The 71,686-nt window shown below is 32.8% G+C and overlaps 8 protein-coding genes across 10 annotated transcripts; 4 read left to right on the forward strand and 4 right to left on the reverse strand.

Annotated features, from left to right (window-relative positions):
- Positions 1–3,252: 3,252 nt before the first annotated feature.
- On the forward strand, positions 3,253–6,783 carry LOC146920447 (uncharacterized). The gene is made up of 8 exons (XM_085711142.1): positions 3,253–3,699; positions 3,792–4,019; positions 4,127–4,386; positions 4,756–5,013; positions 5,101–5,343; positions 5,628–5,814; positions 5,905–6,030; positions 6,122–6,783. Exons 1-8 carry the CDS (start codon positions 3,268–3,270, stop codon positions 6,656–6,658), a joined length of 2,271 nt encoding a protein of 756 aa, XP_085567268.1. The 5' UTR covers positions 3,253–3,267; the 3' UTR covers positions 6,659–6,783.
- A 2,074-nt stretch (positions 6,784–8,857) lies between these two features.
- LOC146920448 (protein FAR1-RELATED SEQUENCE 5-like) lies at positions 8,858–11,727 on the reverse strand. Its single transcript, XM_085711143.1, has 2 exons — positions 10,816–11,727; positions 8,858–10,377 (listed from the first exon to the last, which is right to left on the reverse strand). The coding sequence occupies exons 1-2, from the start codon at positions 11,696–11,698 to the stop codon at positions 8,858–8,860; spliced, it is 2,403 nt and encodes an 800-aa protein (XP_085567269.1). The 5' UTR covers positions 11,699–11,727.
- A 2,293-nt stretch (positions 11,728–14,020) lies between these two features.
- On the forward strand, positions 14,021–17,601 carry LOC146920449 (putative LRR receptor-like serine/threonine-protein kinase At3g47570). 2 transcript variants are annotated; one of them, XM_085713869.1, is made up of 3 exons: positions 14,021–16,782; positions 16,897–17,265; positions 17,349–17,601. In XM_085713869.1, exons 1-3 carry the CDS (start codon positions 16,140–16,142, stop codon positions 17,369–17,371), a joined length of 1,035 nt encoding a protein of 344 aa, XP_085569995.1. In that variant the 5' UTR covers positions 14,021–16,139; the 3' UTR covers positions 17,372–17,601. The 2 variants fall into 2 exon arrangements, with proteins under 2 accessions (XP_085569995.1, XP_085569994.1); XM_085713868.1 differs by lacking the exon at positions 17,349–17,601 and having other exon boundaries at positions 14,102–16,782; positions 16,897–17,302.
- On the forward strand, positions 14,102–16,006 carry LOC146920450 (putative LRR receptor-like serine/threonine-protein kinase At3g47570). The gene has a single exon (XM_085713870.1). It carries the CDS (start codon positions 14,102–14,104, stop codon positions 16,004–16,006), a length of 1,905 nt encoding a protein of 634 aa, XP_085569996.1.
- A 3,429-nt stretch (positions 17,602–21,030) lies between the features above and the next one.
- Positions 21,031–24,623, forward strand: LOC146920451 (uncharacterized). 2 transcript variants are annotated; one of them, XM_085713871.1, is made up of 3 exons: positions 21,031–23,785; positions 23,905–24,273; positions 24,432–24,623. In XM_085713871.1, exons 1-3 carry the CDS (start codon positions 21,088–21,090, stop codon positions 24,464–24,466), a joined length of 3,102 nt encoding a protein of 1,033 aa, XP_085569997.1. In that variant the 5' UTR covers positions 21,031–21,087; the 3' UTR covers positions 24,467–24,623. The 2 variants fall into 2 exon arrangements, with proteins under 2 accessions (XP_085569997.1, XP_085569998.1); XM_085713872.1 differs by lacking the exon at positions 24,432–24,623 and having other exon boundaries at positions 23,905–24,335.
- A 906-nt stretch (positions 24,624–25,529) lies between these two features.
- ROPGEF14 (RHO guanyl-nucleotide exchange factor 14) lies at positions 25,530–35,117 on the reverse strand. The gene is made up of 8 exons (XM_085713873.1): positions 34,965–35,117; positions 32,731–32,864; positions 28,025–28,417; positions 27,386–27,540; positions 27,224–27,298; positions 26,773–27,042; positions 26,170–26,517; positions 25,530–25,984 (listed from the first exon to the last, which is right to left on the reverse strand). Exons 2-8 carry the CDS (start codon positions 32,804–32,806, stop codon positions 25,622–25,624), a joined length of 1,680 nt encoding a protein of 559 aa, XP_085569999.1. The 5' UTR covers positions 32,807–32,864; positions 34,965–35,117; the 3' UTR covers positions 25,530–25,621.
- Positions 35,118–51,565: 16,448 nt separating this feature from the next.
- LOC146920453 (bystin-like protein) lies at positions 51,566–59,839 on the reverse strand. Its single transcript, XM_085713874.1, has 11 exons — positions 59,432–59,839; positions 57,756–57,870; positions 57,634–57,685; positions 57,162–57,489; positions 56,029–56,108; positions 55,365–55,412; positions 54,174–54,320; positions 53,154–53,226; positions 52,999–53,074; positions 52,190–52,278; positions 51,566–51,952 (listed from the first exon to the last, which is right to left on the reverse strand). The coding sequence occupies exons 1-10, from the start codon at positions 59,771–59,773 to the stop codon at positions 52,199–52,201; spliced, it is 1,341 nt and encodes a 446-aa protein (XP_085570000.1). The 5' UTR covers positions 59,774–59,839; the 3' UTR covers positions 51,566–51,952; positions 52,190–52,198.
- A 1,818-nt stretch (positions 59,840–61,657) lies between these two features.
- Positions 61,658–62,185, reverse strand: LOC146920454 (uncharacterized). The gene has a single exon (XM_085711144.1). It carries the CDS (start codon positions 62,183–62,185, stop codon positions 61,658–61,660), a length of 528 nt encoding a protein of 175 aa, XP_085567270.1.
- Between the last annotated feature and the right edge of the window lie 9,501 nt (positions 62,186–71,686).

Below are 71,686 nucleotides of genomic sequence, written 5' to 3' on the forward strand. Positions count from 1 at the left end.
GAGGCACAAGCTGAGTATTGTAACACCCCGTTTTCCCAACGTAAAAATTTCATAATTAAAAATCAGAGTAATTCTACTTTAAACGGAATGCTACACTTCTTAAAAATTCATAAACTGAATAAATAACAATTTATTCTTCAAAATCATTTAACATAAGTAATTCAAAACTTCGCAGCGGAATTAGTTCATTCAACATAAAAAGTCTTTGCCACGCAGGCCTCATCAGAAAATCTCATAAGTCTTAGTTCAATATTTATTCATAAAAGTTCATAAACAATACGTAAGGAATAGAAGTAAAGTCAAGTCTCATCCCGTTACGTATCAGAGCACCTAGACACACATGTGAGGAGGCCACTCACGACGCCTCTAATCTTGATTACCTGCAAGTTACCCATACGAAGAGCAACATTTCCAAGCAGAGGGGTGAGATTTCTCAAACAATAATATAAAGCATATAAATCATGTAAAGTACATTCAACAACTTAAACATCCTATAATTCATTAATCATATCTAGCAACTTAAACTTCCTTAACTAGTATCATTATTCTTCATACAATAGTCATATACTTCATATTATATCATCATATAAATATCATCACATATCTACAAATATTAGTCATAAGCATTATCATATATCCTTTTAATCATAGCATCTTAATCATAGACATAAACAACATCATATAACATCAAGTACTAATCATAACCATCTCATAACATTATATATCAACCATAAACATAATCACAAACAATCCATCTTAAATATAATCACGAGGAATCATCATACATCATCATTAGTAAACGTATAACATCTTATCATATTCACATATCAGCATATCATAAATCACATAGCATCTTATCATAACAACTTCATATTCAACCATCATAAACAAATCATAATCAACATCATCATCAATCCTAAACAACATCATCGTCAAACATGAACAACATCATCGTCAAACATCATCATCAAAATCAAACATCATCATCAAACATGAACAACATCATCGTCAAACATCATCATCATTAAATCATAATTAAATATAAGTTATGACGACTCTACAATGCAACAACAACTTCAACAACAACTTAGACAACTTCAACAACAACTTAGACAACTTCAAAAACAACTTAGACAACTTCAACATGCATGTGGTACCACCAGGGCATTAAGCCCCCTTCGCTAAGGTCATATTTGGACCTGTCGGGCATTAAGCCCCCATCGCTAAGGTCATAAAGAACCTGTCGGGCATTAAGCTCCCATCGCTAAGGCCATAAAGAACCTGTCGGGCATTAAGCCCCCATCTCTGACTATGCAACGACACAACTTTAATGCAACGACATAACTTTCGTACAACTTAGACAACTTCATGAACATCTATGACATCCTAACATCTTGACATCTTGACAATATAACATCTTAACAACTTGATGACTTCATAACGACTCGACGACTTAACAACTCTTATCATCTTAACGTCTTAACATCTTAGCATCTTGACAACATATGGATCACATAAATAATTCATGTCATATCATAATATAACAATATCAAATGATAATAAACAACATCTTAAAACATCATATTCATAAATCATAAACAACTTCATATAACATCGTATTTAAACATCAACAATAATTCACTATGTATCTTTGTAAAAACATAATAAATTATGCACAACATATTTTCATGTCAAACAAATGCTACTGGAAAGATATCACAAATATCAACAACTTTCATGTTTACAACAAAGATCAATTCAAAACAGAAACATATGAACAAAACGCAAAAACATGAAACAGAGAATGCTGTCACCGTACAATTTTGCTAAGACCTCCCTGTAGTATTTTCATCATAACTCAAAGAGCAAACATCATTTTCACGTCAAACCAAAGCCACTAGAAAGCTAACAAAATTATCTAAAACTTTCATGTTTACGCCTAAGACCAGTTCTGTACCGATCAATACCAGTTTTCATTTTAAATTCGGAAAAGTTGTGCTGAAAGTCCATAAAAATTCACTGTGACCTACGTGCAGTAATTTGACCATAACTCAAGTTCTATATATTGTTTTGACGTGAGACCAACGGCATTAGAAAGCTAACATCCATACCTACAACTTTCGTGTTTACACCTAAGACCAATTCCTCACCGATCAATACAGGTTTTAATATCAAAATTCGAGCAGAATGCAGATTTTCTCCAAGTTTCACCTAATCTCATGGTTCTAACCTCAAAACTACTTCCAATAATCATCCTATGGATTATCTAAGGTCTGTACACAATTTCTACATCAATTCAACAAGTTTTCATCATCTAATCATCAAAACTCTCTCAAAACCCTAATTCTCAAATTCTCACAAACTCTCCCCAACTTGTTAGATGTAATCTAATGATTTAACAACTTAATATTAATGCAAGATAGTCTCACCCTCACCTTAGATTAATTCCTGAATCAGCAGCAGCGTTCTTCTTTCCTAAGGTCTTCTCCTCTTCTCTTGACTTCTCTCTTCTCTTCTCTTCTTTCTTGTTCTCCTCTTTTCCAAAAAGCGGTTTAAGGTAAACTCTTTCTAACCTAAGCTTCTCTATTTATAATACTAAAATATTCTTCCCAAATCTATTTAGGCCCAACAACTTATTCTTCTTTCTATTCTAACCCCCAATTCCACTCACACTAATAATCCTCATAATCTTATTTATTTCTAAATTAAATATATCTCTCACAAATAACAAATATATTTCTACACCAAATAACAAATATATCTCTAACAAATAACAAATATATTTCTACATCAAATAACAAATATATCTCTAACAAATAACAAATATATTTCTACATCAAATAACAAATATATCTCTAACAAATAACAAATATATTATTCTAGTAAATACCAACATATAACATAACAAAATATCACCCATCAAAATAAATCGACTAAATCATACCAAATCTACTTACCCTAATAATTCTCATATTCTAATAAATAATAGAAATATGCCACGTAATAAAATACTAACACCTCTTATAAATAATTAAATCACATAAATAAATTCTAACTTAATAAAAATAATTAAATAAAAGGGAGGGCGTTACAAGTATACCTAAGGTATATGAAATTATGAATTCAATATATCGAAAGAGAAACAAAACAGAGATCACTGAGGTTTTGAATAAGTCTGGATTTGGTGGAATGTTGCATATCTGCAACTGGACAAGAATCCACACTTTCTTTGTGGATTGGGTTGTTAAAAACTTTGACAAAGATAACATGTGGATTGTATTAAGCAACAATGAGGTACTTCCATTGAAAGAGGAAGATGTACATAGGGTGTATGAGCTTCCAGTGGCAGGGAAGAAGATTAACGTGGATCTCTGTTCTGAGGAAGCAATAAAGAAATTAAGGAAAGAATTAGGTCTGACTGGAACTTATTCGGCTTCTGTGAGGGTGACAGAATTGGAGAGAATACTGAAGACACTTGAGAAACCAAATGCGTGGGTGAAAGGTGCAATCTGTTATATCATTCACAATATTTTGTGCCCCACTAATAGTAGCTTTGTATCTCTCCAATATGCACACATATTTGAAGATCCAGCTGGGGTATCATCTTATAACTGGTGTTCCCATGTTCTTGAATATATGAAAGAAGGCCTGCAAAATCCGGAAGTTGCAAATCCATTAGCGGACTTCCACTTCCTAATGGTGATCATATTATATATTATGTATATTTGTATTTTTTAAACAAATAAGTGTTAGATTTTTAAATTATGTATGTGCATGTTTTTATTGTGCAAATTAATTACATGGACAAAATGGGGAAGAGAAGTCCTTTTCTGACAGGACAATACAAGCGGCCATCACTTCGTGATTGGGATGTCATGGCGGCAAACCAAGAACTTCAGAAGGTCTATGACATTATGGGACTCGAGCATGGACTGACAGCCGGTGTAACCAGACTGCACAACACAATTGAAGGTCCCCTTGTATTGTGTTTTGATGCAGATACTTGCCCACTCTCTAAGGTGAGATATACATAAAAATGGTTTCACAATTAAAGCTAATCAGAACCATTGAAATAGACATATGTTTTTCAAAATACTAATAGTACATATACATAAAAATTTTGCAGGCACAGATGCATCTTAATCATTGTAGGTCTTGCATACAAATCTACACTACAACTGCTGAAACCTTGGAAAGAAGAATAGCTGAGGGAAATGTTGAAACTTCTGGGGAAAATGATGATGTTCCAAAAGATACAACCAACGACAGTCCAATTGAAGTTCAACCTGAACACGACGAGAATAACAGTTCAAGTCATGAAAAAAGTATGGAAGCACCTGATAGTGAAGAAAATAGAGGGGATGGAAGCACTGGAAGGGAAAAAAGGTACTGCATCTAATTTTAAGTCTTAACATGATTTAATGTTTGATATCTGCATAAGATTGACACATATAAGAAAATGTTTAATTCAGTGAAGAAAATCATGACAAAGATGTATCATATGAGATTGATGATGATGATGGAGAGAATGAGATTGATGCCAAAATCCTTGATGATTCAGTGAGTAAAGCATGCAATATTTCCGTTACACAGGAAACAATCTTGAGGTTTCCAGAGTTTTTTGATGTGGGAGAAGCTTCGAATGCAGGGTAAGAAATGAATATAAATGATGTGTTTCAATGGTTTTTAATTTGTGATATGTACAACTATATGAACTAACTAATGCTTTTCTATATATGATGTGTTTGTCAATAGTAAATTAGTTAAGACAAAATCTGAGACAAAATCTGAAGCAAGCAATGTGAATCAAGAAAGGGTGATGGAGGAGGAAAACCTGGAGAAGGACACGGAGCAGGAGAACCTGGAGAAAAACACATCAGTTAAGACAAAATCTGAAGCAAGCAATGTGAATCAAGAAAGGGTGATGGAGGAGGATAACCCAGAGAAGGACACGAAGCAGGAGAATGCAGAGGAGGATAAGAATTTGGAATTTTGTAATGACATTATTGTAAAGTAAGTATCGACCAATGTGACATTGCTTCATTAAATTCTGCAAAATATAAATTCTGCAAAGTAACAATTACATAATTTATTTGACAGGGCAACTCCGTTAAGGTCAGTGTTAGCAGATGAGGTAATTGACTTGGACAATGACAAAAGTGTGAAGGCAAGGAAAAGAAAGACCAAGCATGACATATCTGGAAAAGCCCCTGAGCGTAAAAGAAGAGCTGTAAAGAAATCGAAATACCTTGAAAGCCCTTATGATGAAGCTGTCTACGAGTCAAAATGCAATAAGATGCAAAAGGACATATCAACATTTGCATGGAGCAATTCACTTGATGAGTAAGGAAAACCATTTTAAATATTTATTGGCATATTATATGAATTAGTACTTTGTTAGCACTTTGGTAAACTCTGAAAACTATGCTAAAACCATTGTGCTGTGTAAATGGTTTTGGTTAGTTGTCCTCCAAAACCATTGACTGTATTTAATGGTTTTATTTGATCATCCAGGTGATAATGATGATGATGAGTCAAACTGTTAATGTTTATTTGGCTATACTAGAGTTTCTAATATCATATAATATCGTATTAGTACAAACGCTAAATGATTTATAATAATGTAGGGAGGAGTTTTTGTACTGCTCGGAAAACAGCGCTCATGCTTACGCTCTACAAAGAAGAGACTTGTGCACACTTAAAAAAGATGAATGGGTCAATTGCTTCGTTATAAATGCCTGGGTCAATTGCTTGAACTGGAATCAACAACCAGCTGACAAAATGACAAGACTGGTCACACCATTCATGAATTTTGTATGCATTACATTTCATGAATGTTAAAATTTTAAATACATAATGTTTAGTTCTTTTTGAAATTGATTTTGGCTCATTTTATATAAACAGGTTGACTTGGAAAGACCTGATGCCCTGAATATAACAGAAAAGGTTGCATTTGAACGATTCATCGAAAAGCTGAAAAAGTTCAAATACATGGATTGGAAAGCTATTGACCCTTCATGTCTAGAATATGTGAGACTACGTTCATTTTATTTTTGAAAGATTTCTACACATTAATTGTTTGAATTATATGATGTTGATTGTTTTTTTACTGATGAAATAGATAATGACACCAGCAATAATTGGAAATCCGGGTAGTCATTATGTATCCTTCGTAGTGAATCTCAAGAGCCAAAAGTTACAATTCCTGAACAGCTTGGCAGGAGATCCACTGCACATGAAGAATGGAGACCCAACTGTGTACAAACGAATGTTTGATGTATGGCTGAAGGAGGTGGAAGCATTCGTGAAAGAATTGTATAAGAAAAGCAACATCACAATGCCTTTCCAGTTTAGCAAATTTAAATGGGAAACACCAAAGGTGCCTATTCAAACTGATAAAGACAGTTGTGGAGTGTTTTGCATGAAGTTTCTTGCTGAATGGGAGGATGGCAATCCAGAAATGGAATCTTTCAAAGGTTGGACCAAACTGAAAAAGCGTGGGGAGAATGGAAAGGTTGCAAGAATTATGGATATGAGAATTGAAATCTGTTCAACAATATTAACTGACTCAAGCAATAGCAAAAGACAACATGTGGAGAAGGCAGCAACTTCAAACTACAAACAAGTGCTTGAAAAGCTAGCATCTCCGATTAAATAATGAATTAGTTTTAATGTTTTTTTTGGAGTTTTAATGTTTTTTAAGGAGTTTGTACACAGATGTTGATGAATTTATATATTTCTGTCAAGTTTATGGAGTTTTAAATGATGAGACTATTACTGAAACCATATGTCTGTTTTAATGGTTTTGATAGCTTTAATTGTGAAACCAAAATCATTGTCAAATGGTTTTAAATGATGGAATTATTACTGAAACAATAAGTTTGGTTTAATTATTTTTAGTGTTATAGTGCAAACTCATAACATAGAAAAGAATTACTTAATACGAATTAATCAATCAGTAACCACTTTTTTATTTATTAAGCTTCATCATCTCTCTTTTGTTTCTTCCATTGTAAAACAAATTTCTGCATTTGTCTAAGTAAAATTGTGGTTTAATGGTTTATAAAATTAAAGAATAATGAAAATTATTATTGAGAAACAATTTTAAATAATGACCTTTACTGAAACCAATAGTACGGTTTAATGGTTTTGAAAGTATTCTATGTGAAACCAATATAACTGCCTAATGGTTTTGTAACTGCCTAATTAGAGACACATAAATTTCCACGGCCCCACCAAGATAAATACGGGAAAAGGTATAATAACGGTTAGAATGGAAGAGTCAGAGTCATGGACAGTTGAAAAATGCAATTAATTTAAAAAAGAGGAGTTAACTATGGTTTTGTAGGGAAGTTGAAACTAAATGAAACTGCCTAGTATGGTTATTAAACTGCTTAGGATGGGAAGTTAAAACATAAGGATTAACATATTCTATATATAATGAGGTTGCTTTAGAGAATGTTTCAGAATTAGTACCATAATAAGGTCTTGTGTCACTTACATTTCCAAAACAAAAAATGTCAGACATCACTACTACAAATTCCGCTCCAGTTGCTGTAAACGGAGACATCGCAAGGGCAACAGATCTTGCAAATGAAGTAAGAGAAATCATCGTAAACAACACATTTGAAGCAATCTATTCCGATGCCAATATTAGAAACCAATTATCCCAACTTTTAAGCCAAATCCGTCCACTAAGACACCTCCTCAATCATGTTCATTCAGGATTAGTCTGGTCATGTCTTCAGTTGCAAAACATGTTCGCTGCAGGTTTACCAATCATTGAAACTGATACCCTAAATGCAAACATCGCAAAACAGGAACTTGCTGTGTTCGAACGACAATGGAAGGTGCTCAATGATGATTTTGTCGCTGCTGAAAAAGCAATGACAGAACTATCATTGCAAAAGCATGCCTCTGATACTCGAATCGAAGTATTGGAGAAGGCACTTGCAGAAGAAAAAGAAAAAGGGAAATTGATCGGGACAGAATTTGAGGCATCAAGGGTTCATCACTCGCAGCTGGCAGGGAGGATTATGGCTGGAACTGAATTACGCACAACGTTGCAGAATGCGGTTCAGCAATGGGAGCAGAAGTACAATCAACTTGTGGTATGGAGAGAGAAAGTGTTGGATTGCTGGACAAAAATCAGGGCGTTCTATGGATGAAGAAAAAAGTAATCTTAGTATTTATTAGTAATCATATTTATGTTTTCATAATATTTCTGTATAAGTATTTTTAATTTTGTTATGTTTGGATTTATAATGTTAGTATGGTTTGTAATGTTTGGAACTATAATATTAGTATGTTTTTCCAATAATGCCTACATTGTTTAAAAATGCCTTGTTTTATTATGACTTTAATTTATATCATCTGTTTCCTCTTTGCTCTCAACATGCCACATCATGAACAAATTCAAGGAATGAGTGGTTTCAATTTCGAAAACATAGTAATATTGTCACCGCGCATTACATCAGAATTGACATCATTTACTATTAATTTTATCACTTGAATAGATTGAAGCAAATTGCAAAACTCAGTAATTTATCCACTTAACTCAGAATTGAAAATCTTAACTAAACCATAATTATAGTTTAATGGTTTTGAAAGTGTACTATATGAAACCAAATTAACAGTCTAATGGTTTTGTACCAAAATATAATAATAAATACGTAAAAACCAAAAAATGTGAAAATGTATAGTTTCCAGAAGATAATATTCAAACCAATGCATAACAATCAAGAATTTGATATAAAATCTAGTACAAACTTATCACATATAACATAAGTGACCGCTTTTTTAGTTAAAGCCTCATCATCTTTCCTAACTTATAACATAAAAAACAATCAGTGCCTGCTTAATTTGTTAAAGCCTCATCATCTTTCTTTTGCTTCTTCCGAGCTATAAGGAATTTCTGTCTTGCTCTAGCTTTTTCATAATCACTTTTAAGTCGCTTCTTTGACTTAATTGGATTTGGTCTTTCTTTGAACTTTGGTGCAGTCCCAACAGATGGTTCACAGACAGCAACTGCTTTTGAAGACTTAGAAGGCGTAACGGATGATCGATCTGTATGAATACCTTTAGAAATAAGAAACTCCTCTGCCTTTTTCCCTGCCTCAAGAACACCGTTGAGAAATATTTCAGATGCCTCCGCATCTGCGCAAACACGTGTAGAAAGCTGAACTGTAACAGCACAAATTTGTTGATATCGTTGTGCTTCAGTGGTGTCTTTAGTGCCAACATTCATGGTGGATTTCAGCTTATCGACAGACGGACGCACATCTCTAGTCCACCGCTTTAAAACATATTGTGCAGGTATAGTCTTCAAAAAATGATATTGCACATGACCACCTAAGACCTCCAAAATCTTGAAAACATGTCGACATAAGAAACCCCGGTTCTCAAACATACGACATGAACAAGTAAAACTTTTGCTCCCAATGTCGACTGTGACAACCCTTTCATCAAGTCGATTATGATCTTCAAACCTTGGGGAAAGGTTTCCTTCAAGTTCTGCATCCAAAACATCAACATTCGAAACCCTCTCATTATCATTATCAACATCATCGTAATTATAATCAACCTTCTCAATTGTGAAAACTTTGAAGAACTTGTTCAATTCTGACCCTTTTGTTGTGTCCTCCTCATAATAGTATTTGAAGGAAAGGTCATACTGACTGTGAATAAATGAAAAGCAAGATGGTGTATACTTGTTTACTACGGACCGCATAAGCTGACTGTTGGGATAATTATTTTTTGTTCTAGTGTTTGCAGCCTTGAAGTCCAAATCAGCATGATTATCCCTCATTCTCTGAACCATAATGTTGAAATGACTAAAGAATCGAACAAGTGAATGGTCTGGCTGCAAAAATCCACGAAGAAAAGCATTGAAAGACTCACTTAACTGAGTCGTTTTCAAACCAGCTGTAAAATGTGACCTCACCCAAACTGAAGACCAATGCATACGATTTGAATGAGTTTGAACAAGCCACTTAAAGTCCGAAGTAGGCCTTCCATCAAAACAGTTTTTCATCATCTGATCCCAATTGTAGTCGAAATCTGATTCATCTTCGACATTTGAAACCAAATTAGTTAACTCATCGAAAAATGCACTGTTTGCACGAGAGCCGAGATTTTTCTTTGCATTCTCTCCCATGTGCCATGAGCAAAGACCATGAAAAACACCTTGAAAAACATTCGGAATTGACTTCAACAACGCACCAGCCTGGTCTGTGTATATGGTTTGAGGTTTCTTATTTGACATACACTTCAAAAAAGTTGTAAACAACCAATCAAAAGTAGCTGATGTCTCATCATACAGCAGCGCAGCACCAAATAACACATTCTTACGATGATTGTCAAAACCAAGAAAGGCAGCTGAAATGAACCAAATCAGAACAAAATACAACATATTTAAAAAATATAAAACCATTGTGCTGTGTAAATAGAAAAAGATATTCATTTAACAACTGTAAAAAAACACCTATGATCTTTGCATAGCTGGACATAGCACAACTTCTCAAGCGAGATGTCTAAACTCGCAAACACATAAAGAGCTATTTATTTATCATCGATAAAAAAACACATATGATCTTTCCATGGCTGTACAGAGCAAAAATTCTAAGGCAAGATAGGATCACCCATAAACCAGAACATTAAATTCTAAACCTTCAATCAATATAAACATTCAATTCTAAACACACACAAGAGCCAAATTAACACACATATACCAGAACCTTCAATTCTAAACCAGAACATTCATTCAAATTTCAAGAATATAAGAATTAAAAACTGTGAGAAGTACAAAATACTAACCTAATGGCCGATATTTATTGTTTGTTCGGTAAGTTGTATCAAAACTGACAACATCACCAAATAGAGCATAATCTTGTTGCATAATTCCATCTGCCCAAAAAATACTAGCTATGTCTTCTGCAGCATCAACTTGGATATCATAGTAAAAACCTGGTTTCGAGAGAGCTTCATTTCTAAAGAATTCTTGAATAACAGTTGCTTCACCAGCCACCATCTCCTTTTGACGAGTCGTCATTAGATAGTTCTTTAAGTCCGAAAATCGAAAAGGAAGATTCTCCGTGCCTCCAACACCTTCACCCATCACTTCATAAGATGTTCTCATCGACATTCCAGCTTTAGAATTTATTAAAGCAAGTTGTCCTTGAACTTCATTTACTTCTCGAAATGATCTCAAGTAGCGCAAATGCTCTGCTTTATGTAATGGATGACAGTGATCAACTTCCCACCTATATATCTTATAGACATTCAACGCTTCATCCAACTTCAAATATATTCCAGCTTTACAACCAACCCTTTCCTCTGGTTTTTCTTTAGCTTTCTCATACTCAACAAGAACTGGATTGTCACATGTTGGCCTGTTTTTAGGATTAAGCAGACTTCCCTTCTTGAAACCTTCTTTGTTACAAGCATAACGCACATAATGTACCTTATCAGATTTCTTATTTTGTGAATTGTTATTGGACTTCAACATACTCCTAACAGAGAATCCAGTGTTATATGCATAATTAAAATAAAAATCTTCAATCTCTTTTATAGATTTAAAGACCAAAGACTTCCATGATTCTTTATCACTAAAGGAGTAACATTGAGAACTATCCGCATCAATAACTGAATTTTCAACCGTCAATTGTCCACTCTCAGATGAAGTTGATATCAAATCCATTGAAAACAGCAACAAACACTATTAAGAACAAAAAAACCATTAGATATGATAAATTGAAACTACTGAAAAACTCTGAAAAACTATGTTAAAACCATTGGCTTGTGCATATGGTTTTGGTGAGTTGTACTACAAAACCATTGGCCTGTGGAAATGGTTTTGGTGAGTAATAAGCTAAATTGCTATCAAATTATCCCTAACACTCATACTCCAACAGTTATTTTAAATGATTCAATCATCAGTTTTATAACATTGAGTTAAAAACTCACAGTTGAATATTCACATTGAGTTAAAAACATCACAGATTGAATCAAATTAACTGATGTAATCAACTGATGTAATCAACTGAACTAAAATATCACATATTGCAATGATTCAATCAAGTAAAATTCTTACTACAACAATAATTTGCAATGATTCAGTTTACTTCGGTTTTATAGCATCAGTTTTCAATTCAATGATCCTTAACTTCAATTTTAAAGCATCAGTTTTCAATTCAATGATTCAACAATAATTTTATATAATCAACAATGATTTTCAATGATTCAACCATCAGTTTTGTAGCATTTAGCAAAAATATCACAGATTGCATCGAATTAACAGACTGAATCATATAAATGAATAACTCGCCGGAGAAATACCTCGGAGTGAATAACGTCGGAGGAAGGTGAGAAACACGTCGGAGAGAAAGGTGAGAATCACGTCGGAGAAGCGAAGAAAGGATGAGAATCAAGATGCAGCAGCGAGAAACGGTGAGAATCGAGGTGCCGGCGATGAATTTCTGAATCGCACGAATCAAGATGAATCAAGATGAATTTCTGAATCGCACGAATCAAGGGTGAATCACGTCGGAGAGAAGGGTGAAAATAACGTCGGAGAAGCGAGCGAGGCTGAGAATCACGTCGGAACGGCAAGAAACGGTGAGAACCGTGATCGTGAAACGGCGTCGGCGACGGAAACGGTGAGAAAAGCGATCTTGTTAGGGACGAAACACTGTAGCATCTGAAGCTCAAGATTAGAACACGTGTGCAATATCGGACGGTTGTGATATGTTTGAGCTGAAGCACCAGATTATAACACCTGTCCTTGATCTAATGGTTCTGATTTGCTTATGCACCATGCATAAGGAAATCCTTATGCATAATAACTTTTGCCCTTTTAGAGTTCTCTATATATTGTTGCCTTTTAATTATCAATTCTAATTATTATTAAAAAAACTATCAATTCTAATTATTAAAGTTTTCAAAATAATATAATTTTAGAATTTTATTTAATCAACATTTTTTTAAGGATATTTAATCAACATTTTATTAATAGAATTTGATATTATAAATGATTTTCATACTCAAAATGTTTTAATTACCAAAAAAAAAAAAAATTAATCTTATTATTTATTAATTGTTATTTTATTATGACTCTTTCTAGTTTCACCCCATATAATCATAGTTACACCCAAATTTATTAAATTTTTTATAATAATACCAAAATTACCCTATTCTTCTAAATTTCTAAAAACTCTTCTTTTACTATCATTATGATCCCTCACCCCTTTTTCACCACAAACCAACATGGATTTTGAATCAATACCTACAAAAATCGTCAATTGAATCAACATCTCTTCCATTGATACGTACTCGATTAATACAAGTAAGTGAATTTCATAAATTTCTTCGAGTTTCTATTTATCGTTTGCTCTATGATTTATGGATGTTTATAGTTGTTGTTAATTTCACGTTTGTCTATATACATCGATTTGTTTGATTTAAGTTTATGTAGAAAGGTAACGTAATTTAAGTTTACATATAGGTCTCACGTGAATTTAGTTTACGTACATATTCTAAAAAGGAATAACATACACCTAAACTCAGTTTACTTGGTGTATGTAAACTCAGTTTACATAAACTACGTAAACTCAGTTTACGTGATGTATGTAAACTCAGTTTACATAAACTACGTAAACTCAGTTTACATGAACTAAAACTCAGTCTTAACTTACTTAAGTAAATTCAGTTTACATAGTGTATGTAAACTCAGTGTACGTAGTGTATGTAAACTCAGTTTACTTAACTCATGTAAACTGAGTTTACATACACTACGTAAACTGAGTTTACATACACTATGTAAACTGAATTTACATATACATAATTAATGTGCAGTGAACATGAATAAAGGGTATATTAGTAACTTTGGGGTGTAACTTGGATTATTTGGGGTGTGGGTAGTATCTGTCTTTTATTATGTGTCTATTAACAAAATTAAATTTTGCATTTCATACTTCATGTTGAATCTAGTATTTAAATGCATTCTCAAAGAGAAGGAAACACCACCATTTGCATTCCCACCTAATTATCAACATCTAGCTCTCTGATCACCCAAAAAACACCCTCACTATAGCTTATCAACCAAATGAAGACTCATATTTTCCTGTTACCTATTCCTTTGTATATGTACCTTCATCTCATTACCTTTGCCTTAATGTGGTTTGGTCCAAACAGAAACGTGACAATGGCACAAGGAAACCAAACCGATCATTTGGCTTTGCTCCAATTCAAGCAATTAATATCTAGTGACCCGTATGATATTCTAGATTCTTGGAATAGTTCAACTCACTTTTGCAATTGGCATGGAATCATATGCAGTCTCAAGCATCAAAGAGTTACCAAGTTGAAGCTGCAAGGATACAAGTTGCGGGGATCCATATCTCCATATATTGGTAATCTTTCTCATTTGAGATTCCTCAACCTTGGAAACAACGGCTTCTACGGAAACATTCCACAAGAATCTGGTCGTTTGTCACGATTAAGATATTTTCATCTACTCAACAACTCGCTGGTTGGAGAATTTCCTATAAACTTGACAAAGTGCTCTGAGCTCAAAAGCATACATTTAGAAGGAAACAATATGACCGGAAGAATACCAAGCCAAATTGGTTTTCTTCATAATCTTCAATATTTCAAATTGAGAAAAAACAAATTATCCGGAAAAATCCCACCATCCATAGGAAACCTTTCTTCCCTTACACATTTTAATATGGCTTACAATAACTTGGAGGGAAATTTTCCAAAAGAAATGTGTTTCCTAAAAAAGTTGAAGAATATAGCAGTGACTGCCAACAAATTTTCTGGTACATTTCCTTCTTGTCTTTATAATATGTCATCTCTAAATGAGTTGTCAGCTCCAATGAATAACTTTAGCGGCTCTTTTCCACCCAATATGTTCCACACTCTCCCCAATCTCTTTTACTTTGCAAATGGAGGAAATCAATTCTCTGGCAAAATCCCAATTTCCATTACAAATGCTTCAAGCTTGACGGTTATTGATATCAGTTGGAACCATTTTGTCGGACAAGTTCCGTCTCTAGGGAAGCTACAAGGACTTAGGTATCTAGCTTTGCAAGTAAACAACTTAGGTGACAATTCCACTAAGGATTTGGAGTTTTTAAAATCATTGACAAACTGTAGTAAGTTGCTAGTTCTCGATTTGTCCGCTAATAATTTTGGAGATAGTTTGCCAAATTTTGTTGGTAACTTATCCACCAAACTCACATATTTAGAAATTACGGACAATCAAATATATGGAAAAATTCCTATAGAATTAGGAAATCTAATTAGCTTGAGTCTCTTGTCTATGTCTGGTAATCATTTGGAAGGAACGATTCCAACAACTTTTGGAAAGTTTCAAAATATACAAAGGTTGGACTTGGAACAAAACAGGTTATCAGGGGATATACCGGCCTTCATAGGCAACCTCAGTCAGCTGTATTATTTGGGACTTGGTGTAAATAAATTAGAAGGGAATATTCCTCCAAATATAGGAAAATGTCAAAAGTTACAATACCTAAACTTTTCACAAAACAACCTTGTTGGATCTATACCCTTAGAGATTTTGAGTATTTCCACTTTGACAAATTCACTCGACTTGTCAAAAAACTTATTGAGTGGTAGCTTACCAAAAGAAGTGGATATGCTAAAGAATATTGATTGGCTAGATGTCTCTGAGAATCATTTGAATGGGGACATTCCTAAAACCATTGGTGAATGCATAAGCTTAGAATACCTTTTTTTGCAAGGGAACTCCTTCAATGGAACAATACCATCCTCTTTGGCTGCTCTCAAAGGTCTACGATATTTAGATCTTTCAAGAAATCAACTGTATGGACCAATTCCTGATGCTTTGCATAATATCTCCGACTTAGAATACTTGAATGTTTCTTTTAACATGTTGGAAGGTGAGGTACCAACAAAGGGTGTCTTTGGAAATGCATCCCAAGTAGCAATAATTGGAAACAATAAGCTTTGTGGAGGTATTTAAGAATTACATCTACCACCATGCCCTATCAAGGGTAAGAAACACACCAAAAACCATAATTTCAAGTTGATTGCAGTGATAGTTAGCGTGGTTTTTTTTTCTTCTCATACTTTCATTAATTATAGCTATCTACTGGATGAGTAAAAGAAACCAAAAACCATGTTTTGATTCACCAACAATTGATCAACTAGCAAAGGTTTCATACCAAGAACTGCACCAAGGCACTGATGGGTTCTCGAATAGAAACATAATCGGATCAGGAAGTTTTGGTTCTGTGTACAAAGGAAATCTTGTTTCAGAAGATAATGTTGTTGCAGTCAAGGTCTTGAACCTCCAAAAGAAGGGAGCTCACAAGAGTTTCATTGTTGAATGTAATGCACTCAAAAATATTCAACACCGAAATTTAGTTAAGGTTTTAACATGTTGTTCGAGTACAGATTACAAAGGTCAAGAGTTTAAAGCTCTGGTGTTTGATTACATGAAAAATGGAAGCTTAGAACAATGGTTGCATCCTGAGATTTTAAATGAAGAGCATCCAACAACATTAGACTTGGGCCATAGACTAAACATTATTATCGATGTTTCTTCAGCAATACATTATCTTCATCAAGAATGTGAGAATTGTGTTGTTCATTGTGATCTAAAGCCAAGCAATGTCCTTCTTGATGATGACATGATTGCTCATGTGAGTGATTTTGGCATTGCAAAACTTGTCTCAACCGCCGGTGGCAATACTAGTACATTTGGAATAAAAGGAACCGTTGGCTATGCTCCTCCAGGTATGTTCTAAATTCTTGAATCTTCCATTGTTTCTTTGAATTCTTCTATTTTTTGGTGCATACTTAATATCTTACAAGTTATATAGTAGTAATAAATTTATCTACACTTTTCAGAGTATGGAATGGGTTCTGAAGTGTCTACATGTGGTGACATGTATAGCTTTGGAATCCTTATTCTGGAAATGCTTACCGGTAGAAGACCCACTGATGAACTTTTTAAAGATGGTCAAAATCTGCATAACTTTGTAGCAACTTCATTTCCTGATAATATTAAAGAGATTTTGGACCCACGCCTTGTAGAAAGAGATGTAGAAGTAGCAAAAGAAGATGGAAATCGTGCGAATCTTATTCCATGGGTAGAGAAATCCTTAGTTTCACTTATTAGAATTGGACTTATTTGTTCAATGGAATCACCAAAAGAAAGAATGAATATTATGGATGTTACTAAAGAGCTTAACGCAATCCGGAAGGCCTTTCTCGCTGGTGAGATAAACTCATTTTTCTATATGCTTATTTGAATCATACAAACTCGATAGTTGCTTATGGAAATAAAATTTGAATTTCAGGTTTTCGCACTCCTAGGAATTAATGTTGAACAGAATTTACAAGTCATTATGGAAAGAGAGGTTTTGCATCATGTACTTTTCTGAAGAAAATGCATGGTCCAGGTGGAACATGAGGCAATACTTAGTTTGCTAGTTTGTTATTCACTGAATTCAGGTAGAAACATTTGTCTGCAACCTACTAGTTGCTATAAATAAACAATATTGTTTGTATTGCTTTCTAATTCAATAAAGTGAGAATTGTATGTTCAACGTAGATTTGTATGCAACCTATTATGTTACCAAAGCCTAAAACAACCCAAAATTTATAAGAAATCAAAAATTTCAAATTGCTTCTATATATTCATAGCGAGCATATAATAATTACAATTGCATTTATAAATATGATATACAAAAAAAAAAAAAAAAAAAAAAAAAACTATGGGGGATTTGTTTAAAAAACTTATGTTATTCCTGATAAACATTGTGGAAATTGTATTCATAGTTGCGTAGTGAAATATGAAATTGAGGCAAATGCTTACATTGCTACTACTACTAGGCTACTCCATATGTATGTGTCATGTTTAGATATGGAGTATGCCGTATGGAGTATGTTTCAACACTAATCAACCACATGCAGCTCTGAAGGTGTTTAAAGATATGGTAGCCTAATAAGGCTACCATGGTGAATTTATTGTGTGCATTCGTAGTAGAGACATTGATAATGGGAATGGGATCCTCCAGCGTGTCTGCAAGGCTGGTGATAATCTTTTTATGGTCACATCTAATACTAATATCATTCTTGAAATGTATGCAAAATGTGATAGCTTGAATATTGCTAGAGACATATTCAACAAAATGCCCTAGAGAAACATTTTTGGTTGGAAATGTTACCATGGTGAATATAGGTATGGTACAGTGCCAGAAAGAGAGCATTATAGTTGTATGGTTGATTGATGGAAACATTGTATGATTGACTAATTTCTGAAAAATATATGGTTATAGTCAAGTAAACGTATGATTAACAGAGCTGGAATTTATGTTCTTCTATCTAACATATATGCTGGAAGATGGGAAGAGGTTATATGATTAGAAAAATGATAAAGTATAAAAGGATTGCATAGACAATTGGCCATAGTTCAGTTCAAATGAATCTGTTGAGCTCATGATCATCTCAAGATTCATTTAGTGACTCAAATTATAAACTATTGGCTGCTGGAGTAGTTGTAGGGTTTGCTTAACTTCGTTCAGCTGCCTTGGTCAGTTTATTCCGATTAAAATCCAGGTCCTTTGACGGAAATGTCGTTGAAGACTTGTTTATCACAAAAAATATAACAATGTTCGCAAGCCTCTAAACTAAAGTATATACCCTTATTCCATATACATACTGACATACTATTGAATTCATCTCACATACCATTAGAATTGTATCTTTGTTCATGTCTCTAATAACAAAGAAAGTCATGATGTTGAAACTCGTTAATTAAATATTAAAGATTAAACCCATTTGGGTTGGTCTGATGGTATTGGCTTGGGATCTGGGAGTGTGCTCCTCCTCGAGGTCTCTGGTTCGATTCTCCCCGTGTCAATTTAGGTGGACTAGTTTAGCTTCTTCAAAAAAAAATATTAAAGATTAATTCAATTGCTAATTTAATTGAAATTTTCGAAGCTTGAGTTTATAAGGCAACCACAATATCGTTAAAGATTAATCTATGACCACAACTGTGTGTGCATATAACAGCTTAATTTCAGTTATTCAGTTAACTTTCTATTTGTGATCAATTAGTTTGTTAGAGCGTAACTATGTTTCCTAACTCAACAATAATTAGAAATCTATATTTCATGATTTCTAATCTTGTATTTGCCCAATTCAATCTAATGAGAATTAGTTTACTCTTTATTTTAAATTTCGCACTTTCATTCTCTTCGATATTTCCACTTTTAACATGTTATTAGAGCCTAAAACACCCAAATTTATAAGAAAGCAAACTTATCAATTTGCTTTTATATATTCATAGTGAGCATATAATAATAACAATAGCCTTTACAAATCTGATATTCAAAAACCAACATGGGAATATATTTCACTTTCTTTTCTCGTTTAAATAAAGTTTCAATTCAACAACATCAATTACTGTCTACTACCACACAACACCAGTTCACTCACTTGACGTTAGCGAAATTAGCAGTTCACTCCAAAGATGGCGCCGGTTGCGAGTTGATTCACTTCACATACATTGTGGGAAATGCATTCATAGTAGCATAATTGCATCATGGAAAATGTATGTTTCATGTGCAGATATTGAGTACGCGTTGAAACTGTTTGATAATAGTCCTAAGTGGAATGTTGTTGTTTCGACTTGTTTGATCGCTGGGTATGAGCAACTGAGGTTACCATTTTCAATGCTTTGATTGCATTTGCTCGCAGTCGAGACATTTATACTGGGAGATGCTTTTATGGTCACATGACATCATAATTGTAATGACATTCTTGCAACTTCAATTCTTGAAATGTGTGCAAAATGTGGTAGCCTGAATATTGCAAGAGACTTGTTCAACAAAATGCCTAAGAGAAACATTGTTGCTTTGAACTGTATGATTAAGGTATGTCTCACTGGAACCTGTAATTAATCATTCAACATTTTTGGATCCTTTGTTATTCATTTCCAACCAAATACACATAATTTAATAAAGAACAAATTTCAACATCTACAGTTTCAATATATTTCCCAGCTTCATTTGCTTCCTTGCAAAACAGGGTGGTGTACTGATATTCAAGCAGAGACGAAGCAGTCTTAATGCTTTATTTGGCCAGTTATTAGGTGGTGGATGAAAGATATGGAAATGAGGTATGTATGGCCTTGTTTTCGCTACTCGCATCACCTCTTCAAATTTCAGAAGATCAGATTCTAATCAGTGAATTTTTACTTCTTAATTTTTCTTCAATTCGTTGATTTATAGAAAACATAGTTGTGATATTTAGTTTCATTGTAATGCAAAATTTTAGTTAAGGATGAAACTAATAGTGTTCTTAAAGAGTGAATAGATACGTTTTTTCATAGTCAGATCTCAAGAAGAGGCAACATATACCTTTTGGCTATAGTCACTTCATAAAGTAAATAAGCTATAACAAACGCAGCGTCAAAAACGTCAGTTGGTTCAAATAATTTGACATTGGGGAGAAAGTGAAGACCTTATTCTCTAGTCTTCTAGTCATTCAACACCACCAGAGAAATTATGTACGTGGTCAAGTTGAAATATTGATAATGATTTTCCAAAACTCCAACAGCAATAAATCAAAAGTTTCAGATCAATTCATTCATAGCATGTTGTAACCAATTAAAAAGGTTTTGGCCCACTTGCTGGTGTGGGCTAACCTTTACATCAATTCTACCTTATCTAAATATATTTTTGAGTAGGATTTCATAGTGGAACATTAATTCTCATGAAAGATATCTTAACCTATAAATCATAAATGTAGCAAGCGTGGAGTTAAAATGTCCACATAATCACATATATAGCACTGTCCTGTCACTTTGGCTCCCATGTGCCCTGCTTGGCTGCTTCTGTGTATGTTCAAGCAATTCACTTGACTTTGGAATATAATATCTTTTTGTGTGTTTGAAGTTAATAAAAATTCAAATTCACATTTAGCACTAGCTCTTACCATCAGTATTTAAATGCATGCTTCTTCACTATTTCCCACATAATTATCAAAACCAAAACAAAACTATTTATCATAAACCTCTTTGTCCTAAACAAAATGAAGTCATTTTCTTGCTTGTCAATGATACTTTTGTACATACACCTTCATCTTCTTTTTCTGTTTACCTTAAATATAATGTGGTTTGGTACAAACAAAACTGTGGCAGTGGCATTAGGAAACCAAACTGATTATTTGGCATTGCTCAAATTCAAAGAATCAATATACAATGATCCAAATGGAGTCTTAGATTCTTGGAATTTTTCCATCCATTTATGCAAGTGGCGTGGAGTCACATGCAGCTCTATGCAACAAAGTGTTATAGAGTTGAACCTAGAAGGATATCAGTTGCATGGATCCATATCACCATATGTAGGCAATCTTACTTTACTTACAACCTTGAATCTCATGAACAACAGCTTCTATGGAACAATCCCGCAGGAGTTGGGTCAGTTGCTACAATTGCAACAACTTTATCTCATCAATAACTCTTTTGCAGGAGAAATTCCTACAAACCTGACACATTGCTCCAATCTCAAAGAGTTACGTTTGGGAGGAAACAATTTGATTGGCAAAATACCGATTGAGCTTGGCTCTTTGAAAAAGCTTCAATATGTGACCATTTGGAAAAACAAGTTAACCGGAGGAATCCCTTCATTCATAGGGAATCTTTCATGCTTAACGCGTTTTTCAGTTACTTCTAACAACTTAGAAGGAGATATTCCACAAGAAATATGTCGTCTCAAAAATTTGAGAGGTTTATTTGTGGGTGTAAACTATTTGTCTGGTATGATTCATTCTTGTCTTTACAATATCTCAGCACTTGCTGAACTCTCACTAACCATGAATAGATTTAACGGCTCACTTCCACCCAACATGTTTTACACCCTCCCTAATCTCAAATCTTTTGAACCTGGAGGAAATCAATTCTCAGGTCCAATCCCTATTTCCATTGCAAATGCTTCTTCCCTACAAATAATTGATTTAGGTCAAAACAATTTGGTTGGACAAGTTCCAAGTCTAGAGAAATTACAAGATCTTTACTGGCTAAGTTTGGAATACAACTATTTCGGTAACAATTCAACTATAGATTTAGAGTTTTTAAAATATTTGACTAACTGTAGTAAACTAGAAAAGCTTTCTATATCTAATAATAAGTTTGGAGGTAGTTTGCCAAATTCCGTTGGCAATTTATCCACCCAACTTAGACAACTATATCTTGGAGGTAATATGATAACAGGAAAAATTCCCATGGAAATAGGAAATTTGGTTGGCTTAGCTCTCTTGTCCATGGAACTTAACCAATTTGATGGAATTGTTCCAGCTACTTTAGGGAAGTTCCAAAATATGCAAATTTTGGATCTAAGCAAAAACAAGTTGTCAGGACATATACCCTTCATAGGCAATCTCAGTCAATTGTTTAAGTTGGCTTTGCACAGTAATATGTTTCAAGGAAATATTCCTCCAAGCATAGGAAATTGTCAAAAGTTACAATACCTGGATCTTTCTCATAATAAACTTAGTGGAACCATACCTTTAGAGATTTTTAATCTTTTTTATTTATCAAATTTATTGAACTTGTCACATAACTCTTTGAGTGGTAGCTTACCAAGAGAAGTGGGTATGCTAAAAAATATTAATATGCTAGATGTATCTGAGAATCAACTATCTTCTGATATTCCTAGAACAGTTGGTGAATGTATAAGTTTAGAATACCTTCTTTTGCAAGGTAACTCCTTCAACGGAACAATACCTTCCTCTTTGGCTTCTCTCAAAGGTCTTCGATATTTAGACCTTTCAATAAATCAATTGTCTGGATCGATTCCTGATGTTATGCAGGATCTCTCTTGTTTAGAACACTTGAATGTTTCTTTTAACATGCTGGAAGGTGAGGTCCCGACAAATGGTGTCTTTAGAAATGCATCCCAAGTAGCAATGATTGGAAACAATAAGCTTTGTGGAGGTATTTCTCAGCTGCATCTAGCACCATGTCCTATCAAGGGTAGGAAACACCCAAAACACCATAAATTCAGGCTGATAGCAGTGATAGTTGGCATGGTTTCTATTCTTCTCATATTTTTATTTATTATAACTATCTACCGGATGAGGAAAATAAGTCAAGAAAGATCTTTCGACTCACCATCAAATGATCAAGAAGCTAAGGTTTCATTCCGAGACTTATACCAAGGAACCGATGGGTTCTCAGATAGAAACTTGATCGGATCAGGAAGTTTTGGTGATGTGTACAGAGGACATCTTGTGTCAGAAGACAATGTTGTTGCTATAAAGGTCTTCAACCTCCAAAACAATGGAGCTCACAAGAGTTTCATTGTTGAATGTAATGCACTAAAATTTATTAGACACCGAAATTTAGTTAAGATTTTAACATGTTGTTCTAGTACAGATTACAAAGGTCAAGAATTTAAAGCTCTAGTTTTTGATTACATGAAAAATGGAAGCTTAGAACAATGGTTGCATCCCAAGGTTTTAAATGAAGAGCATACAACAACATTGGACCTCAGTCATAGATTAAACATCATTATGGATGTTGGTTCTGCATTACATTATCTTCATCATGAATGTGAGCAATTGGTCCTTCATTGTGATATAAAGCCAAGCAATGTCCTACTTGATGATGATATGGTTGCACATGTGAGTGATTTTGGCATAGCAAGACTTGTCTCGGCCATTGGTGGTTCCTCTCATAAGAATACTAAGACAACTGGAATTAAAGGAACTGTTGGCTATGCTCCTCCAGGTATGTTCTAAAACTTATGAACCTAACTTATATTGTTTCTTTGAATTCTTCTATGTTTTGGCGCAGACTCAATAATTTACTAGTGGCATAGTGTTAATAGATTTTGGTACATGTTTTAGAGTATGGAATGGGTTCTGAAGTGTCCACATGTGGTGACATGTATAGCTTTGGAATCCTTATGTTGGAAATGCTTACCGGTAGAAGACCCACTGATGAGGCATTTGAAGATGGTCAAAATATACATAACTTTGTTGCAACATCATTTCCTGGTAATCTTATAAAGATCTTGGACCCACATCTTGTATCAAGATATGCAGAAGTAGAAATACAAGATGGAAAGAGTGAGAATCTTATTCCAAGCGTAAAGGAGTGCTTAGTTTCACTTTTTAGGATAGGACTTATTTGTTCAATGGAATCACCGAAAGAAAGAATGAATATTGTGGATGTTACTAGAAAACTTAACACAATCCATAAGGCCTTTCTCACTGGTGAGATAAACTGACATTTTTATATATTTATTTGAATCATAACTAACTCAATAATTGTTTATGGACTAATTTGATTTTTATCATCTTTTGTACATTTCAAATTTCCTAAACTTCAAGATATGATGGTAATAATGGCCTTCTTCTTGATTTTTTTTCAGGTTTTCTGTTACAACCCAAATACGTTAAGCCCTAAGTCGAAGTTGCATTAGATATTTTAGGTCATGAGTCGACCTCTCTTGAAGGATCTAGATCGATCCAATTGGAGGAGTCATGGTTGGTTTGTTAGGATATGAAATGCTATATATAAATGTAATGATTATCAAGAATGAATATGAAGGAAAGTTTTTACACTGGTTAGTCTCTCTTAGTCTAATTTCTCCTCCATTAATGAATACCTAAAAGGTGGTTTGTTACATTTTCGCACTCATAATCAGTAACTAATGTTGAAACAAAATTCATGTCATTTTCGCTCAGTTATGCAACATGTTGTTCTTTTGTTAAGAAGCTGAAAGGTCCAGCTGGAATCACATGTGGAAATGCTTAGTTTACTAATTTGTTATTCACTGTATTTAGTTTGCAACATTTGATTCTGTGAAAATTTGTTCAATGTAAATTTGTCTGCAACCTACTAGTTGCTATAAATAAGTAATGTGGTATTGCTTTCTAATTCAATGAAGTGAGAATAGATACTTGTCTCATATTTATCTTCATTTTCTTAAGAATTGTTATAGTAGTTAATTCAATGGCTGTTGATTTAATCAAATCTTTATTGAAATTTTTGTTCGATTCATAAGCATCTTAAACTATTTTCTTAACATTTTATTGTTACTATGAAACTATAGTGTTTTATTTGTCTGCTTTAGGTAAAAAGATTTGGTTGGCATTAGTTCAGCCAATTATGTTTAAACAAGTGACTATTGGTAAGGTAAGGTGTCCAATATGTTTTTATGCCATATAAAACCTTATCAGCATGAAGACCTGATAAAACCTTCTAGTCTTCCTCAATTAATAATATTGATTTCTAAACAATGAAGTGACAAATATAGGTAAGGAAACTTACTTATAATCAATTAGTTTGTTAGAGCTTAACTTTGGTCTTTGATTAAACAATAATTAGATAGCTATATATATTGATTTATAATCTTGTCTTTACTCAGTTCAATGTAATCAGAGTTACTCTACTCTCTATATATACTGATCTCACACTCAATTTTTCTGATACTTCCTCTTCATTGTACGTCTAATAACCCAAAAACTATGAGGAGGCAAACATATCAGTTTGCTTCTATATATTCATAGTGAGCATATAATATAACAATAGCATTTACAAATCAGATATAAAAAAAATCTATGGCGAATTTTGAGTAGACACACTCGTACAAGCCTCTCTACTAATGCACCAGACACTACTCCTGCTTGGTGTAGCTATTATCACATCTTGGGATTTAGCATCAAATGATTTGAGCTCTAAATCTGAAGTACTGTCACAACATTGTCCATCTGCTTTGTTCATCTTTTGAAGTAAGGATTGCTTAATATGTGAATCCACCATCCAAGTTTCAGAGATATTATTTATTCCAGGGGAGCAACTTAGTGAGTTAGAACTGCTTAGACAATCCTCTTGTAATATATCTCCTATTCTAGACAATATGCTGAAGGCTAAATTTCCAAGAACTCTGGAATACGCTTCCAGAATGGAATGTCCAATATCCTACAGAGATAACAACATACACCAAATCACATTACCACTGAACTAGGACCAACTTTTTGGCCACATGTACAACAAATTGGCTTGATTAACTGTTGGTTTCTTCAGTTTAGAAAGGCTCGAATGTAGATGGAACAGATAAAAGTATAACAAAAAATATGTCAAATGTGTTATACTAAAAAACTTACCTTGCCATATTGAACTTTAGCAGCATCAAGAAATGTTTGAGGAAGATTGGGATATCTGATTTTAAGAAGCTGTAAAAGTGTTTCAGCACGGTCCAATAATAACTCAAGTTTATCAGCTTCTGACATAGGGCCCTTCACAAAAGACCATGAAGTTCGAACCGGTGATTTGCCAGTAACTTGTTCCATAGTTCTCTCTTTCAACCAGAATATAACAGCTTCCAATTTATTAATGGTCTCAAGGGCCATATGTTCGGATTTCAAATTGAGAGATTTAATCATATCTTCTCCAGAAGTTGATTCAGCTGTCAAAACCTTGTGCAGTTCTTGTCCAAGGTTTGCCTTTCCAGACTGCAACATAGAGCATTCAACATATCAATGAAAATCAATTTAATTTATTAAACATCTACCATGTGATTATGATTTGATTTAAGCAATAACATGTCCTAGGTTATAATCAAATAGTCAGATGACATGAAATATTCAAACTTTAGCAATAATAAGTTTGAAGGCAAACACAATCACATATTAAGTGTCTATGGTTAATAGCCTTCAATGCATTAGAATTTATTTGCTTGAAGATATTCAACATTACAAAACTATTACCTTTGCAAGTGCATCTCTAATAACCGTTGGCACAGGCATTTCAAGCAACACATTTTCATTGATAGATTTGGCAGCCTTGAATACTTGGCGTACCACCTTTCCCTGATGAACCAACCTCTTTCTTTCGGTATCAGAAAGACCAGTTTTTGGTACTTGAGGTGATGGAAGCCACCATCTTTTACTATGCCGCACACTCATGTCTTTCCCTTCGGTCCTGCTTCCTCCCTCACCATACCAAAACTCTGTTTTCACCATTGAATCAAGTGCATCCTGTCAACAAATAATCCAAATAAGATGTTGCACTTAGCAGCCTAATATGTTGCTAGTAAAGATCTCGTGCAAAATTGCACAGATGTAGAAAACAAATGACAGAAGGCTTTTCTTAGAATAGCTAAATTTGAAAAAAAGAACGTTTAAGATCGTTGTTGATTGGAATAAAGAGATGACATACGATAAGCATAGAGTCCAACTTCTGGAGTGCTGGAAGATTCATGTGAATGTCTGCACGAGCTTTAGGCGTCATTATCTGTTCCAAGAACAAAACTTTCTTATTTAGTGGCAAAGGGATGTATAAAATAGTTTACTTTTTCTTAACTAGCTGAAATGAATATACCTCAAAGATTCTACCATTGGCATTGTTTTGCTTAGCAGGAACTAGCTCAACCATATAGTTTGTAGGAGACAGTAACCAGTCCATTTCTCTTCGCCATTTGCTCTTTCTTTCTTCAGATAGAGGTTCCAATTTCCATAGCTCACCAAAAACAGTAACTGCGTATGATCATATAAGTACATAGATTGGTATCAAAAAATGAACCGAAAGAAAAATAGAAATGAATAAGAAACTGTTCATGTACTCTTGCAATATTCAACATCGAACTTGGTCCTTTATCTTTTTTAAAGTGTCAAATTATTCTTTTATATTTAGAATGTTTACACCGTTCAACTTCATTCTCTGTTCACTTCTGCTATAAACTTGTGTACATGAACGTTGAATTATACTATGGAGAATGTTTCAAAACTCAGCGCCACATTAGACACTCGTAGTCAACAACGTCACAATCTTAGTTAAACCTAAAACGAATCATGTTAATTTTAGACTAGGTATTTTAACAGTTATTATGATGTAATTTAATGTTAACTTGATAAATTGAAGATGTAGTTTACCTTTTTAAATAGTCAAGAGCTTAGAAAATTCGGTCCAACAATGTTGACGTTTTTAAACATCAACGACTAAGTTGATAAGAAGGCATACCTGACAAGTTTGTGATGGCATTAGACAGTGCCAAAGCTGTAGTGATGCCCTTAGTTCCTCCAGTAACATCTTCACCAAGTAAGAGCTTTGAAAATTTTTCCTTCATAGCTTCAATATCTGAACGTTGGATTGCATAAGAAGGTTTCTCTTTGACATAAAAATGTTGAGGACTTTCTGAGAGTTCCCATTCTTCAAGTCCTAGTTCATCCTCCCTTTTCATTGTTAAACACTTTGAAGAGAATGATCCAAAAGCATCTTTGCTTGAGGAACAGCTTGAATCATCGTCGTCAAATGAATCAGTTATGCCTCCATCTCCTCTACTTGTTCTGCTTTCCTCTTCATAAGACTGATTGTTTAGAATGCAACTCTCAAGACCATTATATGTCATAATTCCTGAAATGTTCCATTATATAAACTCATAAAATATTTATGATTTTCCAAAAGGGGATATGCTTAAATGTAAAAATATTATTACATATAACCAAATATAGTCTAGAACATAGTGAAACCTTTTGACATAAAAAAAAAACTAAGCAAAAAATAAAATGAAACCTTGCTGTCAATACCAAAACAATGCAAGAATATATTCTCTGTTGTTGGACAAATAACATATGCAGGCATACATCCAAAAATAGCATATGACTAAACAGCATGGTTTCCAATTAATTAAAACCATGATATATTTTTGGTTACATAATATTAAAGCAACTTTAATACATGATCCCAATTAATTGATATTATTTAAACTTTCTGAAATCTAAATTATTTGCATTGCTATTGGCAAATACTCAAATGGTCAAAAGTGAATAATTGAGATTCTCTCACATCTCTATCACGGATATCTTTTACTTTCTAGTTGATACAAACTTTTATACGGCTTCCAAACAATGTCAAGCATATCTCTGCAAATGCAGTTGATCATGACATATTGATGTACTATTGCTAGGTATGTATACTGACAAGAATATATGTTATTATTGCAGAAATACACATGTTGTTTATGTCATGCTAATATTAACATTGCATATCAATTAAAAAGATAATTTTTGTTAATCAGTTGAATTTTTAATAAACTTTATCCTTTATAAAAATGTATGCTAGATCTAACTCCTTTATCCTTTATAAAAAATGTATGCTAGGCCTAGATCTAACTCCTTATAGATTATAGATTATATATAATTATAGAAAAATGCTAACTTGTACCTTTAGAGGACAATGTTTTGTAATAAATATTTACCATTTATGGAATCTTTAACATGTGCCCTTAGTTAGCATGACCCATAATTATAAACCACGTATAGTCACGTGCAAGTATTATTGGTGACATTTTTTATTTTAATTTCATGTTTGGTCATAAAACTTGAGAACCGATTAGTACGTTAGTACAGATCAATCATTCAAAATATATAATAACAAGATTATGCACACACATATCATAGATTAATAAAATCTCAAGATTAAACTATTTAAAAGTTTCATGAGCTTATTTGTCAAAAAAAAAAAAAAAAGTTCCATGAGCTTATAAACACTAAAGTTTTTCTTTTGATGTCCACTTTTAATGTTTTTTTTTTCTGGGTTGAACTTTAATGTATTTTTACTTGTAAAAAAAGAGCTTTCATGCTTTTTAATTTTGATCTTTTCATAAAAAGGTAAACAAAGGGAAAGGTTTTGATATATTTATTTCCTAAACTAATAAATTAACGATCATTTGTGTGAGTCAATGAGCTATTTCTCAACTTTTGTGTTTCAAAAAATATCATTTAATAAGAAAAAACATAATTTCATTGTTTATAAGCACTTACTAAAAAAAATTACATTTTATCGTAAAAGAATCAGTATTCACCATTATAAGTAATAAAATTCATAAAAAGGTAAATTTTATTTCACTGACACTTTTTTTAAATAATATAAAATTATTTTTAAATGATACAAAATAACTTTTAAGAAAATCATTTAACTACTAGTATTAATTTAAAGACAAATATATTTCTACATGTCTAATTATCGAATGAACAAAGGTATATTGATTTGGGGTTATGTCTATAGAAGACTTGCTTTACCTGCTGTTATGTTTTGGAAAATGCTAACAAGTGTCTTTGAGACATTGTTTAAGCAAACTAAAAATGTTAACTTTTATATAAAAAATTGTGTAATTACTACTTTTATATTTGTTAAACTTATATTTTCTTTATAAAAAATTTTATAATAAATTCCTTAAACAATGTACTTAGGAAAATTGAAACACTTCATCCTTACATTTTATATGAGACAAAGTTTTGACGACACGGAGAAACTTCCGAGGCTATGATAAGATAGAACAATGATTGCATCTAACTCAAGCTTTTCAATCCTAATAATTAGAAAGAAACAAAAAAAAAAAAAAAAAAAAAAAAAAAAAGAGCAAAGAACAAAAGAGCCAAGAAGGAGAGAAGAGAGCACAAAAGGGTCCTATCCAAATAGTAAGAAATTTGTAATATTAAAATGTGGGTGATACTTCTCCTATCTCAACATGAATTTGAGTATACACATTCAAACAAACAAAAAAAAAAACATAATATTAATTTAGTGTCCTTCAAAAATATGGTATTATTGAAGTTTTGCCTTCATTATCATTATCAAAAACAAAGGTTTGTCAAAGTAAATTAGTCCAATTGATAAGGATTTAGCTCATATCTAACAAGGACATGGGACCAGGTCAACTATCTTATGCTTCGACCAATGATTCAATAGTAGAGATCAGGTCAACAATCTTACGCTTCGACCAATGATTCACCAATCCAACCAGTAATCCAGTGTCTTGATCAGATCAATCACCGATTTGGGTTTTAAAACACCGGCTACCCCACAATGAAGCCACAAACTAAATTTTGTGAGTGCCTTTGAGAAGGACCATGGAGTGGAAGTAAAACGGGTAGTAGTTAGGCAAAATAAAAACACTAATGGTCCACCACAAACACGTCTTGTTAATGTATTACCACCTTCAGATTGTGATTTGAAACATCATACTAACCTTACACATCAACCTCCTACTTGCTTCATATAAATCAAAACGACCACACCCATATCACATCTAACATGATAGAACGGAGCTAACGGTTCAAGTTGTGGGATTCCACCCTTTGTCTTTAGGGCTAACCATCATTTTCATCCTTAAAACAGTAAACATCTTTGAAGAGTGATGACATTTATGGCGAATAGATGGTATTCAATTTTAAGAATAGTTTTGTTATTTCATAAATTTGGTGAAGTATGAAGTCCTCTTTATCTCGCAAATTTGTAAGAAAAATAACTAATCCATTGTAAGAAAAATATATGTATAATTGGTCAGAAAACCCTGAAATCTTCTCTATTTTAAATTGAGACATCATTTCCTTACTTTAAATTTAAGTGACCAAAACGGTTGATTGCAAATGAAATTTTAGTGTGGAAGTTATTTTCATTGGACCACTAGCTACAATCCATTGGCAAACAATTCTCATCTTAAGGAGTCCTTTTTGTGGATATCATTACAAGATGATTAGTGTAGTCTTTGACACATTTTAAAGTCAATTTGTTATGGACCCTACTCATCAAGATCCAATCCTTCAACTCAATTATCCATTCCCTCATATACAAGAAATTCCAAACGATAATAAATAAAAATTAAAAAATGAGCCATAGTAAACTTAAATATTAAATAAATTCCATGGAATTTCATTGTATCATTTATCTTTTCAAAACAAAAAATGTATCCTTTTATGTTGAGACCACTATCTTTTTTGAATGTCAAGTTCATGTGCTTGGTATGTTGCATAAAACAATAGTGAAGGTTTAATGCCTATTTATGACTCGTGAGGTAGGACTGTAGGACAGGTATAAATGTGTCCTACAATAGAGGACTTGCTCAAACATAGAAATATAGCTAGCTAGAACTAGTTTCTTTAGAAACATAGAGAGAAGTAGCTATGGATTTCAAATTCAAACCATAGAGAAAGTAAGGAAAATTAATACAAGTAGCATCGTATATTCCAATGTAGGCATGCCAAATCTCTACAGTAAAATATTTAAATACAACACACTATAAACTCAAACACAATTTAAAATAACATCTCAGAAAATGTCATAAGTTCGTGAGAGAAAACCGTTATCAAAGAATTATAATTTTGTATATATACAAATAATTATAATTATTAGAAATTCACGTATAAGTACAGTGAATCATAGATTGAACCACGACCACAGTGTTTGACCTAGTTATTTCGACATTTTTTTGTCGGTTGTGCTAGTACTTTTTTTATTGAGAGGTTGAGATAGGACTTAAAAAAACACCAAAAGTTGTGTTTTGAATTTTGATCATAGTGACTAATATGCTATGAGCTATTTGTAACATCCCAAAACACATATGATAATTAAAACAAGGGTCATGTTAACTTGTGCCCTTAGGGCACAAGTTAAGGAACTTAAAAGGAAAATTAAAAATAAATTTTATATTGAAAGTATAACTTTTGCAACATTTAAGGCATTGAATGCGCAAGTTTAAAAAAAAACTTTCTACATTTGCCTTCTTAACTTATGCCACAAGAGCACAAGTTAACATTTCCCTTAAAACAAACTATGGTTTATAATTAAGTGAATTTTAATTCAGTCAAAAAAATAATTGACTCTTATTAATTATTTAAGATTAATTTAAGATTAACAGACATAGTTTAATAAAAGTATGGACTTACTCTCTTGGTCATGAAAATCAATGCTGATTTTCTTCCCTCTGCTGCAGCAAGCTAGTCCTTTCTTCATTCTAAACATCTCTTTCACTTTAACAAATATAGTTGTACTGTGGCTTCAATAACTCTTACTCTGACACCTTCACCAACAATGTCCAAAATATAGTATTATTCTAAACAATTTTCAATATTTTTCAATTTCAAAAATAATAATAATAACAATGCCCACACTTTATGAAATTTCGACATAAATGTATACTGAGGAAACCATGGGCCACAACGTCACAGTATTGTGTTCCTAAGCATTTAATTTCACGTACCAAGTCACGTTCATGTACTAATTCGTAATTACAATATACATCCAAAAAATTTAAAAGAAAAAATGTCACAATCAGCCATTGATCGCTACAAAATTAAGGGGGAGCACTTCGGTGTCTTTGCCTTCGGTGTCTTTCGTGTCTTTGTTCCTATCTCTCTAAACCATTCATTCTCTTTCATCTAAATAATTTATTTTAACCATTCAATTATTATTCTCTCTCCTTTAAAATGCACTAAAGGCACCGAAAGGCACCCAAGTGCCACCCAAAATTAAGGTATCTACGTCCAAATCAATTAATCACCAAGGATAGCCCAAAGTCTCATTATAAAATTACAGGCCACCTAGGTGGAGTTTAACATGGGAAAGGGTAATCCTTTCCCACCATGGGTCAATTGGAGTTTTACCATTTGATTTAGAAAAGACCATGATATTATCATGTTCCCTCAGCACTGTATTTTATCACAGATTATTCTTTCCCAACCACTATCTCTCTTTCATGTTTTTAACAGATATCTCCCTACACCATAGCAACCCGTCATCAGTCCACCACCACCAACACTCCTATATCACAGTAACATAGCCCAGAAAATCAATTGAAGATAGATAAACAACTCCATATTAATTTCAATAAATAACTCATGAATTAATTTCTGTAAAAAAAAATCATATATTAATTAATTTCAAATTAGAGTTCAAGCATCATGATGTTTGGAAGGGAAAATCATGGCATGATATTGACCAAAAATTTCCTGACGGGAATGGCAGTGGTATTACAAGAGATTGTTGATGAATAATTTAGTTTTAAGAAATTTTCAAAATCAATTTTCTATCAACTTGTTTTTTTGTTTGTTGAGGAAAAAACATTTGAACTTGTTAGATCTAGAACAACACCAGTATCAAAATTTTGGATCTTTGAGTGAAATGTAGCTGTTATAAGTTTTATGACTTGGATATTTGAGTTTAATGATGATTAATGTTTACATTTATTTTTTGGTTTTCAATTAGAAGCCATTGGAGATGATAGTGAGGTTGGTTGTGGTTGTGGATGAGTTGCTGCAAGTGGTGGGTGAGAGAAACGTGAGTGAGAATGGTTGGGGAAGATGGTGTGAAAAAAATATAATGCTGAGAGAGCACAATAATATCATGGTCTTCTTTAGATCAAATGGTAAAAATCTAATTGACCCATGGTGGGAAAAGATTACCCTTTCCCATGTTAAACTCCACCCCTAAATTAATAATGTGCCATACGTTTGTAACATATACGAATCATTTCGCCAAAAAAGCATAAGGGAAGTAAGAAAATTTGCCATGAGCACGATTAAAGTAAAAATAATTACACTAACCCATTTTAAATTAATCTTCACAAATTAACTAAATTAAGTTATTCAACTAGTTAATGAGTAACACTGAATGTCGATTTGTTCTATAAAACTCGAGTTTAATACTATCTCTTGATCAAACTCGAGATAACTATAACTTGTACCCATAAGAATCAAATAGTTAACACCAAAAAGAATTGATCATACCCATTCTAAGAACTTTAATCAAAATATGATTGGTTAAATTTATAAATAAATTCATAGACGGGAAAAAAAAGGTAAAAGTGCACAACAAAAGGTACTCATTATAGTGACTTTATAGTCAAAAGAATCCGAAAGAGTCTGAAACCAGAACAGTAAAAAATATACTGGTTACACAGATTCACTCTGTATCAAATTTTTGCTTAAAAAAAATAATTCAAAAAGTTTTTCAAAAGTAAATGAGGATGAAGGAAGATCAAATAAAAAAGAGAAAGGAAAAAAAAGAAATTAAAAAAAGAGAAAAATGCTTCCATCAACTTTCAGTATAAAAAATAAAATTAACAAAATTAATATGAAGTTTTAAGCAGAAAAAAAAAATAACAAAATAGAATAGAACATACCTTAGATTGCATTGTTATGCAGTGAAAAGTTCAATGGTGATGGCAAGCTTAAGCATATAGCAATGGTGAAGAAGAAGTTAAATGAGATTGAAGAGTGATGAGAGTTCAATGCAGCAGAGAGAGAGAGAAAGAGAGATGAGAATAAAGTAATGTATGGAGGAAGAAGAATGGATATAAGAATATAGAGAGAGGAAGGAAGCTCCTATGAACAGTAACTAAATTTGGACCGTTGAATTTGATTGGACCTTGCTTAGATTGGACGGTTAAGATTGAAAATGGGATTGGTAAAGTGGGGCCATTTTGGGGTAGCGACCTATCATATCAATATCAGTATCAGTAGCAGTTTATATTAATTGTTAATCAAGTTTTTGGATTTTCAATTTTCAAATTGTGGTTACTGGTTACTCTCTTTAGTTCTCTGCTCTCACTCGTCATTCTACATCAGCTACTATTAACACTGGTGTTGATGGGTTGGGTCAACCCAAAAAACTCGTCAAATTCATCCAAAAAAGTGGGTTGGGTTGGGTTGGGTGATCGGGTGGATATGATTTTTAAAAATGATAAATTCAAAAAAATAACCGGTTTTGAGTAAAACCAGACCTAGACCCAATAAACTCACTTACTCAACAATGTTGGTGTTTTCATTTTTATTTTCATTTTTATAAGGAGGAAGGAGAATAAAAAAAGTTTTGGTTATAATCTTTCTTTTTAAGAAAAAAAATTAGTTATAAATCAAGTCTAATTTCAAAAACTGCCACAACAAATCAATAAAATGGAAGGACAACCCATCTAATCAATAGAACGAGAACGAGAAGAAGAAAAAGAGGGGTACACATGACCAAGTGCAATGTGTCGATTATTTAAAAAAGAAAAAGAGGGGGGATAAGAATATCTAGAGCGTGAAGGTGAGAAAAACCGATATTTACAAAGAATGATTACAACAATCGTGTTTGCATAAATTCTAGAAGTAGTAAACTAATTAAGCTAACATAGAACTAGTAAACAAACCGATATTTACAAAGAATGATTTCAATGTCCGATTGAATTTTGTGATCTTCTTGATTAATTGCAATCAGCTAAGCAGTCATTCATATCTATCATAGAACTAGTGTTGTGTAAATTGAAAAAATGTGTAAGTCCCACATAGGAGAGAACACACATATTAGTAGTGTTTATATAAGTGGGGGATCACTCCCAAGGGTGTGCCCTTGGGGTACCCACTTTTGTGAATGGAGAGAGCGATCGAGAATCCCATAGTGAGAACTGAGCTGTTTTATCCTGGAGGCGACATAATGGATAGTCTGCCTTGCACAACTTTGGACAGTGTCGTGAAACGTCTTAAAGAGAGCGACCTGGTTGTCTTAAAGAGCGACCTGGTTGTGACTCGATCTGGTAATCTCTTCGGTGATAATTTTTTTTCTTTTCAAAAGGTACTTTTCAAATTCCAAAACTTTTGGCTGCATGAGTTAACTCACGCAGCGTGACTTAAGTCACGCAAATGTAAAATTTAAGTCCTGTTTTTTTACACTTGCGCTAGTTAACTAGCACAGGGGTATTTTCTGAATGGTTGCAGGGCGCGAGCGAAAAGTGCTGGGTGGAGAGCAAAATTCAAAAAGTTACAGGTCAAGTGAGGGGAGGGCCTAGGCCCACACACCTACCAATGTGGGGCCGTCCCTGATATCAAGTTTATCTTGGTTCGCTTCAAACTTAAGCAGCTACCTCCGGTCCTCCCCTTACAAGATAATTCACCTCAATACAATCGAGGTATTAATTCTCTATAATCTGAATTGATTACACGTTCTAAGGTATAATCTTTTCTACTTGACAATACCCTAGATTTTACACTGCAAATATTTATGAGTAAACCTAGTCTCTTTGTTTTGCCAAAGATATGGGCGTAACTTATGAGCAGTTACAACAATGATAATATGAAAGGTTGTTTGGTAGTTATAGAGTGTACTCTCATAGAGAAGGTGATACAACTTCTAGCTCAATACATGTGTTTGATCTTTCGATGGAAAAATGAATATCACTTGTGAAATTCCTTTTTCTCTAATTTAGCAAGTTTATTTCTTTAAAACATATTTGAATGTTTCTCAGTATTGTTCTTGCTTGGTATTGTGCTTGCTTGGTATTGTTCTTATGTGTTGTATTTTGTTAAGTGTTTGAGAGTTGTTTATATAACCAAGTATGATTGAACCATTGTAGAGCATACTCCTTAAATTGTATCCTTATCTTGAATTTTGAACCGTTGCAATGATATGCCACTGATTATTGCAACGACTCTTTGCTAAGAAAGGAAACTTTTGGTTTTGAAATTTGAAAAGTACCTTTTGAAAAGAAAAAAAATTATCATCGAAGAGATTATCGAATCGAGTCACAATCAGGTCGCTCTCTTTAAGATAACCAAGTATGATTGAACCATTGTAGAGCATACTCCTTAAATTGTATCCTTATCTTGAATTTTGAACCGTTGCAATGATATGCCACTGATTATTGCAACGACTCTTTGCTAAGAAAGGAAACTTTTGGTTTTGAAATTTGAAAAGTACCTTTTGAAAAGAAAAAAAATTATCATCGAAGAGATTATCGAATCGAGTCACAATCAGGTCGCTCTCTTTAAGACGTTTCACGACACTGTCCAAAGTCGCTCTCTTTAAGACTTTTCACGACACTGTCCAAAGTTGTGCAAGGCAGACTATCCACTATGTCGCCTCCAGGATAAAACAGCTCAGTTCTCACTATGGGATTCTCGAGCGTGCTCTCCATTCACAAAAGTGGGTACCCCAAAGGCACACCCTTGGGAGTGATCCCCCACTTATATAAACACTACTAATATGTGTGTTCTCTCCTATGTGGGACTTACACATTTTTTCAATTTACACAACACTAGTTCTATGATAGATATGAATGACTCCTTAGTTCATTGCAATTAATCAAGATCACAAAATTCAATCAGACATTGAAATCATTCTTTGTAAATATCGGTTTGTTTACTAGTTCTATGTTAGCTTAATTAGTTTACTACTTCTAGAATTTATGCAAACACGATTGTTGTAATCATTCTTTGTAAATATCGGTTTTTCTCACCTTCACGCTCTAGATATTCTTATCCCCCCCCCCCCCCCTCTTTTTCTTTTTTAAATAATCGACACATTGCACTTGGCCATGTGTACCCCTCTTTTTCTTCTTCTCGTTCTCTTTCCCTTTTCACCCCTCTTTTATCATGTGAAAATTTCTATCGATTTATCTCTTTATAAATATGAAATAGGTGAAGTTTTTCTAAACTTTATGAACATTCATAAAGATGTTTAGACAAAATTTAACATGAGGAAACGGTTTAGGAATCATATGAAATCTAAACCATTAAAAGATAAAAAGACGGGAGAGTATTATAATTTCTTTTTAACCATCCATGCCTATATATATATATATATATATATATATATATATATATATATATATATATATATATATATATATAGAATAAGTTTAAATGCTAAAGAAGTTGTATCCAATATACTTAAAGGAAGATTTAAACTTCAAATATACTTTAGGCAAAATTCTCTTGTGGTTCATTACCTTCATTCCATATAACAATTTAATCCTTTTTTTTCATGTCATTTTGGTCCAGTTGCATATGGATTTTCAAGATTTAAGGCTAAGATTTGTATGCAAATACAAGTGAGGGACCATAAATTTAAAGATTGTGAGATCAGTCAAAAATAAAATCATAGATTTGAAGGTTACAAATTCATATGCAAATGGACCAAAAGGACCAAGATAACATGAAAAAAAGTTAAAGGGCTAAATCGTTGCCTGGAATTACGTTAAGGGACCACAAGAATAATTTTGTTTATACTTAATTAGTAAAAAGAATAAAAAATATACTTTTGATATATGAAAATGTAGAAAATTCAGACTTTAATCCCTATAATTAATATTTTGTTTTTTTTATCTATACAGTATTCTAAACCGTCACTTTTAGTCTTTATTTATTTAATTTTTTTATTGATGTGACAAATTTTAGATGATGTGGCAACATGTGATAGGATATGATTACGTGCAATTCATAAAATGAAAGACATAAAAAAGGTCAAAATTAGGGTAATTCACCACAACTTCATGTCTCTTCTCGAGAGCTCATCATCTTCATTTCTACTTTTCTAATCTTTTACATCTGTGAAAATATCATGAAGTAGAGTTTGATCTTCGAGTGGGACATCTAGGCAAGACACGCTTCCTTTGTGTTGACGCGGACTACTTCTGAGGATGTACCACCATTGAAAATACACAACGCAAGTTTTTGGGACGCATTAAATGGAGTGTGGGTATCATATATCTTTACTTTTATTGTTGTGTAGGTGTTTAGTTGTTTCTATCATGTTAATTATGTTTTTCTTTTTGTAGAAGAGAGTGATGAGTAAATTGTTCATATGAGATGATGAATTTGACGCATAAACAACACCCACAAGGGATGTTTCATACATAATGGAAGTTGAAAAAATTGGAACTGAAATGTTGTGGTTCATGTAAGCTATTTCATGAAATTTAAATTGATTTATTGTTATGCATTTGTTTGTTTTCATTGATGCTAACTAAATTTACTAGTTGTTTTGTAGAGGGCTAAGGATCTTATCAAAATGGATCTGCCATCTCAGAGAGTGTATAAGGACCTCAATGATGATTAATGTGTTGGTTGTGGAGACAGGGGAGATCTAATCTGCTGTAATAGTCGTCCTTCCAGTTTTTCATCAAAGCTGCTTGGAAATAACAGATAGTCTACCACCTTCTTGTAGATTATTTGTTATATCCAAGCAACTTTGATGAAAAACTGGAAGGACAACTATCACAGCAAATTAGATCTCCCCCTTCTCCACAACCAGCACATGAATCATCATTAAGGTCCTTATACACTTTATGAGATGGCAGATCCATTTTGATAAAATCCTCAGCCCTACAAAAAAACCAGTAAATTTAGTTAGCGTTAATGAAAACAAACAAATGCATAACAATAAATCAATTTAAATTTCATGAAAAAGCTTACATGAACCACAACATTTGCGTTCCAATTTTTTCAACACTTTCTCCTTTCACTGCTTCTCCTCCACCGATCTGTTCACCATTCATTTTCTTATTTGTTATTTTTTCGCTTTTTTTTTTATCATTTTCGTGAATTATTATTATTATCAGCTTATTAATTTCGTAAATTATTATTATTATTATTATCAAGCTTATCAATTTCTTTTTCGTTTCCAAGTTTGCTTCTAGATTCTTATTGTTTGTTGTTAGATTTTTGTTGTTGGCGGTGTTGTTGTTCTTCCTATTTTGCAAAAATGGATCAAAGAGATGAATGATTCAGATGAAGGAAATGAATTAAGTTTTTAACCAATGTCAAAATGACATGTGTCAAGTTATCAGTTTTTTCACAAACCTAACAGAAATGACCAAAAAATGTAATGAATATGAAATTAAAAGACTGAAATAGACTTTTTTATTACTTATGTAATCAAAACGATAAAAAAATACTTAAAGGAGAAAATAACAATTTAGCCTTAATAGTTAGGGGTGTTCGTGGGTGGGTTTGGGCTGGGTTTAGCCAAACCCAAGACCCGAACCATATAGGATACTCAGGTTTGGGTGAGGTAAAACGTCCACCCGTTATATTAATGGGTGGGTTTGGGCAGACCCACTAGTTTTCGGTTGGGTTGTGGGTTACCCAAATTTTTATTTTTAATTTGTTAATATTAAATGACTAAATGACGCGTCCTCGTATTTTTTCTCATAAAAATTACTCAACTTTTTATTTTCTTAATAAAAATTGTGTAACCTATTTCACTATATTTTATCCTTATAAAATAATAAGTTCAAGGTTTTATATACAACAGACTTATGCCTCATGGTATGTGACTCCAAGAAAAAAGTGACGGATGAACATTTGAAGCAAGTTCTGCACTTTGAAGATCTCTTCTCAGGATTTGAACAAGGTTTGTACAGAATTCCTGAGGAAGTACAGAAAGAATGTTGTTTGTATTTCCAAAAATACAAGGGGCAAATGTTTAAATGGTGTGCTTCATCAAAGGTGTCGGCACATAAAGACAAAGCCGAGGAAAAAGCTTGAAACGTGTCATGTAAATAGAAAAAGTGTACAGTGGAACCTTATCATCTGATTCAGATGGGGACCACTTAAGGACAAGAATCTTATCACCTTATGTGATAATGCGTTTGCTTTTTCTTTGCGTGTTTTAATTGCCTTTCTTTTTAGCTGGCTTGGAAAAGGACATGTGAACCACTTGTAAGTCCTTTCCGCCTATAAATAAGAGCTTCCGGCTCATTGTAAAATAAGAGTGAATGAACTAAGTTTTCTTTGTGTGAAATTGTTCTCTTAAACTCTTCCTAGTTTTTAACTAGTTGAGCCTTGAGCTTCTGCTCTGGAGGGTTCTGATTCTTGAGCTTCTGCTCTGGAGGAATCACGTATTTCTTAGAAATACACCTTAGTTACTCAAAAATATAACCTCAGGTTATGCCCAAAACAGATCGAAAGATCAGACACATTAAAAGCTTTGAGCTAAAATCAGATACATCAATAAACCTTTCGGTTAATCAGAGAATCAAAAGCTTTCAAGTCATATCCAAAAAATCAGGTATGAATTTGAGTATGATTTCTTATAAAAATACTATCCAGTATTATATAATCAATTTAATTATTGTTAACACAAATAATTTTACCATAATAGTAAAATTGTCAAATTAAAATGGAATTTAGCACGATAAAAGAAGATGCATCTGGATTCATAGCCGATGTATTAATAGATCATATATAAAAGGTAGATTTTAACTTAAAACCTGAAGAAAATTTCAGAGAAAAACAAAAGAATATTTTTTCTTGGCTTAAATAAGTTATTCGTCCCTGCAAATAGGGGTCGCTTAAAATTTCGTCCCTGCAATCGCTAATCCTTTTTTTTTCCCCTGCAAAGTTTAATCAGTTAAAAATTCGTCCCTTGACCCAGTTAATGACTGCCACGTCATCAAAATTACCATAATGGCATGGGAATTGACGAAAATACCCCTGGGCTAATTTTTTTTTTCCTTCAAAAATCTTTTTTTTTCAAAATTTTGAAAATTCTTTTTTAAATTAACAAAATCTGAAAAAATAATTAAAAGTCAAAAAAAAATTCGGAAAAAAACTGTTCAAATTAAAACTGAAAAATTTTCGGGAAAAAATCGTAAAAAAAATTCGGGAAAAAACTGAATTTTTTTTTGAAGGAAAAAAAAATAAGCCAGGGGTATTTTCGTCAATTCCCATGCCATTTTGTTAATTTGATGACGTGGCAGTCATTAACTTGGTCAAGGGACGAATTTTTAACTGATTAAACTTTGCAGGGGCAAAAAAAAAGGATTAGCGATTGCAGGGATAAAATTTTAAACGACCCCTATTTGCAGGGACGAATAACATATTTAAGCCTTTTTTCTTTAATAAAAGAAAAACTATCCAGAGAAAACATCCTAAAATATGGAATGATGGTAGGAGAAGTACCTATACTAATGGAATCAACAGATGATCTGTTGTTACAACCATGATAGATAAAGAACAAATAGGTGAAAGATTAAAACATATATCGATAGAAAAAAGGAAAAGGATAGGATATATTCATATATCAACTATCCAAATAATCATAAAAAGTACTTTTATGACAGGAATAGATTCAGAACTAGAACTTCTAATAGAAGATGCTAGAATGAATAAAAATAAATCACTAATAACAAGAGGCGAAGGAAATTTAAAATATGGAAAACTAAAATTAGACATAAATCTACAAATAGGTTTGAGCCTAAATGATATAGATCTAAATAGATCCATAGTAATCCATTACAGACTCAAAGATCAAGATCTTATGAGATCATGAAATCATCCTTTCACTGTATGTTATAGGATGAATTATGCACTAAGTAACTCTCATCATAGTATAGAGTTTAGTGGAAAAGAAAAGATACAGATAGATGAACTATTTGCATCATTCTTAAAATTAGAATCACCAATTCTAAAACCATTAGAAAAATCAAAGTCAATTATGTCCATTGATAGAACTCCTTTATTACGGAGTAGTAGTCTAAAGCCAAGACAAAATTCCTTGACAAAGTTTTTAGCCCCCAGATCTTCATTTGGAAATGAAGAAAAAGAAGAGCTTAAAAAGACTATTTCAGAATTAAAATCAGAAGTTTCAAACATTAATAAAAAGTAATAATGCCCGGACTAAGTCTTAAAACAGAGTTAAAACTCTTTAAAGAAAAACTAGAAAACATAGTTTTTGAAATAGAATTTCATAGAAAAAGAATTATGTTAAGACATTCTTTTTCACGCCCAAGATCTAGCACTCTATCATATAGATTATATTGATAATTTACTAGAAGAAATAGAAGATTTAGAAAATCTTACGAGTATACAACAAGAAAGAGCTAAAACACTCTTAAAACCATTTCAAGGTCTAATTAAAATCGAACAAATGTTAAAACAAGCTCGAGAAAATTCCGCTGGCGATTCTGCCCCCAACCTGGTATCAGAGCCAGTAATACAATCCTAAGGGATAAAAATGAAAATAAAAATAAAAAAGAAAATAAAAATATCTTTTTTCCAAAAAAGACAAAAACTTTTTAAAATCGCTTTTCTAATTAACCGATTTAAAAAGATATCCACGTGGCACTCTCTTATTAGCCCACATAAGTGACTTTTTCTAAAAAGTCATAAAAGTAACTTCACCATAGCAGTCCCCTAAAAAAAGTTACAAGTCAAGTGAGGGGCCTAGGCCCACACACCTACCAATGTGGGGTCGTCCCTGATGTCAAGTTTATCTTGGTTCACTTCAAACTGAAGCAGCTACCTCCAGTCCACCCCTTACAAGAGATTTCACCTCAGTACACTCGAGGTATTAATTCTCTATAATCTGAATTGATTACAAGTTCTAAGGTATAATCTTTTCTACCTGACAATACCCTAGATTTTACACTGCAAATATTTATGAGTAAACCTAGTCTCCTTGTCTTGCCAAAGATATGGGCGTAACTTATGAGGAGTTACAACAATGATAATATGAAAGGTTGTTTGGTAGTTACAGAGTGTACTCTCATAGAGAAGGTGATACAACTTCTAGCTCAATACATGTGTTTGATCTTTCGATGGAAAAATGAATATCACTTGTGAAATTTCTTTTTCTCTAATTTAGCAAGTTTATTTCTCTAAAACATATTTGAATGTTTCTCAGTATTGTTCTTGCTTGGTATTGTGCTTGCTTGGTATTGTTCTTATGTGTTGTATTTTGCTAAGTGTTTGAGAGTTGTTTATATAACCAAGTATGATTGAACCATTGTAGAGCATACTCCTTAAAATTGTATCCTTATCTTGAATTTTGAACCGTTGCAATGATATGCCACTGATTATTGTATCCTTAAGTCACGCTGCATGAGTTAACTCACGCAGAAATTAACACTTACGTGAGTTAACTCACGTAGGTATTGTTTTTCATAAAAATTATTGCCTTCTTCTCTATTCCTCTTCTCTGTTCCTCATCTTCTTCTCAAGTGCAACACACCATAAAAACAACAACACAACACAAATTCATCGAAGTCACCCCATTAGGACCCTTTCCAGAAAACTCTCTAACTTGAAGCAACTGCTATACATGATAAATAATGAGAAAAATGAAAGATCGTAATTGGATATGCGACAACTAATTAAGGGAGTTTCAAGGAACTGACCAAAGACAAATGCATCCAAACTTTTGTTTGGCATGTACTCATATATCGACATCTTTTCCTCTCCTTCAACACAGCAGCCAAGAAGTCTTATCAGATTGCGATGCTGAAGCTTACAAATCACAACTACATCATTCTTGAATTCTTCTAGTCCCTGTCTGGATGATGAATTTGTGTTGTGTTGTTGTTTTTATGGTGTGTTGCACTTGAGAAGAAGATGAGGAATAGAGCAGAGGAATAGAGAAGAAGGCAAGAAAAACAATACCTACGTGAGTTAACTCACGTAAATGTTAATTGCTGCGTGAGTTAACTCACGTAAGTGTTAATTTCTGCGTGAGTTAACTCATGCAGCGTGACTTAAGTCATGCATGTGTAAAATGTAAGTCCTGTTTTTTTACACTTGCGCTAGTTAACTAGCGCAGGGGTATTTTCGGAATGGTTGCAGGGCGCGAGCGAAAAGTGCTGGGTGGAGAGCAAAATTCTAACTTTTTTTATGCATGAGGAATGAAACATAAAATTTGACTATAGCCTATACTATAAAAACTATACTAACATTTAATACACTAAAAGCCAATCTCTTGTTTCTCTCAAAAAAAAAAAAACCAATCTCTTGTTAGTGTCTTTTGATTATATGAATATTATCAAGAATCAAATGTGAAATCGTATGAGAGATAAATATTTAAAGGGTCATGTTAACTTGTGCCCTTAGAGCACATGTTAAGGAACTTAAAAGAAGTAACTTTGCATTGGAAAATATAACATTTTGACTTTTAAGAAGTTGAATGCACTGCTTTTTATACTTATATTTCTTTAATAAGTTCCTTAACATGTGCCCTCGAGGGCACAAGTTAACATTTGCCATATTTAAATGATTGTTTGGTTACTTATATTGAAATAGATACTTTTATATTAACAAAAAAAACTCAGTTTTTATTTTTAATCAAGTAGCCTAATGACTAAATTAATATTCACCCTAAAAGACTTAAAGTGAATAAGTGAGGAATTTGAGGTTCAACCCCCAACCCTTGTATATCGCAATGTCCCTACAAACTGCGGACGAGATACTTTTATAGTTTTACTGGCATTGAAAATGAGGAAATCGTTCAACATTTATAACATGAAAAACATCAAAGAACAATTATGATATATATTCCTAAAAATACACGTATACATTTATGCTTTTAAAACTAAAATATTATGTGGCCTACAATGCAGAAAATTTATGGGTCTGTGTCGCTACTTGTTTTTTTTTTTTAATCGACAAATATTATTAAACGTCATCCCTGCAAGACGTAAAGTATGGACGAAACAAGATACAAATGGTGCCGCATATAGACGGTAGACCATAACCACCTAAAAAACATCCCTTAAGATAAACCCACCAAAACACATCACCACCTAAAACAGACTCCAGAAAAAAAAAAAACAAAAAAAAAACAAAAGAAAAAGGAATTTTTTTTTTTTTTTAAATCTCACGCAATACCCTCTCTCTTGTATTTTTTCACATTTACGGCGAACATGATGTGAGATTGCATGTCGATTAATAAGAGCTCTCTCACCAGCTTGCGAGGATGAGGAACACAATTGCCAAGAAAATCAGTCGAAGATGACCGGTGAGTAGAATCAACAACTAGCCAGTGTGGAGAACAAGCAAGTTCAAATTCTAGTCATCATCACACCTCGACTTTAATAACTTGCAATTCATCCAACTCACGATATGCCAATTGATCCCACAAATTAGCCAAATTTTTTTTAAGGATTAATTAAGTAAATAGTCTCTATAAATATTCAGATTTTTGTTTTTAGTCCCTACAAAATAAAATCACACTTTTTAATCCTGTGACATTTTCTTTTAGTATTTTAGGGATCGAAAATGCTGACGTAAATTTTTTACAGGATTAAAAATGTTGATGGAAAATTTTACAGAGACCAAAAATGCTGATAAATTTTTTTTGCATAGACTAAAAAGAACGATTTTATTTTATAAGAATTAAAATAAAATTCTAAATATCTGTAGGACCATCTACTTGGTTAACCCAAAATTTAATCAAACACTACTCTTCTTTACGATAAGCGTACACTTTGACAACTTACTATTCAGCCAACTCGCTGTGTGCCAATTGTTCCCACAAATTAGACATGACAAAATAAAATTCTTGAATCCATATTATTATTTTAAACCTACATCTTTCTATTCACATTTACTTCTCGATCATGATTTTTTCGAAAACCACACTTTATAATTCTGGCAAAATTACAATGTCACGTAGTTTTTAATCAGTAGAAGCATGTGGTAAGCACCACTTAAACCAATATTACTATAATCTCGTCAAAGACACATGTGATTCAAAACATACATTGATAATTTCAATTTTATACTATACAGTATATACACATGGAGAAGAGATAATTGTCAAAACCTACATACACGGCATGAGGGATGTGAATGTGACAACATACGTAAATTCCCTAATTTTAGGGCCTAGAAAAGCGCCGATACTAAAGGCTTATGTCTCTGAATTTGTCCGTACTCACATGTATTAACCCAAACTCGTAGTGGTATATGCTATGAGTATGACAAAACAAGATAGTGACTCACGGAGAATTTATATATAAGTCACGTTACATACATAATTTTAATAGAAATAACACATTCTCTAACTTGTTTCTTTTGTTGTTTAAGAAACTAACATACTTTTAAGAACCTAAGAAACAAACATACTTTTCATCTAATGTAAAACTCACGCTTGACACGTAAGAAGATTGGAACTTTAAAAGAGTTAATAATATGATCATCTTTAATAAAAAGAACCTAATTTCGATTTATAAAGTCTCTCTTTTAAAATGGGAGGTTCAACTACATATAAAAACAGATGTTCTGCTGCTGACTCATCGACCAGTCTTATCGTAAATACAAAGAACATAAACCGTGAAGATATCTTGAGGCGTATGTCTGTCAACGGGGCTAAACATCCTAATTACAAATTAATTTGTAGATATATTGTTATTTTTATCTTTAAAGATAAAGGCCTCGAATGTTTACCACCAATTGAGAGGAGTAAGGACCACCAAATGATCAATGGAAAATAGAAAAGAGCAATAATTCATTCTTCTAGTGCTTGTTTTCAGTTGTAGTAGCTGTTAAGAATATTGAGTTGGATTTTAGGAGCGGCTGTATCTAACTTGTCCCCTTTTGAAACTCGCACCAAAGTAACTTGCCTTTGCCGCTCCTACTCCTTTTAACCTGCTAACAAACAAAAAGTTCAAGAAACTGCCCTATAGTATTGTACTAGCACTATATATAATTGTCATCCCCACTAGGCCACCACTATATGTCTCCATTTTGATATGCTACATTGTGTGTTGGGAATAATACCCATCCAAGAAGAACATGGGGATTATGGCTTACCACTTTTTGGTTTTTCATGTTTCACACTTTCAATGCAAGGAATATGGAATGCTTTTTGTAATTTGTATCCAATAAATTCATAAATCATACATATCTATCTTTTATGGCTTCATATGTTAAAACTATGGCTCAGGCTAGGGTGGGAGAGCTTGATAGGTCTCCCACCGTGAGCAAGTGAAAAAAATAACTTTTGACGGTCAGATATTAAAATTCTATGATTGTTAACATACACCAACAACATCAGATACTTTTTAATTCTCACTTTGTTCTCTCTTCTCCATCTTCAACTTTCTTTCCCTGTTTCTCACCCAGAAATTCAGATTGGCAGCAACATGAGTTTCAAACAGAGTTGACATATAAGCTTGGTTGAACGCATCTTCCGTTGATCTGAAGCTCTGCCATTGAAACAAATATATTTTTCTTTGAAATACCAACGCGCTTCCATGAAAGAGTAATGAGATAATTTTTTTAAAAAAAACTTGACGAATTTATTTAACCAATTTAAGTGTGAAAGATTCAAGTTTTAATAGTTTAAGAAAGAAAAAAAAATGAAATTTAGTGACAAAATTGTGATTTTTCGAAAGCTTCACACATCTTTCAAACCTCTCAACCACCTTTTGGGGCATTTAGGAACCGCAAGCAAACACCATTTTTCTTTTTTGCAGAAGATGCAAGCAAATTATTGAACAAACAGAAAATCCATTGTTTGGATATTAATAAAGGAACACAAGTTAATTAGCTATCTTATTTATTTTTTCTTTTACAATTTCCTTTCATTATATTAATCTTGAACTGGGACAAATCCCCTTCCTTTGTTTTCCAATTCCATGTCAATTTTCACTATCGATTATGGATTGATTATCGCAAGGAGAGAGAAAGATTTGTTCTGAAAAACTAAAGTAGTTGAAGAAGGAGAAAGAGAAGAGTGAGAATGGAAATTGATAAGGTGTTGGTAGTGCATCATAACAATCTTGAAAGCTTACAATCTAACGGTTAATAATACTCTCTCACCGTGAGAGACCTATCAAGGTCGCTCACCCTAGAAGGCGCCTAAAACTATTCATGGTTTATGATGCATATTCTTATACTTTCAATCATTAATTAATTTACTAATTTATGTTCCTCACTCTACTTTTAAAGTGATTTGACCACTTTTAGAATAAAAAATTTAGCATAAAAAAGATTGACCACTTTAGACGAGTCAAATCCAAATTACATGATGTCAATAACCACAATTTATCTACAAGCTTTTAGATGAAGTTCAATTTTTCCGTTGGTTTGAAATTTTGGATCAGTCTCTCCAAGATTTGACTACTAAGAGCATCCACATCCATGCCACTCAAATGGGTAGTATAAATGGGTCCCACATAATATTTTATATCACTTCACACTTTCCAATTATTTAAACCACTCAACTACATTTTCTAAATATCCATACCACCATTCAAAAACTCTAAAATGGGTCCCACTAATCTTACACTATACTTCAATTTTATATTTTAAACTAATAAATTATTGATAAAAGTTGAAAAAGGAAGAGAACGACACCGTTGCCATTCTTGGCACCGTAGTAAACAATTGCCACCACAACAATGTCAATTAGCAGTGTCCAAGCAGTATCCAAACTGACACAAGCTGTACATGCTGGCAAAGACACCACCGATATTTATGCTCTAACCATCAAACTATATACACAGCTCACAATGGAGTATGTGCAAAAACTAACATAGTGCCTGTTTGGGATCCCGTTGCTTTTTGAAAAGTCACGGTGAAGCAGAAGCTTCAATTTCCAGCTTCAGGATTTTCATGTTTGCTTTGCCTTGGGAAGCGCAATTTTGCCTTGGGAAGTGCAATTCTGGTTTGGAACGTGATACCAAACAGGCTCATAGTATCAAAGTCCATCCGGATATAAGTACTCATTTCGTCCCAAACTAAATACTCCCTCCGTCTCACAATATTAGTCGTTTAAGGTTTGTGCACGATTATTAAGGAAATGATTAATTGTGTTGATTTCAATGGTAAAATTAATTTCATTTACTAAAATACCCTTATTAATTGTAGTTAGTGGAGTAGTTAAGTTGGATGAAATTCAATAAATAAGGGTATAATAATGGAAAAAAATAATAAATGTTGCCTTGGTATTCTAAAGTGACAATTATTTTAAAAAAAATAAAAAATGCTAAAGAGACAATTATTATGAGACGGAGGGAGTACAAAAAATAAACACATGGTCTCTAATATTTACTTCGACTATAAGACCGCCAAAAGTAAAAAACACAGCTATAACAGACAACTGGATGTTTTGAAAAAGTCATAGTCGGGTAGGAAAAGAGATTATTTTAATTGCTCTTGAGGAGAAGTGTTGAAAAAACAAGTCACACATTCACACATAAGATTAAAGGCTAAAATATGGTATTGGTCCCTGCAAAATACGACAGTTTTGATTTTAGTCTCTGCAAATTTTTTTTATAGTTTTTGATCCCTGCAAAAATAGGCTAGTTTTGGTTTTAGTCCCTGCAAATTTTTTTTATAGTTTTTGGTCCCTGCAAAAATAGGTCAGTTTTGGTTTTAGTCCCTGCAAATTTTTTTTTAAGTTTTTGATCCCTGCAAATTTTTTTTTTTGGAAATAGTTCCTAACCCCAATTATGTGATGATTTGTCACTTTTGTGCATATGTGGCATGTGCTTATTTAATAAAAAAAATATTATTTTTTATAATTTATATAACAATAATTATTTTTTAATTAAAAAATAATAATAAAACAGATACAATAATTATTTTTTAATTTATAAAAGTGAAAGAATCATCACATAACTGAGGTCAGGGACTATTTCTAAAAACAGAAATTTTTGCAGGGACCAAAAACTATAAAAAAAATTTGCAGGGACTAAAACCAAAACTGGCCTATTTTTGCAGGGACCAAAAACTATAAAAAAATTTTGCAGAGACTAAAACCAAAACTGACCTATTTTGCAGGGACCAATACCATATTTTAGCCTAAGATAAAATAGATTAGACTAATATTCATTCTGATATTTAAACAGAATACATTTATTCTGAACTTTTTCTTTTCGATTTTACCTCCTCTCCTCACTTAAACTATTTTATCATCTTTACAATTTTTATTTAAGTTTTCAATTAAATAAAAATTAAGTTAATGGTATATAACTAATTCAATTAAATACCATTACAATTTTTATTTAAGGTTTCAATTTTTATAATTGGTATGACCTGTGTCTTTACAAGTTCAATCTTCTATTCAATTTTTAAAACATTTTTTGCACCAACTCAAAACGATAGAAACTCTTCAAAAGTAGGTTCGTACAAAGAAAACAACACCTTGTCTGCCTCAAGGAGCACCATATCAACGTCCAATACTTCAGTTTGGTTATGGTTTTACAACTGTATACCTAGCCAATATTCTAGCATTCACAGCGGTAACTTTATGCAGACAAAAATTCATCTATTTATCCCTTTAAATAAAACCAATCAATACAGTAAATGTGAACAGCATGCATAAATATACAATGTTAGAAGCAAAATAAGCTAAAATACATTGTCCAATCAGGCTAAAAAATAAATATACCCCTTAGGTTTTATCCACGCCGAAAACATGTATTATAACAATTTCAATAATACTACACTACCCAGATAGTAAGAATGTTGGGAAAAGAAACAGAAGCTAAAAACGCAGTTGTCGAAAATTCATCGGGGTAAAAACATAAAGCATGAAAATCCAATATTTCATGTGCATTCGAGTACAAAATTGCAAAGAGACCACCATCAGCATGAAGATGAGAGTGTGTACAACTTCTCCAGGGGGGAAAACCTGCCACAGAAAACCAGTGTTTCAAGACTTGGAAAAACATGCAGAGTACAAGAAAGAAGCTGCCAAATAAAATAATTTAACATCAAATTAACACCACTAAAGGGGTATTTTGGTTTAAATACATTATAGTAATTGGTAAAGTTATAATTAATAATCTTAAGAATTCTTGTTCTTGATAAAAGATAGATATGTCAAACCTAGGAAAGAACCATCACTAAGACAAGATCATAATCATACCTCAATAAATTAGTCCAATTCCATTGGTACATCTGGAATGTCGAATCTATCTTCTTCGATAGTCTTGTTTATCACAGATACTGGAGCGGGTAATGAATAGTCAAGGAAAGAGTATGCAACATATTTTCTAACATTCTTAATGTGGCCGGTTCCAAATAAGTAAGAATCAGAGACATGCTATATTTTAAAAGTGATGTTTGGTTTGGATCAAGAAAATCCTTCAATCAAATTGGATAACCACTACACAGACATGTCAATTGAAGTAACAATAGAAATTTTCAGATGTATTTTCTTACTTCAAATTATCTGTCTTTACTAGTAGAAATTCAAATTGAAAAAATAAAAAGGAGAGATGATCTTGTATCATTTATAATGCAAGAGTCTTCTTATTAAATATCAACTACTGTAGTATCTGGCATCTTTTCTTCGAAATTTATGCTGCAAGGAAGGTTGTCCAGAGAATATGTTGCCAAGACTGAATTGCAGGCAGCAACAAAAAAAAAAAAAAAAAATCTACAGAGGAGCAGGGGTCCTGAGTTTTATTGTTGCAAAATTTCATGCTCATCTTGATATTTGTGTAGTGATCAAAAGACTTTCCGAATTCTAAACATTAATTATTGATATAATCTAAATTCTTATTTTTAGCAATCCCAACATTAAGAAGCTTAAATTTATCTCGGACTTTTCACCTTAAGCCTGCCGTGATCCTAACTCAAGGTACACTAAACATGCAATGCCATACAGTACATATCTAACCTTATTAAAGCGAAGTAGAGAAAGGGAGGGCAAAAAATTAAAGAAAAGGATATAATTTGACATAAGATCGTCCTCCTTTTCACCTCGGTTACGACTGTGGTCTAGCTCTCTACTTATTTCAGGTGTAACCTGCAGTAAGATAATTAATATCAGTCACAACCAGAAATGCAAAATGAGAAAAACAGTCTATCAGATCTTGTGCTCTCACCAAGAAATGATTTTGCTTTTCCAGAAGAAGCTTTAAATTTTCCTTATCTTCCTTCTGCAGTTCATTTTTGTACCTGAAACAGAAGGCTTAGTCAGAAAAGGCTTAATATTCAAAAAGCCAAAAGAACATGAATCATAGCTAGAACATTTGACAGCTTAATCAAATGAGATCAATAGATATATATTTTATAAGAAAGATCAATAGATATTGAATTAGATAATATGATGAACGTGTAAGAAAATAAGGGGCAGCCCGGTGAACTAAAAAAGCTCCCGCATACGCAGGGTCTGGGAAGGGGTCCCACCATTTTTGGTGTATTGTACCGAGCCTCACCCTGTTTTTTACACAAGAGGCTGTTTCTAGAACTTAAACCCATGACCTTTCAGTCACGTGACAACAACTTTACCGTTGCGCCAAGGCTCCCCCTTTGATTACAGAAACAATCAAGAGAAAAAAAAAAAAAATCTGGGGATAATCGACTCTCTGTTAAGAACTGGTTTTGCTGAATGAATACGTGAAACCTAACTTCTTACAATAATACCTCTAGGCTCTAGCTCAAATACATTCCCTTCTCCTCTCCACCCAATGCCCTAGCTGTGGCTGACTAGAGAAAGGGTGATAAGTGACATCAAAAGTGGGACACTGAGAGGAGAGGCCCAAATGCCATTCTGGTGTTTTTTTAAATACATAATATTACAAAATGCCACATCTTTATTTTAAAGGATTTTTGGAAATTTTTTATATCATTGAGAGACAGTGCTATAGCGGCAGTGACATTCGCTACTATCCTATAGTGGCTAGGAGACACTCTGCTACACCACTACTAGAATAGTATGCTATTGACAACACCGATTCTTTTTATCCAAATTTACTTTTTTTTTTTTTTCCTTTTCTAATTCATTAAAACATTCAACTCCATTACTTGAGTTGCATTTTCCTGTTTATCAATCATCATTGTATTGGATATCCAATAAAAAACGGATGTGCACAAAAAATTACAGAAAATGGTAAATTACTGACCTCTGCACAAATGCAAGAAGTGATTGGTGCCATATAACAGGCATTGTCCTAGTATCATTTTCAAATCTCATGAAATGAGCAACAACTGCATCAACCACACGATACGGCAAAGCATATTTCTTCTCCAAAAAAAGCTTTATGAAATAGCTGAAATTATTATCACAGTTAGTATCTATCTGATATTGAGAGAAGAAAAATCAGTTTTTGAGAAAACATATGATGCTCTATTTTTCTAAACTAACAAGTCAACATATTAATCAATTCGTTATAATGTGTTGTAGTGGGATCAGCCTCTTCTGTCATAACCAAGATTGTTAAAATTTATGCCTCAAAATATTCAATAAACTACTACTCCCTCCGTCCCGGAATATCTGACCCATTTACTAAAAAAAAGTGTCCCAAAATAACTGAGCCATTTCAATTTTCAATACAACTTTCATCATTCCCAATACAATATAACTCTAATTAATACTACTTTCATCATTCCCAATTCAATATATTCCACTTTCCCCTTTATTTATACATTTTTCTTAATCTGTGTGAAAAACCAAACTGGCTCAGATATTCCGGGACGGAGGGAGTATATGATATTATTAAAACTTAAAGTGTCTTAGTCCTTCAAAATATCATTTTTTAAATTATCGTATAATTTATATATATATATATATATTTTTTTTTTTTTGAATGGAAAATGTTAGTAATTAGTTCTTAGATTATTTTTTTCTCCTTTGCCCGGGTTTGAACCCAAGACCTCCAACTCCTTATCCCTTAGCTCAAACCAGTTGAATTACCCAACTGCCCAATTATGGTATAATTTAGAATTGCGTTTACTTTTAGGGTAAAAGCATGTACCTTTTGTAAGTGTATGGGCTTAAAGTGAATAAATTCAAACAGGGTACAATTTAAAAAAAAAAAAAAAAAAGCGCGTTTTGAAGAATAAACCACACTTATTAATCCTATGATTATCAATTGCTGATATCATAAAACAAGAATTGGCCATACTTATCTATCTGTCTATCTTTAATATATATACAACAGTGAAAATATGATGCATTATGTGTAAGATATATTTTAGTAATTTTTTTAAAATTTGAATTCTTACTTCATGATATCAGAGCTATGGTTAATGCCCCATTCAATATTCTATTTTGTAGATTGTATTATCAAACAAAAGGCAACAGTGATAAATACCTTGTTGTGCCACAATAATCCATCCCAGCAAGCTTCAATAGTGCAACACTGTATGAACATCAAGAAGTTAGGGTGCGTCAGACATTGGACATGACTCGAACTAGAACTAATTAAAGCTTTTAATTTCAATAACCACATGAAAGGTGTACACTAAGTATTACTACTAGCAGTAACTTTTAAGCGCTGAGGAAGCAAACAAATAGATTTGCCATGGAATTTTGTCTTGCTTCTATGTTAGTACTTGATATACGGAGGAAAAGATAACATAAAGAAACCAAATAGTTCAAGAAAACAGAGCATTTTCTATTTAAAATAATTCAAAAAAAATATGTATTTTCTTTTTATTAGAGGTGCTATGAGAAAAAAAATCTGGAAATCCAAGATTGCACAATCAACATTTACAATGAAAAAGGATATAAACAATTTTACTGGGTCATTCATGATAATGAGATCTGATCAACTAAATTAGCACTGCTTATTAAAGAAACTCATCCCTAATTCCATTCTACAATAATAAATGCAATCTATTCTGAACATAAGTTTGAGAAACCAATCCTTGACCACTATGGCATGCATCAATGCACTGTACAAACGAAAACCAAACACTTGCTTCCTTGTATCCGATTTGTAATAATTCAAGTCATGATTGATCAAGTTAACATACCTTGAATGGAGTGGAGGAATAGTACACTTTTCTATAATGCTTCCAACAATGACTGCTTCTCTGAGAGTGCATGTTCGTGACTGTACATAAAGAATAAAGTCAAACCAGAGAGGAAAATGAATAAGATAATTTATAGGTTTTGTTTAGACCACTTATGGTATATGTAAAGGCAAATGCCAGTGAGTGACTTAAGAGCATTGTTTAACAAGTCCAAAAAAGGAAGATTTTATGGGATGTTGTGTATTTAATAAATTGAGAAGAGATATACTTAACCATGTCAATGAATAATTACGATGTTTGGAATCCTTAAACGATGCCTTTAGGGCATTAGTTCGCAAGACCCTAATAGTTGGCAAGACCCTTACGTAATGTAAATTGTAATAAAGATAGTGTTTTCTCATACAATTAATAAATTCAAAATTATGATTATCAACAAGCTGTGTGTTTCTTCTAATTTATTAATTTCTTATATAAAATAGAAATAGAACATGTGTCATTCTACATTACATATGAGGTTGTATGCTTTACAAAAATAATACCAGACCAAATATCACCAAATGCATGTCATTGTAAAAGCAACTACATGAAGGCAACCAAAACAAAGTGAGAGAATATTATAAAAAACAATATGAACACAATTGCAACAGTAGCTAAACAGAGAAGGCAACAAGAGGGAAAACAGGGGAAATTCACAATGCATCATTGAAACAACCAAAATGACTTTTTTCAAGTTCCTTCACCATTCCACACCCATGTTATGTCACCTTTTCCAAACAGGATTTATATTTAATTTTTCTTATTACAACGATGTTATTCCATCTTTTTCCCGATAATTATGACTAAATTTAACACAGGTAATCAATCTAGTCTCTAGAAGATGCACGACATTCACATCAATTCCTCAACACCCAAATACAAATTTATTAACGTCCCACTTAATATTGCATAAACTGCCAACATCAGAAAGATATTTATTAACATGTTCAAAATCTTAAAAATGTATTACAATGGAAAAGCAGAGTCTTTATCATCAATTGATGGATTAATAGAATATCAAAAACAGAACCTAATAAAATAATGGCCAATCATCAGTTAGGAACATAAAAGTTAACAACCTAGATATGATTATGTACCTCACATAGTGGAAACAATATTCCCTTAAAGAAAGCAGCAGGTTTGTACAATGCCTTTTTCAGTGTTTGGTATAAAGCAAAATGCAGCCGTTGGTTCTTTTTTATATCATCTCTCACTCTTGGAAGCAACACAAGCTTGTAGAAGCGCTCAGCCTTTTTTGCACCGAAATTAGAAGCAAAAATCCTAGTGGCTTGAAACAAAGCATTTGGAGACCACTTTTCAGGTTCAGTAAGATATAAGACCTCCTCCCAATTTTGCATTGAGGGGATGTGTTTAAATGCCTTGGGGATTTTGCCTATTGTATATCTGCTAAGAAGACCTCCAACCCTGCAATACGAAAGATGGTTCAAGGAGTTATGCATGATATGAAAACCTCATATTAACAAGCTAAGTATCTAAATGGAAGGAAATGAATTCATTCATCTAATCTACATATTTGTAAAAAGAATTTGAAATAGAAATTGTAAATACCCCTTGTATATGTCAAGTATTTTTTCATCCATTTTAGGCACTGGTGGATTCTCTGCACACATAACAACTCATAAACAAACGAAATTCAGATCCCAAATCAAAGTGCAGTTTTATATTATTACCTGTAACAACAGGTCCTGCTAATCTTTTAACAATGGTGTCTGTAAGTGTTATCTGGCCACCCGAGTCCCTAGAATTGAATAATGCCAATATTCTCTCATCCTCCGGAGTAATATCCTGAATTTCAAGTAATCAAAACAGAACAACCAAAGTCACTACTGTAAACAAAAAGGGTTGAAGAAAATAAACTCAATTCACTATAAAATCATTTGAAAATATAAATACGCATTGCTAATAATTTTTCACTTTCAACATGTAAGAATGATAAATAATGCACTTAGGAGTTAGGAGTCTTTTTGGATTGACTTATTTAAGATTATCTACCAACATAAGCACTTGTGAGACTATTTGGGAGAGCTTATTTTAAAAGCTTATGACATGTCCATAAGTTGCTTTCAATTCATTTTCATAAGCTCTCCTAGATAGGTTCCTTATGAAAATAAGTTATAGCCTATATGAAACAAGTGAAGTCAATAATTTAGAGATTAAATTTAAGTGATATGTTAAAAAAAAACTGAAGCTGTTTTGTGTGTTAACTGAATAAAATTCACTTTTATTAAAAGAATTTAAAAAAATGATTTTCTGGAGAAGCTAGTAAGAACTGCTTCTCATTTGAAGCATCTTTTAGATTTTCATACTCTCATCTTTTTGAAAATATGTAACAAACTAATGAAAACTTCTAAAATGTGATTATTTTGTTTCAAAAAATATTTTTCCACAAAAAAAAAATGCCAAACGGGCTTGGGGGGTTGACTTATTTGAGATTATTCCTAGCACAAGTTTCGTGAGACTGTTTGAAAAGCTTGTGAAAACATCTTGTGACATTTTTCATAATCTGTTTGCAACTTATTTCCATGATTTCTCCAAGATAGTTTATGAGAACAGCCTATAGATTATATGAAAATGAAAATTAACTTTATTTTATCTTTTATACGCAAGCACTTATGAGCTTAATCACTTGTGCTACAAGCTGTTAATCCAAACAAGGCCTGAATATTTAGATAGAAATTATGGCCATGTTTGGATAAAGAGCTTATTTGCAACTTAAGCAAAAGTGGTTATCACGATAAACGCTTGTGTATAGCCTATATAAGTTATTTCTATAGCAAAAGATAAAGTAAAATTAAATTGTTTTTGTATATATAATAAGTTGTTTACATACACTATTTTGGAAAACTTATGAAAATAAGCTTCATAAGTTCTCCTAAAAAATATCACAAAACTTATGCCAGTAGATAAACTCAAATAAGCTAATCCAAACAAGCCCATAGTTTATACATATGCACTTATTTGATAAGCTGAAACAAGTCAAACCAAACAGTCCCTATAGTTTATACATATGCACTTATACAACAAAAGCCAAGCCTTCCCCCCTCCCCCCGTTACATGGATCAAATTATCAGACATAAACCATATTTCAGTCCAACTAATTAATAAATCTTCTCTACTAGTTTCTTCGATAGTTTTTCTAGGTCTTCCTCTGATGGTTTTACTAGTGATCTAACTATCTCCATCTTTCTCTGATACATATGCACTTATATGATAAACAATTACGCTGTTGTAAAAGCTTAATTAAGCTAATTATCCAATGACTTTCTCAATCTAATTCCTTTCATACAAGCATAACACAAACTTATCCAAAAAAAATAATAAGAATCAAAGGAAAAAAATAACTCACAGGAACTTCACCATCAACATGGCTTTGATTTTCATCAAACCCAGTAAAATCATCAATATCACCATCAACATCATCCTCACCAACAATGGGAACATTGGGAGCCTCTTCCACACCGCGAAACGAACTTCTGGTAACATTCTCAGCTTCATCTTCCTCTTCAACCTCTCTGAGTTGAAGCTTAGCTTCCTTGATAATCTTTGAACTGATATGAGAATCAATCAACTCGCCTTCTTTCTGGTGACGTTTTGGAGCTTTGGAGGATTTCTTGGATTTGGCGTATTCAGTGCCGTCTGGAATGAAGGGTTCGGGGTTTTGAATTCTTTCCTTTCTCTTCTTCGCCATTGATGATGAATCTGTTCTTCTGCTTCGGGGTGGAAAAACTAGGGTTTAGGTCGATAATTTGTAGCGAAGGATGAAGGATTTAGGCTGCGTTGGGTTTTATTTGTTTTTAGGGTTTAATAAATTGTTGTTTAAAACACAAAATTAATAATCCGTAAAAAATAATGAGTGAAGATCATTTTTGTCCTTTGTTAGTAAAAAAAAAAAAAAAAAAATCATTTTGGTCCCGAGTCCTGACAAAATTTTACCATCAATTAAACTTATTTTTTTAAATAAATGAGGGACTGATTTATCCATTTAAAAAATCTTTTAATTTCACCTTAGTGCTTAATTGACATTGGCTCTGTTTGGATTAACTTATTTTAGAGCTTATGCAAAACAGTTTATGCAAATAAATATGTTTTTATGTCTTATTTATAAGCTTGTTAATGTAGTTTATGAAAAAATAGTTTATGAAGATACAATTTTCATTAGTGAGAATTTATGGATTAAGATAAAAACTTATTTATTTACATATAAGCTCTTTTTTAATCCAAACAGGGCCATTGTTATGCAGTCAAATTAACGTTTGTAGAAAAATAAATAATAATGCAGTCAAATTAATGATACACATGATATGTTCAATGATAGCAACTAAATTCAAGTACTAAATTGTCTCGGTTTAATTTTACAAAGAATTAAATAGGGCCTTTTTATTTGTCGAGGATCAATTTGACCTCTACACAATTTTCCAAGGATCAAAATGGCTTTTTACTAAAAATAATATTAATATAATTTATCAAGTGCATTTGATTCGTAAAACAATAAGAGTACGAGACATAACATGTAACAATATAGAACAGAAGGATACATCATAATTGTATTAGAGATATAGAGAGGTAATTTTTATGTTGGAAAATAAAAAGAGTAATTTGGTATTTTTTAATAGTTAGTACCTTTGACGAAGAGGTGTTTTTTGTCGATCAATTGCTACCTGTTTTGTCCAGTCTAGTTCTCCACTTTTTAGCAAATCAAACGCATTTGAGTGTATTTGTTTCAAGTTAAGTTTGTAAATTTCTCGGAATAAAATGATGAAGTTTGTAAATTTCTCGGAATAAAATGATGAAAATTTGAATTCGTATGTTTGTTATAGGTTTATTAAATTTTATTCATGGGTATACTTTTTTTTTTTTATCAAAGCAATGAAAATAAATTGTAAACCAGGATTAATGACTGAACATGTAAACATACCCCTTAAGAATTCTAATAAGACATAGCAACAATTATGCAGAATATTTGAGTGTCAAACCTTCCTAATCCTCTAAACACAAATATTTGGGATTGGTTTTGATTACACCCTTTTTGGAACGATTTTGTATGTGCTCACTACTTATGCTTTTTGGTGAAACTTGTCTATTTGTATGCTTCTTTTGTTTTTTGTTTGTAGCTGCTGCTGGACAAGCAAGGCTAGATTCATGTTCCTCACTAATATAATCCCCCCAAAGCTTTTGTAAAATGTCCACACTTCCCTGAGTTGTAGAAGAAATTTCAACTGCAGAATGCACTTTTGTATCCACGTGCTCCAAAACAGGAAGCTTGTCTGTTGTCAGAGAGGTGTGTTTAGTAGTGATAGATTGAGGCATAACAGGTTGCATGCAAGTGATATCCATACCAGACAAACTAGGATCCAAATCAATGGTTGAGGAAACAACGACCGATGACTTCTCAGGTAAGTTAGCCAACGCTAAGTGCGTCCTTGATGAACCTATAACAAGGTCCTCATTACAAACAATTAGTGTGGAGCTTGCCGCCACAGGTTGTAAATCTTCAACCAAAGCCTTATCATCTACGAGGTTTTCCAGTTCCTTTAGAAGTTTAAAGAAATTTTTCAAAGGCAGAGCCATATCACTAGCCAAAGGTTTGTTCTTGTTCCAAGACTGAGAACACCATATCAGGGGCATTATCTGTTGTGTTCACTGGTACAGGAGATACATGCACCACCTCTAGATTTAGCTTATCTGCAAGAAAGGATGTAATTTGTTTCTCAGATAACCTTTCAGACAAGTTTTTGGACACAAGGTTGTGTTTGTCGGAATGATTTGCCTTGTTATGATATCTCTTACCCTTAGAATCCTTAGCAGCTCCACCTTGAACTCTTAACTTCTTACATTGTTGAATGTTATGACCAATCGCTTTATAATTGTTGCAAAAAAGAGGGTGTTTCTCATAGGTGACCTTTAAGTGAAAAGCATAACCCTCTCTCTCAACAAGCACATAATTGAACAACCTCACAGAAAGGTCCACATCAACTAAGACTCTAGCATACATCCCAAAACCCCTTGCTTGCCTAGCTTCATCAATAGCAAGAGGGGTCCCAATAACAGAGGCTATCTCAAAGAGAGTATGATAACCCCAATACTCTTGAGGGAGTTGCATCAACAGTAGAACCTGAGAAGCCTTGACTCAAGGTTCATGACCCCTAGGGCCAAAACTTTGCACATATCCTCAACTGTGTGGAACTTGAATTCAAAGAAACCCTTTCCTAAAGGAATCACAACCCAATTTTATGCACATATTTCCATAGAAAATTAAGCTTGGACTTTAACATCTGAGTGGTAAGAGGAGGATCCCCTTTTGTGAAGAGTTAACCTGCCATGAAGACATCGTTTACCCACTTCTAAGCTAGATTATTCATAATTTGATTTTGTAATTTTTATACTAACAACATCACCTTTAATTACTTTTTTCAGTAAGTGATTCAAAATTAAATCATAGTTCTGAGAAACAGCTTGAGAAAAAGTCTTACAAGAGGAGTTTGCAAATTTCAGGCCTGTTGATTTCGCTGCCAGCCCTAGAAACTTCCAAGGACAAGTCAGGAAACCACAAGGAACCACCACGGAAGAGAGGATCGAGATGAGATTCCGGCGGGCTCGAAAGAGAGAACAAACCAGCCAGAAAGCGACTAGAATGACGCTAAAGTGAAGAACGACTAGATGCAACCATCACCGAGTCGGAACCGGGGAGAAAACTGGACCATATCTACTACAGAAATGCCGTTACGAAAACGGCGAATAACGGTAAATAAGGGTAGATCTTGAATGAGGAGACAAAACGCTGAAGGAAACTGCAAAAAACGGGCGAGTAACAGTGCGTAAGTGAGGTAAAACGCCACCGAAGTACGGTGGCCGAAAGAAAAGCTTGGAGGAGAGAGAACGGAGCATCTTTTAGCTTTGATATTAAAATTGTTCACGAGTATACAAAATTCATGGTAAAGAAAAATATTCACAAAGAAAAGGGTGCTCCATAAAGATGAGAATAATATTTATATGTAACTAATCATAAGTAGGTTCAAGATGTGGGACATCATAAAAAAAACTCATCCTAAGTCATAATTTAATGTGGGGCCTCATGAAATGTTAAAAAGACATTTCAATGAAAAAAAATGGTAGGTTCAAGATGGAGGAGTAGTCTCGCTTAGACACAAGCATAAATAAAATTATTTAAGCACTGTTTTATCTTGGTTTTCGGGTGTCAAACATTGATTAAGTTTGAACCTTTTAAACCGGTGATATCTTATTTTTTCTTGGGAAGGGAAAAAAGTAAGCAAAACCTTTGAGAATCGAGGTCCGGGAGTTGTTTTCGCTACGGGAAGGTGTTAGGCACCCATAACGACTATAGTATCCTATAGGAACCGTCTTTAATTTCTACGCGCGCGCTTTATTTTTAAATGCTATTTTGAAATGATATTTACACCTAAGAGTTACTAAATGAAGAATTGGAGGGAGAAGAATGCTTTTGGATTTTTATTTTAGTTGAATTGAAGGAATTTTGTTCCTTGCCTACGTACCCGATTAAGGGATCAAATCCACCGTAGTTCTCTTCCAAAAATGTTTTTGTTTTTGTTGGTTGATTTTAAGTTTGAAAATTGGAATTTTGAAGAATAGAAAGAGGCCTCAAGGGCATGAGATTTATGAAATTGTGAGGTTGGATTAGTCATTTTGCAAAAGAAGTCAAAGTTTGATTATTTTTCATTGAAGTTTGATTAAGAAAATGAAAGGAAAATTCAATGGGGTTTTGACCCCAAGGTTTATTATGAAAAATGTTTGAATGATGTTGTTCAAGTTTTTTTGGAAAATGATTTTTCTAAGTATAAAGCCTAAACATTCATCTAAACATACAATCCTAAACATACATCTAAACATGCATATTCTAGCTATATACTATAGTGATGTGTGTGCATGTGTCGGTGCTTGTGTCGGTGTACATTATTTAGAGTCCATTGTCCTTTACATCATACCCTAGATACATTCTATGGCCTCTTTGCCAAGAAAATTAAAAGTGCATGAAGGAAAAATATTACAAAACCCCTAAGTGTTTACATTCTAACTTTGGTACAAATTAAATTGCAAGAAAGAAATAGAGATGAATATGGGATGAAATGGAGATGCTTATGAAATGACAAAACATGAAATGAAAGGAGTTAGTAGCACATGACAATATCAAGGGAAATAAAGCAAGAGAAACACTAGAATATAAAGGATAGAAAATGAGTGCAAACATAGCTAAAATTTGTTCATAGAGTGCAAGAACCATATGACCTATAATTCTCACATTCCAATGCATTTTTAAAGGTTTAGAAACAAGTCTTGGAATGGGAATTAAGGCAACATGAGTTACTTGGCATTTTAGAACAAATTTTAAGCATATTTACATTATTTAACTATACAATTAACTTGTAAGCTAAGTAACTAATCAAGATTCATACTCATGCATTAATATCAACACAAACAGTAGTTAAAACTCCCTCAAATCAAGTGGCATAGGTCACAAGTGTTCATCAAGCAATAGGATTGGAATCAAGCAAAGTTTCATTCATTTTTAGCACAAAATATGACAAAAATAGCAAGAAAACTAACATCTTATTTTTTAACCAATTTTAACATGTGAAAATCATCACAAAATGCTACAAAAATATCAGGAAGCCTACATGAATTTTTTTGGAATTTTTTAAAGGTTTTTTGGACTAAAAAGTGCAAGAAAATTACTAATTCTAACCAAAATAAGGGAAAAAAATGCTTCAAAATGCTTTTCTCAAGTTTTAGCACAAAAAAATGTCACCAAAATGTTAAGAAAAATATTAAGAACACATTAGAAAAATTTAGAAATCTTTTGTGAAGAAATTGGACTGGTAAGGGTGTAAATAGCAAAAAACAACAAGAAGCATGCAGGATAGGGGGTGTGCATAGCAAACAAGCATACAGGCATGGAATTGGGCCCTAAGAGGCGGGCCAGGGTTGAACCATGGGTTGAACCGGTTCGCTGGCCTATATAAGGCCTTGAACCGGTTCAGGTTCATTTCCCCTCTCCACTTCTCTTTCTAAAACACAGACTAGAGAGAGAGAGTCTGCAAATGACTCTCTCTTCTCCGACGAAGCATCTTTTCTCCGACGTGGTGGCCCAGGGTGGCGCCGCCGCGTCGGAGCTTCAACCAACTCCGATCTAAAATCTAAACACATCATCCTGAAGCTCTTTCTCTCCTCTTTATGATTTCGAAACTAATTTTTTGAGAACTGGCCTAGATTCGAACAGATCTACACTTGAACCTACAACTTAGGGTTTCGAAAATTTCTTCTGATTTCTTTGAAACTAAACCCTATCCTGGCTTATTTTACATGCTGATGATGAATTTATGCTTTAAATCGAAGAACAAACGGTGAACTTTCATGATTTTTGAAATTAGGGTTTCGTTTCCACTTTTTCGAATCTTTTCGAAGTTTTCACTTCGATTCACCGTTTAACTTCACTTTTAATCCTTCGATGATGATTTGAAGCAAGAACGAGAAGGATTTGTATGTTTACCTGATTTTGTTTGGAGATTCGAACAATTAGATCCTGCGAAGCTTCTGGTAAGTCTTGAACTGAAAATAAATCAGTTATTCTTTCTCTTTCTGCTTCACTGGTTCAGAATTCACTTCGATCTTCTCTTCTTCTCACTCTTGATGCCTCGCTTTCTGTGATCGTTCAGGTTTGTCACCTAGGTGATGAACTTGAGCTTCGAATTGCAGAAGCAAGAGTTCAATGATGAAGATTCTTCAATGAATCTCTGAGAACTGCTTCAAATTCATCGCCATTGATAGAAATTAGGGTTTGTGTTCTTCGGTGTTCTTGAGTTTTTTGGAGGTTTTGATCGTAACAGAATAGAGAGAGAAAATTATGATTTGTTTCTGAGACTTTTTGATGAGTTGGCGTTGAATGATTGATTCCCCCCTGTAATTGGTGATGTGGCCTCTATTTATAGGCCAAGTGTGATATTCTGGACCAGTAGCCTTGTGACACCTGGATTTGGACTTGAAATGGCTCGGCCTTGGCTGGATTTTTGACAAAGGACCATCTTGCAATTTTGAGAATTAAAAGGACTGACCTGCAAAAATAAAAAAACTTAAAAAGAGATGACCTGGACAAAAAAGGACTACCTTGCAATATTTGGAACTTTGGGACTAAAGTGCAATTTGACCAAAAAGACTTAAACGAAATTTGACCTAAAATAAAAAAGAGTCTTAAAATAAGATAAAATAGCATGAAGGACCAAAGTGCAATTTTAGGAACTTTAGGACTTAGAAAAAAAACTAAAAATAAAATTGGAATAAAAATGGTAATTTGACTAAACGTAAAGTGAAACGTCTAAAATTTGACAAAACGGACTAAAACGAACCAGTGGCCTAAATGAGGTACTTTAAAGTAACCTCTCTCTGCCAAAATTTCGTGTGAAATGACCAAAATGCCCCTGAGGCTAAAACGACTGAAAATGACTCAGATGCAAACTTTAAAATGGATTTTTTACAAGAAATTGAAGCAAAGACTCATACAAGCAAAATTAAAAGACTCAGAGACAATTTTTAATATTTGAACAGAGTTTTGACACTTGAAATGACTAAAATGCCCTTAGGGGCAAAATTGACTCAAAATGACTTCAAATGCAATTCTTGACATGGGTTTTGACATAGAATGAAACGAAGACTTATTCAAACTATTTGGAAGGACTCAAACAAAATTTTGAAAGACTGAGAGAAATTTGACATAGAAAATGACTAAAATACCCTTGCATGTAAATTTTGCAAATAACATTGAAATAGAGTGCAGAGAAAAATGCAATTGGTCAGAGACATATCAAATGACTTGAAATGCAAGAAGGGGAAAATTGATTAGTGTTTTTAGGTCCAAAATTAGGGTATAACAAGCACACATACCACAATGAAAGAAATTAAAAGATAAAATAAATTAGTCACAACACTCAACATCATTAAACCATTTTCTCTTTAAAAAATTAACATTTTTATGAGTGTGTCCAAATCTTTTTGATTTGGGTTTATTCCCAAGCAAGACTTTCTCCAAGATGGAGAGGAGGGAGAGCTAAATTCTCGCTCTCTGTTTTTTCTATTATTTGGCAATATAAATACAATAATATGATATTTGGTGAGTCCAATTATTTAATATACATTTTAAAATTTTCAAAACAATAGCAATGCAGAGGAAAAATGGAGAGAAAATGGAGAAGATCTTAACTCGTGCAAATTTGGAGAACTCAACTCCAAGGAAATTTATATAAAAGTAGATGAGAGTATGACTCATGGTTAGGGATGGGAATAGGCTAGGCCGAGCTAGCTTTGTAAGGCCTGAGCCTGGCCTGCCAATTTTTTTGAAGGCCTAAGCCTGGCCTGTGGCCTGTCATAGGCTTACTTTTTAGGTTTGAGCTTGGCCTTCTGAAAGCCTGATACGACCTGCTAGCCTGTTTAAAAGCCTATTTCATATGAACATATTTAAATCAGCAATGTGATCTAAGTGTAAAGAGACTAGCAAACTAATATATCAATTAGATTAAACCCTCTTTTGATAATCAACATGAGTGTTTAGGGAATTTGATTATATATTGTATCATATTTCAGTTCTAGTTTATAATAATACATTTAAATATGCAAAAAAAAATTAATTTATACTAATAAGCTTAAATTACTAAAAAAGTTAACACATTTTTATTTTAATTTAAAGTACAAAATATAATATAATAATAAATAATATTATTCATATTTACTTAAATAGGCCGGCCTAATAGACCTAAGAGGCTTTTTGAATGGCCTGTGGCCTGGCCTATTAAGCTAAATAGGCTTTTAAAAAAGCTTAGGCTTTCTCCATTTAAGAAAAAAGCCTGGCTTGGCCTGGCCTATCGTAGGCTAGGTCGTAGGCCCCTGTAGACCGGCCTGGCCAATTCCCATCACTACTCATGGTTACTAGTAGACAACTCGGAACTTGTTCCATACACTGTATAGGTTGAGTAAGAGTATGACTCGTGGTTACTAGTAAATGGACAGCTGCTCTGCAGTCGGAGAGCTAGACAAAATTTACTAAACTTTATTATCAAACATCACATGTTTATTTGTTTGCATTTTTATTATATTTATCTATATAATATAAATTTATCACCTATTCCAAGGTCTCTCTTCTCTTCTTTTCTTGACAAGTGTCACCATTTTTAAAGGTTTTAAGGTTTCAATCAAAGAGCGACATGTGGCGCTCTAATCTTCTTCTATTCTAATGTTTTATTTATGGAAATGTTATAATTCAATATATTTTTTTTGGAAGACCAATTAAATTGTGTTATTATATGTTATTTTTTTATGGAAATGTTACAATTCAATGTTTTTTTTTGAAAGACCAATGATATTGTATTATTATATTATTTGTATAATCGTGTAATGTAGTGTTTAGTTATCATATTAAGAAATGAAATTTTAACGAGATTGTTTTATATAATATGATATTTCAGTTATAACATGAAAATCTATATTATATAAATTTAATAATAATTTTTCTAATACAAAGTATTATTGTAACATTGAAAGATTGATACCCTATCAAATTCTTTGAGTTTTGGCCAATCCATTTTTTTTATGAACTAAAGAAACTGATGAAATAAACTAACTTTTATTCTTATTATTCATGATGGTAATGTAATAATAATATTGAGAGACAATTTTATTATTATATATTTTATAACTAATATCAAGGTGTGTTTTTTTTATGAAGTAAATTAAAAAAATGAAATTTAACCAGATTGTTTAAAATAATATCATATTTCAATTATAATATATTTTTTGTTTTGGCTGATTTTGGGAAAAAAAATACGATGCAATGAAATCAAAGTAGAAATGGTAGCATCATGGCTATTGGAGAAGATATTATTTCATTGTGATGTGTATTTTTTTATTTGACTGGAAAAAAAAAGTTTTGGAATTAATTGAGATTGAATGGTATATTATTGAAACGGATCCTTAAACATATTCCTTGCTAATCACCATTAAGATCATATTAAAACATTCTAAAATAAACCTTAGACTTTTTTTTTAAGGAAAAATAAACCTTAGACTTATTTATTTCAATTTGTGTGGTTTATTACACCCCTTTCTTTACAATCCGAGCCAAAAAAAAAAAAGCAACCTTATATCTATTAATTTTTTTTTCGGCTACAGTCCTATTGATATCATTCAATCAAAACCAGAAAAAAAATTATTATATTTTGCTTAATAGCTAAGACATGAGCTCGAATTTGATTGGTCGAGTTAAGTGTGGTTGTTTTACATAATTGTCCTCTAAAATCTATTATAAATTAGACCTATTAACCAACACTTTCTTCACACCACAACTCCTTCTCTTTCTATTTCATTTCTTTCTCTTTGCATCCTTTTCTTATCTCTCTACTAAATCGAAATGGCCCAAAGATTGACTTGATCTCTGATATATCCCTTCTAAAGAAAGCTAGAAAATCAGGGTTCGAGTCGTTCGCCTTTGGTTTGTGAGGGATATGAATAAAGACCAACTTCCTTTCTCCTTAGAAATGATTCTAATGGACAATAGTGTTGTTTAACTCAATTTTTTTGTTTATATTTTTATATCCTCTTTTCTATTATGTCTTATTTTTTTTAGTCTTTTTTTGTTTCAATTTTTTTATTTGCAATTATATTAGATCATTTCTGTTTTTTTATCACTAAAAATGATACCAATCGAATTCGTTTCTGATATCTCCCATTCGCATCAAGAAACTTGGAGTATCGATGGTCGAATCATGGTTGATTTATTTACATTTTTTTTTGTTTATATTCTTATATCTGCTTTTCTATTATATTTTTTTTATCCTTCTGTTTTTTTCGTTTATATTCTTATATCTTCATGATTCTTTGCACGTCTTTGATTTATAATTTATTCATTTACTTTTTCATGAAATATAAATATTTATTTTAGTTTGTTTTCTTCATTTATTTTCTATTGGGACTTATTGAGCTTAACTTTATTCTTTTTGTCTTAATGATATAGATATATTAGTCTTAAAAGATTATCCAAAAAAAGAACTGCAACAGTGGGAGAGCTGATCCAAAAAGAACAGGGGGCTTTGTATTAGCGGGCATATACTGGCGGATATACTAGCATATTTGATATTTTCATTTGGATGTATATATCACAATTAATGTAATTTCTAACTATTGACATAATTTATATATAATCAATGAAATTTGAAATATTACATTTAAAATATTACATTTGCCCCAAATTACATGTCGTTTTGCGAGGCAACTCAGAAAACATCTAAAACTACTACAACATCATAAAATCAAGAATCATACGGTAGTTTACAAAGTATACTGTTAACGGATAACTCGGATTCAAATGTCTAATACTCTCGATAACTCTCCAAGTTCTTTGCATGCAACATAATTTGTGCTATTGGAAATAGCGATTTAATTCCCATTAATTCACTTTCATTCAAATTGATTTGGTGAGATTCAAAAACAAAGAAATTAATTCCCATTTATTTAATTGATTTTTTATATCTTTAAAATGAGGTGTTCAACCAACATATATAGTGTGACATAAATGGTAGATATATTGGACTCCTTAATCATTTTGTTTAGGTTTTTTTTTTCATCGGTGCGTATTAAAAACATTTGTTAGAGGAGATGAACCCCTTATATGAATCTTAGTATCTCGAGATGATTAATCTCCGCTGTAGTGCAAGAAAAATATCTTTGATTTGTTAAAATAAAATACCTTTGATTTACTCATTAAAAAATATGCGGCATTTAGGTTCAATTTATTCTACCATGATTAATTTTCAAACATGTAATTGCTCTATCTCTTAATCACTCTCATTGTTTTTTTTATCACTCATTATTTGATTGTTTCAACGCCTCGCTTGACGGCGATAGCACTAAGAGTTAGTTGAAAGCATTTACAAACCACTTTTTTTTTTTGCTTGATTTTTGTGCGTGCTGGTATGTTATGTGAAACCTTTTAGGTCTTATCTATCTCGAGTAACTCCCTTTTTCCCAATTAAGTCTTATTAAAAATTCAATGTTTTTATAATATGGACTTGGAGCAAGACATGTTTTTGTATTATAATACGAGGGAAATGTAACTCAAACTTCTTTTAAGGAAAGGGAGTGTATCTTTTAACATAAGAGAGGAATGAACTATGGTTCAAGCTTCTCTTAAATGAGGTGAGAATAATTTGCTCTAACAAAATTTGTAGTAAATAGATGATAATATTCACACAATCTAAAAAGAGTTGTTCATCAAAAGAAGATAAACTTTTCTACAATTTAACATTTACAATTTAAAAGAGTTTTTCGCAAAAAATCTAAAGAGTTGTAGATATTTAAATATGAAAAAAATTCATAAATCTGCATAACTTTCATTAGAGGGTTGCTGTTTTTTTCTCAAGAGAAAATATCTGAAAATGTGAAACTCCACGAATTGACAAATCAATATTTGAGTAGGCTTGGCCTCTTGGTGTTGTCTTACCAACATGGTATGCAAAATTGACATATAATTGAGTTTAATCACGTAGTAATCTTTAGCAGAAAAACGGGCAACCAAAAAAAGAGTTGT

This window comes from Medicago sativa, chromosome 5, assembly GCF_051527215.1.
Source record: "Medicago sativa cultivar Bolivia chromosome 5, Bolivia_mono, whole genome shotgun sequence".
Classification (NCBI taxonomy): domain Eukaryota; kingdom Viridiplantae; phylum Streptophyta; class Magnoliopsida; order Fabales; family Fabaceae; genus Medicago; species Medicago sativa.

Excerpts from the sequence above, each read along its gene's own strand:
- LOC146920448 (XM_085711143.1), bottom strand. The coding sequence starts at position 11,698 with ATGGATTTGATATCAACTTCATCTGAGAGTGGACAATTGACGGTTGAA. Across the intron at positions 10,378-10,815 it reads CAATAAATATCGGCCATTAG|CTGCCTTTCTTGGTTTTGAC; the intron begins GTTAGTATTTTG and ends GGTTCATTTCAG.
- LOC146920453 (XM_085713874.1), bottom strand. The coding sequence starts at position 59,773 with ATGGCGAAGAAGAGAAAGGAAAGAATTCAAAACCCCGAACCCTTCATT. Across the intron at positions 53,075-53,153 it reads AAAAGCAAAATCATTTCTTG|GTTACACCTGAAATAAGTAG; the intron begins GTGAGAGCACAA and ends ATCTTACTGCAG. Across the intron at positions 52,279-52,998 it reads GGACGATCTTATGTCAAATT|CCGCTCCAGTATCTGTGATA; the intron begins ATATCCTTTTCT and ends ACTATTCATTAC.
- LOC146920447 (XM_085711142.1), top strand. The coding sequence starts at position 3,268 with ATGTGGATTGTATTAAGCAACAATGAGGTACTTCCATTGAAAGAGGAA. Across the intron at positions 4,387-4,755 it reads AGCACTGGAAGGGAAAAAAG|TAAATTAGTTAAGACAAAAT; the intron begins GTACTGCATCTA and ends GTTTGTCAATAG. Across the intron at positions 5,815-5,904 it reads TCACACCATTCATGAATTTT|GTTGACTTGGAAAGACCTGA; the intron begins GTATGCATTACA and ends TTATATAAACAG.
- LOC146920450 (XM_085713870.1), top strand. The coding sequence starts at position 14,102 with ATGAAGACTCATATTTTCCTGTTACCTATTCCTTTGTATATGTACCTT.
- LOC146920449 (XM_085713868.1), top strand. The coding sequence starts at position 16,140 with ATGAGTAAAAGAAACCAAAAACCATGTTTTGATTCACCAACAATTGAT. Across the intron at positions 16,783-16,896 it reads CGTTGGCTATGCTCCTCCAG|AGTATGGAATGGGTTCTGAA; the intron begins GTATGTTCTAAA and ends TACACTTTTCAG.
- LOC146920454 (XM_085711144.1), bottom strand. The coding sequence starts at position 62,185 with ATGCAACTCCCTCAAGAGTATTGGGGTTATCATACTCTCTTTGAGATA.
- ROPGEF14 (XM_085713873.1), bottom strand. The coding sequence starts at position 32,806 with ATGTTTAGAATGAAGAAAGGACTAGCTTGCTGCAGCAGAGGGAAGAAA. Across the intron at positions 27,541-28,024 it reads TGCCATCACAAACTTGTCAG|TTACTGTTTTTGGTGAGCTA; the intron begins GTATGCCTTCTT and ends GATCATACGCAG. Across the intron at positions 27,043-27,223 it reads AGTTGGACTCTATGCTTATC|GATGCACTTGATTCAATGGT; the intron begins GTATGTCATCTC and ends ATTTGTTGACAG.
- LOC146920451 (XM_085713871.1), top strand. The coding sequence starts at position 21,088 with ATGAAGTCATTTTCTTGCTTGTCAATGATACTTTTGTACATACACCTT. Across the intron at positions 23,786-23,904 it reads TGTTGGCTATGCTCCTCCAG|AGTATGGAATGGGTTCTGAA; the intron begins GTATGTTCTAAA and ends TACATGTTTTAG. Across the intron at positions 24,274-24,431 it reads CCATAAGGCCTTTCTCACTG|GTTTTCTGTTACAACCCAAA; the intron begins GTGAGATAAACT and ends ATTTTTTTTCAG.